At 31.7% G+C, this 72,089-nt stretch overlaps 2 protein-coding genes across 2 annotated transcripts; both read left to right on the forward strand.

The window, feature by feature from the left end:
- The first annotated feature begins 35,836 nt into the window (after positions 1–35,836).
- Positions 35,837–40,439, forward strand: LOC122270291 (uncharacterized). Its single transcript, XM_071186454.1, has 5 exons — positions 35,837–36,532; positions 37,284–37,491; positions 37,592–37,869; positions 38,538–39,229; positions 39,295–40,439. The coding sequence occupies exons 1-5, from the start codon at positions 35,859–35,861 to the stop codon at positions 40,437–40,439; spliced, it is 2,997 nt and encodes a 998-aa protein (XP_071042555.1). The 5' UTR covers positions 35,837–35,858.
- Positions 40,440–42,260: 1,821 nt separating this feature from the next.
- LOC107440446 (sodium-dependent glucose transporter 1) lies at positions 42,261–58,752 on the forward strand. The gene is made up of 5 exons (XM_043047058.2): positions 42,261–42,665; positions 43,887–44,021; positions 50,338–50,464; positions 54,787–54,948; positions 56,981–58,752. The coding sequence occupies exons 2-5, from the start codon at positions 43,956–43,958 to the stop codon at positions 57,982–57,984; spliced, it is 1,359 nt and encodes a 452-aa protein (XP_042902992.1). The 5' UTR covers positions 42,261–42,665; positions 43,887–43,955; the 3' UTR covers positions 57,985–58,752.
- The last annotated feature ends 13,337 nt before the right edge of the window (positions 58,753–72,089 follow it).

The raw sequence follows: 72,089 nt of genomic DNA on the forward strand, positions 1-72,089 counted from the left end.
CTGTTTAATTCAATTTAGAGGAAATTTAAGTACTTGAATAACTATAGTTTAATCTGCGTATATTGATTTAGGATATTATCATTGCATCATAACAGGGCTAACCTCAATATTGCATTATGTAAATTGCAACAAACTGTCCGTTAGATATCATAACATGATTATCATGTTGGCTTAATTCTCTAGAGATTAAATGGAGGTTTCGGTAATTCGATTATAATGTGTTATAATTACGTTCTAAAATTCAAATGGATGAAAGCAATCATATTGTTGTCTGTAATCCTTTATCGGCAGTTTTAAATTCATTTTATATGGTGACTTAATTCTAACACTTAATTATTTGCTTATTTTAAGAACTATTAATATTAATGAAGTAATAACAGCATTATTATTATATTACCTTCTAAGAGATTTCTTTGAAGGTTCTGTTCTCATATGAAATAAAGTTTTTAATTACATAATATGTTATTATTATTATTGTTGTGAATTAATAACAGTGATTTATATACGTTAGATTTTTTTGTTTTCATTTTCTTTTAAAACTGACCTTGAACAACAGAATCAATTCTTCGTTTACGACTATCAATGTGCAACTTCGTAGCCTTGCAATTTAATTTTGAATCCAACAAGAAGACAAATAAATTCTTAGATCAAGCATTGGGGCAAAACAGCCTTCGTGAAGGGGAATTTTTCGATAGAACTAGCTCGCATTTGCATTACATGAGAGGAAGACCACGAAAATCTCCCACGGTAAGTTCGACAGCAAGGGGATTCTAAACCATAATCCGTCTATCACTGAGCATATTTTATGTCAGCAATGTGGTCGGAGCGAGCCAGGAACAGAATTCGCATCAACCAACCACCCCTAAGATTTGAACCAGGTTCACCTTATTGGGAGGCAAGCTCTCTATTCCCTGAGTCACCACGGATTTAGGTTACAATATGTACAGATGTAGCTAGGGCTCTCTATGTTTATTGTGAAAGTGGAGCAATCTGAATAAATATGAATAAAAAACGAGGCAGCAATGAAAAATATTTAATATTCAAAATGCTAAGAGGATGGAGCATTCGCCTTCCAACGAAGTGATCCCGGGTTCTAGTCCCAGCGATGGCTTATCGATACGAATCCCCACCCGGCTCGGACCGACCACAGTGCTGACATAAAAATATCCTCAGTGGTAGACGGATCATGAGCTAGAATCCCCTTGTCGTCAGGCTAACCGTGGGAGGTTTTCCTATCAGTGTAACGCAAATGCGGATTAGTTCCATCAGAGCTCCATTGCCAAGTTTTCCGAGAAGGAAAGTTACTTCCAATTCTTATCTAGTAGTTCCCTTGTCTTCTGGATTGGGTTCAAAATTACAAGGCTATGGAGTTGAAGATTGGTATTCGTAAACTCAGAATTGGGTCGGCTGTTCAACGAGGGTTATAAAATAAAATAAAATATTTAAACTGTTACTCCAATACTGCTTTATCTAGACTCATAATATACTTACAAATTGAAAAATATTTATTGATTTTTATCTAGTTGGAAAAAAAGCACCCAAAAAGTGATTTTTTAAAAATTTAAGCTATTTTTAAGTTTAAAGCAACAAATACAAACAAATATTTTTAAGAAGATGCTCTATACATTTTAGCCTCTATAGCGGCAAAAACCCAACTCACTTTCAGAACAATATGTACGACGGGGAAGGCAGTCAGTACGCAACGATTCTAGACTAATTAAATTCTAGAATCATTACTTCCTGGCCATCATATAGTTTTTGAAAAATTGCTTTAGTACATATATATTTTAAATTTAAAACTTTATTTCTAGTTTAAGACACTTAAACTGAAGTTTTTAAAAAATTTTCTTGGCAAAGTTACTTCGAAGGTTTAAAAACTTTTATTAAACACATTCTTAACTTACGATTTTTATAAAACTTCTAATAATTCGTTTACACTCTTAAAACTGTTATTAAAAATAGTAAAGTTTAACTTTTCTGAAACAAATTCTTTTATTTTTAAAACTTTTTAGATTTAAATTAAAAAGGCGTTTATTTAAATTTCAAATATATATATATATATATATATATATACATATAGATAGATAAAAAGGAACTGGCACTCTAAAAACTAAACTTCCCAAAAAATTATTAAAAATTTGAAGTTATATAATGAAAATTCCTATTTTAATTTGAATACCAGAATCTAGAATACCAGAAATAAGTACATATCAGCATATATGATAATCATTTTAACTGGCCACAACTTGCTAAAAGCATAATACGTAATACATAGATTGCTCATTATGAACAAATATTAATTGATTCAATATTTTATCTACTTAATCTAATACAAAATGAAAAGAAGCACGTGTCTCCGATATATCTATATATGATATATCTTTATATTTAGAAGCAACCACTCTTTATCACTACCGTATTTTCCCAGTTCTGAACAAAAGAGACCATGCATTAGAAGGAAAACTCCATAGATTATTCATGTTGAAAACGGAGTAAGTGATATAAGTTTCCCTGTAATGTTTCCCAAATGAAAGCGGATTTTATCAACGTATATATACTTGTTATCGGCGTCGTAAGAAAGACGGGATATTGTATATGAGCTCACCACAGAAAAATATATCTTAGTAGCTAAAAGCAGATAGAAAATCCGCGATCGTCTATCATATTTTTATATATTTATGACTTAGAAATCTAGAGAAAGGAATGCGTAGTAAACGATATCATACGGGATTGAATTTTATGATATGAGAGTAAAATATATAAACATTTCTCTGCTGTTTAAATGATTGATGATTTCAAACATAGTGAATAGAGAATGCTTATCAAATAAAAATATGATTAAGATTGTTTTTTAACCAACAATCTGTCTTCTAAAGGGTTTCTATTTCATGTTTTTCAAAATAGTTTTAAAAAAAAATTGATAGCATAAATCGCTCATGGGCTGCAATAGTAGCACGGCTAAAAAAAACATGCTTTTTGGACTAAGAACAGGTTTAAATATGAAAATGCACATTCTTTCAGCAGCAATACAATGGTAATCATCGTTTAAGCAAACGAAAGCATTTCCTATGCGTTTTGCTTAGCAATGACAACTTTAAACCCACTTATCTCTAAACTTGATTTTCTTTTGAGTTGTGCAACTATTGCAGCCCATGAGCGAAATGATTTTCCATTAGGATTACTTTCACATAATTAAGATAGTGTTTTCAACCACATTTTATTAAAATTATTTATATATTTATAAAATCTTGATTTGACACGTATAGGATCGCTAAAGCCTCGGGTTTTTAGGTAGTAGTCGAAGTTGACAACATTAACGAACATATCACTCAGCTAAGAGCCACATTCTTCAAGTATCGATACTCTGAACATACATTAAATTAGATAACAGGCACGCTTGAGAGATCATAGAGAATAAAGAAATAAACGAATTGGACTCCAAGATCGTTCGCCATCGAATCAACTTGAAAGTTTATAAAGAAGTCGCTCATAGAGAAGTCACAAAAATTTTAAATGAAAACGGAATCGAATACCACACATATTTACTACCAGGTGAAATGAATTTAAAAGTTAAATTAAGTAGCATTCCACCTGATACTATAATAAATAAAATAGATACAGCTTTGATTAAAAAAAAAAATATTTTTTTCATCCTGTAAACATCAAACAAATGACAAAATTCAGAAACGGAGAAAAGGAACAAAAATGCCTTTTTTTTATAGTGACTATACCAGAAATAGAGAACAACAAGATTTATGATCTTAAATATTTGATGCGCCCTTACATCAAAGTTGAGAACTATAGAGGTCGCCAAGGAATAATTCAATGCTTCCGGAGCCAAGAATTTAATCATGTTCAAAGATCCTGTCATTGTGCAGCGCAAGGTCAGTAAAATGACACGCATCAAAATTTCATTTAATGTAATTATAATTAGAATCCTGACGTTCTATATATTTGGATATAAAAGCAATAATGGATGTAAGTACTTTCCCTCGTTAATAATGTTTGTAAATAACTGTATATTCAAATGTTATAGCGTCGTCAATTTACTTCGTATTTATTCCTCCAAAATCGCATACTGTAAGAAGATTAAACACCTTCCCTTACAACTGGTGACAGCAGGACCAATACCTCCCAGAAAAGAGTAGGCCTCTGCACGGGTTACCATAAATATCCTTTAGTAGTCCAAACGTAATGACATATTTCGTATTTTCAACCACTGCGCAGCTTAGTACCCCGAACGTAATGACATCCAGTTAACTTCGTCACATCGGACTACTAACTTGATCCGTGCTGAGGCCTTCAGACTTCTAGGAGGTGTTGGCAGGACGCGATTACTTTAACGTTACGAAGATTTTATTTGGATGAAAAGAAAGGTTTGTGCATTTAAATATCAACACAGTTTTCTGATTTATCTTTATATTAAACATGGAGGAAAGCACAAACGATAATTTAAATTCATCGACTCAAGATAATATAAATTTAGAAGTGGCAGTAAAACCACCAATTTTTTGGAGAAACCTAAATTATGGTTCTTACAACTCGAAGCATAGTTTGCTAACGGTAATATTACTCTTAATTTAATTAAATGTAGCATTGTCGTTGTCTCATTATGGGTACTTTTCCATTATACCGGCGCAGGCGATAAAGTCGCCAATAATGATGCAACGAACGCCAAACGGAATATCGCTTCTGGTAACCTTTTGCCTCCATATTTTCAAAACAAATCGCGGCCATTTTCTTCCATCAGTCACGTCTTTTTCTTAATACGAAAAATTAAAGTAAAAAGCAATGAAAATTTGGGATTTGCCCAAAACAGAGGAAGAGGCTGTCAGGTTCTTTCAAGAGCATGGGTGAAAGCGAGACGGAAAAGAGGAAAAGCTGGTAATAAACCCATTTCAGTTTTAACATGTTTTCGGGAGGAGTTAAACGATTCTCTTTTTCAATTATTCAGCTGTATCTACTTTTCTATAAAGAACGAAGCTGTTTTTTTATATATGCTAAAATTGTAAAGAAATCACGGTAGTTACAGAAATTTAATGTTTCTTGAAAAAAATGCTACAATGAAATGCCTTTCGTACCAGCTTTTGCTCTTTTCCGCCTCGCTATATCTAGGCTTTCGGCCCTGTTCAAGAGAAATGGGTTTTGGGGGAAATTGTAACTAGCGATAAGAATCATGAGATGAAGTTGTATATCGGAGATGAAATTCAATGGCGCTGCAACCCTTCATTTTGTCGCTGTAAAAGTGTAAAGGCACATGGTTTCAATGATCGAAATTGGGCTTTTTGAAGTGTGTGAAATTTATTTATTGTTGGAGCGAAGAATTAACTTCAGTTAAATGGTATAAAAAGCAATTGGAAATCAGTCATGGAACAGTTGTACACTGGAATAACTTCATGCGTGAGATTTGTGTCAATTCTTTGCTTAAACGTGAACAACGGAAAATAGGACGACCTGGCATGATCGTCGAAGTGGGCGAAAATTTGTTTACGAAGAGAAAAAAGAATGCGGGACGGATCCTACACAACAATGGATCTTCGGTGGAGTTTGCCGGAAAATGAACGAATGTTTCCTTGTGGAGGTGCCAAATCGATCCATGAACACTTTATTGAAGGCAATTAAGGAAAATATCGAAGAAACTATAATATATTCCGATTCATAAAAATCACACAGCACTAGTAAGCTGGAAGATGAAAGTTTCGAACATTTCAAAGTGAACCATAAGTACAACTTTGTAGATTCGGAAACTGGAACGCACACTCAAAAAATAGAGAGACGGCGAGGCTGCGCTAAATGGCAAAATAAGAAACAAAGAGGAACGCGCCATCATCTCGAAATCTTGCAGAATTCATGTGGAGAAGGCAAACGGAGGACTCATTTGAAAAAAATGTTAAGCGATAGACATTTATTAATTGTTTTTTTATGTGTATGCTGTGTGTTGTGGCCAATAAAATCTGCTTCGTGTGATTTGTTTCGGCGACTGTGTGCCGGTTCAAACTCGTCTTAAAGTCTGCTTGGCGAGATATGCGCCGGCATAATGGAAAAGTACCCGAAAATGTTTTAGATTTTGTAGTGGATACTTTGTCAAACCCGCCAATGAATGGAAAATACGACGCTTTAAAAAATGCATTGTTAAATAGATTAACAGATACTGAAGAAGATAGGTTAAAAAAAGGTATTGACTGAACTTAATCTTGGCGATAAGCGTCAATCTGACTTTTTAGGACAAATGAAAGGTTATGGCTGGAAATTCCATTTCTGAGGAATTGTTAAAATCACTTTGGCTACAGAGGTTACCACAACAGGTTCGAGCTATATTATCTATCAGCTCTGATTCTTAGGATAAAATTGCAGAGATGGCAGATAAAATTATTGGTTATTTAGCTCAACAGAGTTATGTGCAGTGAACAAAGTATCCGGTAAAACTTTTAAACATAATATCACTAATGACGAAAAAATTAACTCCTTGGAGATTAGTATTGCAGAATTAACTAGGAAATTTGAAACATTCATTACTAGATCTTAAAATAAATCTGTAAAGTGCTCGAGATCGTAGCCGTTCGAGATCCCCATCTTCTCGTTATAAGCTATGTTGGTACCATTATAAATAAATTTGATAACAAGGCACATCACTGTGTAAAGCATTGCGAATTTCAAAAATCAACAAATACTTTCGGAAGCTGATGGGCCGGTCGATTGAAGATGACTACGGCCAACTAAACTGCCGCCTCTTTCTTTTTGACAGGTCAAGCAAAAGGCACTATCTTATTGACACCGGGGCATACTTGTCTGTAATTCCGTCGCCAAAACCAAATAAGCTGTTCCCATCCGATTTTAAACTTAATGCTGCAAATTCAAGTTCAATCAAAACTTACGGCAAGCAACTTATCAATTTAGATTTAGGCTTGAGAAGACGTTTCAAGTGGAATTTCATCATAGCAGACGTCTCAAAGTCAATGATTGGCTCAGATTTTCTTAAGGCGAATGGACTATTGGTCGACATTAAACAAAAACGTTTTATTCATGCTTTAACATCATTAACAGTTTCAACTAAAATAATTATAGGACCATCTTCATTTTTAACAACCCTCGATAGTAATCATCCAGATCCAGATATTAATTCTGTACTGCAAGAATTCAAAAACTTATCTTCAGAATAATTAGACCTGAATAAAGTTAACGTCAACCATAATGTCACTCATGCTATTGTTACAAAAGGTTCACCCATTACATCTAAAGTGTGTAGATTGGCTCCAGAGTAATTAAAAATCGCCATAGCATAATTTGACTACATGTTTGAGCGTGGCATATGCCGACCATAAAGCAGTCCTTGGTTTAGTTCATTACATCTGGCCAAGAAAAAAATGGCGAATGGAGACCATGAGGGGACTATCGTGCTTTAAATGCAGCCACATTAGCGGATAGAGGTCCTATACCACACCTACATGATTTTACGCAACAATTAGACGGTTGTACGGTATATTCAACATTAGATCTTCATCGAGCTTATAATCTAATTCCCATGGAATCATCAGATATAGAAAAAACAGCTATTAGTACGCCATTCCAACTTTTCGGCTTTCCGTTGACGACTTATGGACTTCGTAACGCAGCGCAGACATTCCAGAGATTTATGCATGCCGTTCTACGTGACCTAGAATTCTGTTTCGTCTATCTGGATGACATACTAATTGAATCGCGCTCTAAAGAGGAGCCTTTATAACATCTCAGAACTGTTTTTGAGAGATTGCAACAATTTGGATTAACATTAAATCTCAGTTAATGCAACTTCGCTAAGCCTGAAGTGAATTTTATTGGCCACACTGCTTCTCTGAAAGGAATTTGTCCGACAGAAGAAAAAGTCAAAGTAATTGAAGATTTCAACAAACCCCAAAAGATTCAAACAACTAAGATTTTGGGGAATTATAAATTTCTATAGAAGATTTATTCCTCAAGTAGCTTAACATTAAGCATGCTTATACAATTATTCAAAAGGCAGCAAAAAGAATGATAATCGAATGGTCAGACGAAGCTTGAAATGCTTTTACGGCATTCTAAAAATTGTTAAAATGTGCAGCAATTTTGTCTCACCCAGTGTCATCTGCTAAACTTGCCCTTATGGTAAACGCTTCCGATATACCGATAGGTGGAGTGGTGCAACAACTGGTGAATGATTGGCAACCACTAGGTTTCTTTCCTGTTAGACTAACACCAACACAAAAGAATTATAGCACCTATGATCGGGAACTGCTAGCTGCATATTCGTCTATTAAGCATTTTCGATATTTGTTGGAGGGTCGAGAATTTACAATATTCACTGATCACAAACCGCTGGTATAGGCATTCCGACAAAACTTAGAGAAAGCATCACCACGACAACAAAAGCATTGGGAGTACATTTGCCAATTCACAATAGAAATTCAACACATTCCAGGAAAAGACAACATTGTTGCGGACGATACATCAAGACTGGAAGAAATACCCCTTAGGAAAATTTGCCATAGAGAAACCTATGGTAATCTATGGCAACCTATGGCTACCATAGAAATTTGTATGGCAAGATGCCATACGCCTATGGTTACCATAGAGATTTGTATGGCACAACCCCAGAAGCCTATGGCTACCATAAAGATTTGTATGGCAGTATACCATAAACCAATGGTAACCATAAGGATTTGTATGGCACGTTACCATTGGCCTATGGCAACCACAGAAATTCGTATGGCAGTATACCATAGGCCAATGGTAACTTTAAAGATTTGTATGGCAGTATACCATAGAGAAAAGCTGATCTAGATCTCTACCAACGAAACAACAACTTCTATGGAGTCCTCAAAAACATCTTCTAAAAGAAATAAATATCCATTATTTCACCACGAAGTTAATTAAATTCAACTTGTAATCCCGCAAGGCATTCCTGGTGAGTCTTTTCCGGCTTCCGGGTGGCCAATTTTCCTATTTTTGAGTGTTTGAAATCCGATGTTCCATTCTTTTAGGCTTAGAGTATCAGACCGCCATGTTAACGTGTCATCTACTTCAAGTGGAATCTTTCGCTAACTTTGGCGACTTATTTTAATATTTTTTCGATCTCATTCTTGGTCAAAAACATTTTATTGCAAACGCCTATGCGATTATTTTTCTGAATTTATTAAGTTTTTAATTTCCGACAGTCTGGTACTTTTATTATCTGTATCTTTTTAAAATATGTCGCGATTGGGTATAGGTTTTCGCTATGTTAAAATTTGCCATTTGTTGACTTTGTACACTTTAATATCTTGCTGTTTATATTTTTATCTAAATTTTTTATATTTCTTTCCTCCAACTGTTTCTGATTAAACGACATCTTCCTTTTTATTTTATCCCCTCCCTCTGATTTTATATAAATTTTTAAAGTCACATCACTTTTCCATTATTAATGGTGTTCCATTCCCCATAGCAATTTGTAAACTATCTTTATGATGAAAAACGCGGTTAAATGCTTATGATCAAGCCAGATCATCATTTCTTCAATAATTAAAATTTTTTAATTCTTTTAACTTGTTCCGTGATAATTTCATTTTCTTGCTGTCATATATCATTATCAAAGTCAGTGTTTACATTCTCATTAGTTTTTGATTTTAATTCCACTTAGGTTCTTTCAATGCTTTTTTACATTATCTTACATACGTTAGGGCTTTATATTTTATTTTGTGTTCAATTTTTGCTTGCCACTAAATTGTTTTTATCATGTCTCTGTGTTTTACTATCTTACAACTAATATTTCTTAAGTATCCACATATATTTGTACAATGTTCTGTTACATATTTATACATAGCTTAGGGTCATCACTTAACTAGATTTTCTGGATTACTGGTAGAAAATTATTTTGCTTCAATATCATCAACGGGACAGTCCTTGGCCAAACATCTGCTGCTGTTACCAAAAATGCTTTTAACAATTTAATCGTTCCTTAAGTTTACAACTTTTTCGTCATAGCGATGCCCTATACCCAATTAATTTTTATTTACTATCCCTGACCAAGTGTAAATAGCAATTATTAATTTTACCAATTTTAATCATATCTTAAACATGTTTTGAATTTACCAATGTTTCTATACTGCGTTCTCTTTTCTAACTGTGCTTAACACAACTCAACATAAATTTTCTGAGTTTTATATCCCTCACTAGTAGGGGATCAACTAATTTAGCCTGTTTTCTATTCTTTGCTTCTCATAGTCCAATACCATCTTTTTTATAGATAAAATTTTGTTCATATGCCACCACTGGTAGCACCGTTACATATTTGCCTTTTGTCCCGTTTGGTCTATTTTAAACTAATTTCACTTCGACCACCGGCCCCACTCTTTATCTTTTGAGTTTTCATAGTATTTTATTGTTTTAGTAGTCTTTAATTTTTAGCTTAGTATCACATATCAAAATTTTAAAAACTTTCATACTCGTTCCGACCATCGGACCATTATTTAAATTTGCTTTCTTTTAGGTTCTTCTAATATCTGACGCTTATCCAACTAATTATGAAACCAATCAATCAAATAAACTTTTTTTATACTCGCTCCGACCTCCAGACTCACTTTCTATTTTCTTGTTTTTTACAGTTTTAACAAATATTGGTTGCCTGTATTCAATATATTTTGTTCTTAATCAACATAACCAATACTTTCCCCACTCGCTCCGACGGCCGAACCCATTTTCTAACGATTAGTACTAACCATTTAAAATTTATTTGAATAAGAACAGCATTCAGAAAGGATTCTGCAAGTGAAACAGGAGAAGTTTATCAAAGAAATTTAAAAAAAAAAACAAAGCTTTCTGGATATATATTTATTCTACAATTATTAAGTTTTGCATTTTTAATATCCATTGCGAAAGATTCTTGTAAGTAACTATTTTTTGATGTATGATAAAATATCAACGAGAAATGTTGCCATAGCTGTATGGCAAAGGTGTACCATAGCCTATGGAAAAATATTTCGTCATAAGCTGTAGCACATCTTAGTTTTATGGCAAAAATTTGCCATATAAAAAATGCCATAGGATATTCCTATGGCATTTTTTATGGCAAACCAATGGCAAATTTTCCTAAGGGACGAATTACTCCTGAAATTGACTTTGAATCTTTAGCCAAATCTCAAGAAATTGACAATAAGTTAAAAGATTTAATGACATCTCAAAACTCTTCTTTGAAATTTGAGCTAATTCCAATTTTTTGCTCTAATCATTCATTATATTGTGATACTACCTCAAAAATTAAAAGCCCATTTATTCCAGTTAACTTAAGAAAATTAGTGTTCAAAATCTCTCACCTGGAATTAAAGCGACTGTTCAATTACTTACATCAAAATTTATTTGGCTATCAATAAACAAACACATACATAGTTATCCCATTTACCTGTTAATCCCGGTTCATTTTTTCCCCATAAGACATAACTGTTCATACAATTATTTCATTATTAATTTTTAGCTTGAAAAAAAAACACGCATATCTACTGCAATTCAATAGTAAGAGAAATATTCCAAATTAGATCTGTAACCAGGAAACTGTAATTTGTTTAAAAATTTTTGGCTCGTCATATAAGAAAGTACCAACTTGATTTAAATAATAATGTACTACCAAGCTTTTATTCAAGCACTTTTATTACATCTGCAGTATAAAAATCTGTGCATTAAAGGTTTAAAGCTAACTAATAATGACATTTCTTTCCGTACCGTAAAATGATGTATTGTAAAAGTGCATTTACGTAAAAATTGGTATTACTAGTATCTTTACGCTAAGTGGGTATTTGTTTCTGTCACCTACCATCTAAGCAGCAAAAAGCACATTGATTTGACTTAGATCCAATTACAAATATTTATAATCTTAATATAAGGCAGCTACAAAAACTAAATTGCAAAATACGTGAAAGTTAGCAACTATGTAAAGAGAATAAATTATTTGAAGGTCTGCGAGAGGTCTCGCATTGACATACTTTAAACGATCGTGTTCATCGGAGTAAATATTTAATTGAAATTATCTTTATTTCTTTAAATTTAAAAAATAGGTTGGCAAATTAAGTGACTTAAAATTTTAGTTGTTTATCATTATTCATTTCAAGTTATGACATATTGGCGTTATATTTAAAGGAATTCAAACATGTTAAAATAATTTTCAAAAATTTGAACAGTACTAACAAAATTGTTGCAGTGTTTTTAACTACTTAAAAGGTACACTCGCGTTCACCACAATTATTTTATAAAATCAATATATGTTTTTGGAAATCAAACCATATCGAGCTTATTTTAAAAAGAAAGAACTGAAATGGTAGCCAAAAAAAGAAATTGTCCACTTCATTTAAACTTAAATATGATAACTTTTTTTTCACGAAAACATCATATCACTACAATCTAAATTATATTAAACTTTTACGCTTTTTGATATCGATTTTTTTGTAGTGGTTTATAAACTGTATAATCAATTGCAAAGAGAACCAGAAAAATTTGTAAGTTGAAAATCAAAATTTGAAAATTGAACCTGAATTATACCTCAAATGAAAATAATTGCTTATGTGACAAACGGTTATTAACCCCTTGGGGACGGGTGATTCAGAAAAGCATTCGTACAAAATCAGAATCAGGATGTAATTAAATAAAAAACGGTAATTTAAATGTAGTCGTTGCTAATTTGACAGACTTACTTTGCTTTTACTCTAATTATTGTTAGTTTAATCATATATATAATCAATGTTAGTTCAAAGTATAACTAAATAGTTTTATTTTGGACAAAGTAGTGGTGAATTAAATAAATCAAACAATTATAACTCTGCCCACAAATAAACTGCTAAAGAAATACTCTGATTACCAGTTGTATCTTTTTACCCTGATTGATACGGCTTTATACTGGCACGTATTTGTGACAGTCGGCGCGAAAGGGTTAAAGACATTAAAGTTTACTACTTGTGACTCTTAGTTTTTAAAAACGCCGCATATAAAATATGCTTCATTTTTTATGTAAGGGCAATATCATGATTGAGCTTTTTAAAACAAATGAAAATACAAAAACGATCTCAACACCTAAATAAGTTTTAATTATCATTTCACGCTTTTAAAAATCAAGATTTGATTTCTACAATTCTTTTTCTTTTAAGAAACCCATTATAAAAATGCATGCTACTTCAAACATTCTAAAAAAAAATTTTTTTTCTTCTCATCTTTGCTTAAACTAAAAAAAAAAAAATTAACGTTAATAAAAATGAAGCGATTTTTGAAAAGTCAGAAATTAATTCAAAAACTTCATACTAACCCATTCTTGCGAAAGATATTTTCTTTTGTTCTTTTACGATTTTCCATGTCCACTAATCTTACATGTTTTAGCTACTTGTAACTAAAGCATAGAACAAAAAATATCTTTCCTTGAATCTCTTTTTCAAGATTTTTTTTTCTTTTAAAAAATGAAAAGAAAGAAAGAAAAAAATTTCAATTGTTTCAAAGGAAAAAAAATATTCGCTCGACTTCAACTCTTTGATAGCTTCAAAAAAAAAGGTTTTGTGATAGTGATAATCGCTTCTCCTTTGATTTCAGAGCTTTCGCAAGAACTAACATAATTTCCACGATTTATTTCAATTACTCATATGTTCATCCATATAGTAATCAATAAATTGTTAAAAAAGAGAATTATAAGATAAAATTTTAATGAACACACGCGGTTTAAATAGAATTAAAAAAGAAACTATAAATGAATTTGCTGAGATAAATTTTTTTATTGTAGAATTAATGTATAGGGGAAATAAACTCTGTACTTGAGATCACATTTTAACTCTAGGAGACAAACATTTTGTTCCATTTATACAAACACTTGATCTTACCTAATTAGGGTGTTGGGATTTACAGTGAAATTAGTTTTCACCTAAAGCTACAGATTTCCTAATGACAATTTTAATCAATTTTTTGTAAAACTGTACAAGTTTAAAAGCGATATATATGACAAAGGGTGGCTTAAATGTTGTGACAATTGTCAAGATTAGAATTGCATAGTAGCCCATGCCCAGAAAAGAAGTCGCCCGCGGATAAGGGCGCTTTCCTATTATGACCTAATCAGAAGCACATGAAGAAGCAGTTCATAAAAGAGAAGCGGCCCCAGCGGCGGCGCATGACCGCATATTTCCGGGCATAGGTTACAATGGAATTCTAATTCTGATGCCGTGCTCTAAAACTCGAAGAAAAAAACCGTTTGCACACTCTATAGTAATTAATGTATAATGTTGTGCACAAATGGGTAATACAAAATAAATTTTTAAAAAAATGAAAGTTACCAATTTTTATCTTTTTAGAAAACTAATAAACTGTTGGCTTAGTGATGTGTAAGATAACTGAATTGATAACCGTCTGAAAAGAAGTGACTGACACTTCAATCCTCCCGTCAAACTTTGAAACTAGATTTCCAGTCAATTTAAAGTGCGGGGAGGAGACTCGACTGGACTGAGCTGATTGTAAGATAAGTATTCTTGCATCTAATTTGTTCTAGTTAGATGAAAAGCAGCTCCACTGCCTGCTTACCTCAATGCTCAACCAAAACAGTGTTAAAATTCCAGATGAATGGCATAGGGGTCGCTTCGCGGCTCAGGTGCCCAATAAAATCAAAACACTATGACTTAATGATGTGTAAATTGCACATTCGTTGACGAAGAAACATTTAATATAACATAAAATATACATACGCAGAGTTGGTTTTACTTTTTTAAGGTTGTTACGTTTTATTTTCGTAGAATATTTCTACATTTGTTTTCAATACACGTATCTTAACGAACGTTGCCACTCAAATATGTTTTGAAGATAAATAAAAACATTAATAATTGTTTTTTACTATAATAACAATGTTCTAATTTTCTTTCATACTATTACTTTAGAGAGGAAACAAGATATACAGTCCAGGGCTTCATAGCGGATCTAAAGAATTTTTAAAAGATTGGACGAATTTAAAAAGAGACGTTGATAACGTAATTACATTTGTGAGCATTACAAGATATATGTTGAAGAATATATATCTGTATAAGAATATATAATCTGTATGAGTATTCTATACTATCAGAAGAGGTATCTTAAAATCAGAAATTCCGTCTATTACAGGTTGCCGAGCTGCGATGGCTCAGGGGATAGAGCATTCGCCTTCCAATGAGGTGAACCGGGTTAGAATCCCAGCGATGGCTGGTCGATACGAATCTGCACCCGGCTTGCACCGACTACAGTGCTGACGTGAAATATCCTCAGTGGTAGAGGGATCATAGGTTAGAGTTCCTTTGCCGTCGGGCTAACCGGGGAGGTTCTCGTGGTTTTACCCTCCATGTAACGCAAATGCGGGTTAGTTTCTTCAAAAAGTCCTCTATGAAGGCAAATTTCTCCCAATACTTGATCCAGGAGTTCCCTGAATTGGGTTCTTCTGAATTGGGGAATTCTTCTGAATCTTCTGAATTGGGTTCAAAATTACAAGGCTGCGAACGGAGTTGATCATTAGTAGTCGTAAACCCAAAAATTGGGTCGGCTGTTCAACAACGGTTATAATTATAATATTACAGGTAGCCAACTACTGCGTTTTCTTACAGAGTGGTAGACAATCAAAAAATAAAAATTTCAGAATTTTTGGTAATTTTGCCAACTTTTTAAAAGCCACATCACAAAAGATCTGGAACAAAGTGGTGTTTCATGCAAACTGTTGAATAATTACATGGTAGTGGTGAGAAAAATAACTATGATAGAAATAAATTCATATGAGAAAAATAAATTTATAAAATGAAGAGTCGTATATTAAAACATAAACTTAGCTACCGCTAGAAGAAATTTTCCCACAAAGAGAAGAAAGTTAACAACCCTGATATTATTGATATAAATCTGTTGCAACCATTAAAAATTTACAACACCTTGTATCCATTTCCTAAGTTGTTTACACTCTTTTTATTGATTGAAACCAGGGACCACAGCCAACTGCTCCGCTTTCATCAAAAGTTTTAATAAATTGGTAAGGTTAATTAGGCTTACTCTTTGAAAGTGTCATCAAGAAATAAGTGTAATAAAGTTGCCAACTGCTCCGGACACGCCAAAATAATTAAATAAAAACGGTAAATAACTATAACTACAAAGTAAATTTTGCATATATTTGACCACTGAACTTGCTTTTTAAAATATGTATTATGACCTATAAACAAGAAAGGTGAGGAATTATATAAGCCCACGAATTATTTAGAAATAGTGGTGGATAAAAATCTACTAAATTGAATTTATTAAACCAAGAATCACTATTGTTAAACTACCACTTTAAAATATATATTTGCTGTCCGGAGCAAGTTGGCATCTCTGAAGTTTTATTATATTTGACACTTAGAATTTTCGATAAGGTGAAAAAATTACTAATAATGAAAAATACTAAACTGAAAATAACTCAAATTTCGTTACTACTTTAAAATATTTTTTTACGAAGCGGAACAAGTTGGCGTCTATGCTTGAAACAATAACCTTGTTTGTATTAAGTGTCACAAAATAGTATTTTTCAGTTAAAAAAAAATTAATTAAGTTGAAAAAAACTGAACCAGAATTTGACTGAAATTTGCTTTTCAAGTATATATGAATCAGGTATGGTATATATAGAGTTGTTTGAATAAAGTAAATTAAATATCACACAAATGCACGATTTATTCTTAAAGCTTTAGATTTTATCAAATCATTTCACTTTCTAATATCCTGGTTTTCCTCAAATTTTCAAAATTGAAATCAGTCGACTTAAAACTTCTTTTTGAGATAACATTTTGTGAATTTAAATGATTTTCCCCATCTTTCCTTTAAATTATTCAATTTAAAATGTTCTTTTTCAATTTCCGGTTTATATCTTTTTCATCGAAGAAAATCCATATAAAATAAGCAATATCATTTTAATGTCACTCTCTTACAAAATAAATAAAATTAAATTAAATTTTAAAAAAAAAGTCTTTAACTCGCCAAGGAATAATTCAATACATTTAAATATTTCACGAAAACCTAATGTACTGAAAACTTTTGAAATATTTTTTTCACCTAACACTTAAAAATTTGCAATTCAATACTACTTGAAATCCGAAACGCGGTGGTGNTGGTTTTACCCTCCACGTAACGAAGAGGACTTTCTTCAAAAAGTCCTCTTCGAAGGCAAATTTCTCCCAATACTTGATCCAGGAGTTCCCTTGTCTTCTGAATTGGGTTCAAAATTACAAGGCTACGAACGGAGTTGATCATTAGTAGTCGTAAACCCAAAAATTGGGTCGGCTGTTCAAGGACGGTTATAATTATAATATTACAGGTAGTCAACTACTGCGTTTTTTTATTTTTAAAGCCACATCACAAAAGATCTGGAACAAATTTGGTGTTTCATGCAAACTGTTGAATAATTACATGGAAGTGGTGAGAAAAATAACTATGATAGAAATAAATTTATATGAGAAAAATAAATTTATAAATTGAAGAGTCGTATATTAAAACATAAACTTAGCTACCGCTAGAAGAAATTTTCCCACAAAGAGAAGAAAATTAGCAACCCTGATATTATTGATATAAATCTGTTGCAACCATTAAAAATTTACAACACCTTGTATCCATTTCCTAAGTTGTTTACACTCTTTTTATTGATTGAAACCCGGGACCACAGCCAACTGCTCCGCTGTCATCAAAAGTTTTAATAAATTGGTAAGGTTAATTACGCTTACTCTTTGAAAGTGTCATCAAGAAATAAGTGCAATAAAGTTGCAGAGTTGCCAACTGCTCCGGACGCCCCAAAATAATTAAAAAAAAACGGTAAATAACTATCCTATGACCATGCCCTATGTAATAAAAAGTGATTAATTATATAAGCCCACGAATTATTTAGAAATAGTGGTGGATAAAAATCTACTAAATTTAATTAATTAAATCAAGAATTACTGTTGATAAACTACCACTTTAAAATATATATTTGCTGTACAGAGCAAGTTGGCATCTCTGAAGTTGTATTACATTTGATACTTAGAATTTTTGATAAGGTGAAAAAATTACTCAAAATAAAAAATACTAAACTGAAAATAACTCAAATTTCGTTACTACTTTAAAATATTTTTTTACGAAGCGGAACAAGTTCAACATCTATGCTTGAAACAATAGCCTTGTTTGTATTAAGTGTCACAAAATAATTAATTTTTTTTTAACTGAAAAATACTAAGTTGGAAAAAGCTGAACCAGAATTTGACTGAAATTAGCTTTTCAAGTATGTATGAGTCAGGTATGGTATATATAGAGCTTGAATAAGGTAAATTAAATATCACACAAATGCACGATTTATTCTCAAAGCTTTAGATTTTATCAAATCATTTCACTTTCTAATATCCTGGTTTTCCTCAAATTTTCAAAATTGAAATCAGTCGACTTAAAACTTCTTTTTGAGATAACATTTTGTGAATTTAAATGATTTTCCCCATCTTTCCTTTAAATTATTCAATTTAAAATGTTCTTTTTCAATTTCCGGTTTATATCTTTTTCATCGAAGAAAATCCATATAAAATAAGCAATATCATTTTAATGTCACTCTCTTACAAAATAAATAAAATTAAATTAAATTTTAAAAAAAAAGTCTTTAACTCGCCAAGGAATAATTCAATACATTTAAATATTTCACGAAAACCTAATGTACTGAAAACTTTTGAAATATTTTTTTCACCTGACACTTAAAAATTTGCAATTCAATACTACTTGAAATCCGAAAAGCGCTGTGATGTGGATTACTTTTTATGCTTGTTTCTTTATTTGATGCTGGTTTTCACGTGTTTTACAAACCTTAACTACTTAACACTTTAGCCGCTTTTCTGATTATCCCGAGTTAATTCGGGTCTGCATACATTGTAAATATTTATTAACCCGAGAAAATTCGGGTGTAGCCTAATTTGTCAGTACGTTTTGTTTTATCACGATTTTACTCGGCTGGAGGCAAAAAAAAAATAATTAGCTGTCATTAAGAGTTAGCCAAGTTTTGTTTGTGAATTTTGCTGTTGGATTGTACACATGTTTTGTGCGATTGTACGAGTATTACAATGGTTGATGAATTTACACGGGGGGGGGGGGAAAGAGTTCAAGAAACTGCGTTACATGGGGGAAAGAAAGTTCACTTTTCTAGCGTTTGGAAATTATCACTTTCTGTTATCCCTTGTTTTAAAAACTATCAAAGACTAATATTAAACTTTTGTTCGAGATAACTGGGGATAGTAAACTAATAGTAAATTAAATGTTTTTTACGCATAAAAAAATTAAAATTTCAACTTGTGTATTATGTTTTGTTTCAGTTCCTTGTAGTTTTATTTTTTTTTCTAATGGCAAGGCAAAAATAAAAATAAATGAATAGGAACAGAAGTAAAGTTGACACAACAATAAATTGACCGAAGTCATTGCCTCATAAGTTCTCTGGCCTTCCAATAAAGCCCAGTCTCGGAGTCGCCCCTAAGGACTGCACAGTGAGGGAGGTTGTGTCTATCCATAGGGATATTAGAGTTACAGAAGGGGCAGTAAGGGCCTTGAGAAGATGCGAATACGGTGAACGTGATCTGCAAGGCAATCATGTCCGGGTAGTAGACGTAATTGGGCAGCAGCGTGTCGACGAGGACTGCCAGGGACCCTCAAAAGATCTTCAGCTTTCCAGCGCTTAGATTATTAGTTCCTTGTAGTTATTATATTTTATTTTATTTTATGACCGCCGTTGAACAGTCGACCCAATTTTTGGGTTTACGGCTATAAATGTTCAACGCCGTAGCCTTGTAATTTTGAACCAATCCAGAAGACAAGGAAACTTCTGGATCGGTACCCCCAGAGGTATTGATTTGTTATGGGAACATGGAGGACCTTGAGACTCGACAGATTCAACGTGCATCAGTCACCATTTACTACACGGGGAGTCTTCGACCAGCAGGGACCGAACCCACGAACTCCCGGACATGGGCCCGGCACCCCACTGACCAGGCCATCCCGGCCTAGTAGCGACAATTTAATTTTACATAGATAACTAGCAGCGTTACATTACAGCCACAAAGAATTTTCGTGCAGTTATTATAATAAATTCATTATAATGAAATAAAAAAAATATGTATATATTTTTTTCTCCAATCAATTTGATAAGAGAAGCGATTAAGGGTCAACTCTTCCTTGAACTTTTAAAAAAAATATAGATACTAATAACTCGATGGTTTCATTTTTGAAACTTTTCTGGGAGAAACAAAGTATGTTCACTATCATATATAACATTTAGTTACTTTTTATTAAATTTAATTAAAAATTTTACAACACATTTTAAGTTAAACTTTGTATAAAATGAACTTAACATCTGGGACTATATCAAATTGATTCTTAAAAGCTACATTCATTATATTTTTTCACTTTTTCGTGCAGAAACATGGAAAATTTTATTCTTAATATTTTAAAATTATTTTGTAAAATTACTTTGTTCAGACATAATGAATCATAATGGTATTATTTTCTTATAATTCATATGCATTCCATCCATGTCCACAAATTTAAGGTACAATATTTTTATTTTAAAATGTAAGATTGGTGCATATATTTATTATTATAAATCGTCATGCTATTTCTTAACCTTTAAATCACTGCGTTGTAGGACTGTACTGTACCCAAAAAGTCTTTCAATATTAAGATATTATCGAAGTCCATTCGTTGTAGTCCACTCATGTGGTAAGTGTTTGCAACATATGTAATATACATTACTTGCAGAGATGCTAACTGCTCCGGACACATCAAAATAATTTTAAAAGTAACTGCCAAGTAAATTTTGCAAATATTGGACTATTATTGCTTGCTTTTAAAAGAATGGTATATCATGACTTAATGTCCTTAAATTGGTGGATTATATAATCTTACGAATCATTTAAAAATAGTGGTGGATAAAAATCTACTGGCTTCAATTTATTAAACCAAGAATCACAATTGATAAACTACAACTTTAAAATATATAATTGCTGCCCGGAGCAAGTTGGCATCTCTGAACTTGCTATGTTATGTTTTAAAAATCAAACTTTTGCTAGAATTTTGAATCATCGTGAGTACTATTTGCTGAAATCATGAGTTGTATTATGTTCAATAAATTTTTATTATTGGTGTTCCAAACTAGTTTTAACGGGATTAAATTAATGTATAATTTTTATTCGAATAAATATTTGAGTTTTGATATTGAGTTTGTTATTTTAATTTTTTTTTTTGCTGTCATATTTAAGTTTTTGATGTATATTTGTACGCATAAGACTCAAAAGAAAAATAATAAGATATTAGTAAACAAGTAAAAAGTGAAAGCAACAAAACTATTAAACTAATTTTAAAGATGTCTTCAAAACTATTCAAGCAAAATTACTAATTAGAGGTTAGTAAACGAAGTTGCAAAATTACTAATTAGAAGAAGACGATAATAAGTTATAGTTGTTCAATCTTCTGCTTGCAGCTCAAATGGATGAAATGATTCATGTTAAATTCTATTTTATTTTTCCTGAGTATCAATGTAAACAAAATAATGAGTTTTATTGTTGATCTAGTTTTTAATGAGCTTAACTTGCTTGTTCAATAATATTTAGTAGTAATGTATAGTCAGGAATGGCAAAAAAGACAGTTTTTTTCCCTCTAAAATATTGTACCAGAGTTTTTTATTACTCTTTATAAAAAAGTTAGCTAGAATATTATCTTTTGTATGTTTATTTCGATAGATTTTGCATTCTGCTTTGACCAAGTGTAGCATGAAAACGGGAGTCTGTTTTAGAATGCTTGAAACATGTCGACTGCTACGTCACACATGTATATTTTTACAGTGACTGAAGTTTTTAGTATAGTCATAAATTGATTAAATAACCGAAATTTGCCTTATTTTCGTTACCACTATTAACATTTTCTAAGAACTATAAGAGCCCTAATACAATATTTGTAGTAGATTCGTACAATACGTGAAGTCCAAAAACCCCTACATAGGCCTACAGAAACTCCAAGAAAAGCTGAAAGAAATAAAAATCTGGTGCCTAGACTGTAAGTTTAAAGTTAACGAACAAAAATACTAATTATTCAACATAAAAGAAAATCAAGTTGTTCTCTTTAGTTGGTCGGTTAAAGTTTATCGACACAAGAGCCAGAGTTGTTCTCTTTAACGAAATTATCCCCATTGTCAAAAATGCCAAGATATCTTGGTGTGGTCATAATCAGTAAATTCAATTGGAAAGATCTCGTAAAAACTGTTATCAACAAAGCACAAGCAACCTGCCACAAATTACAAATCATTCTTCAGAGCCCTAAAATGAAACTCAGACTTAAATGCTTACTCTACATCACAATGATTCGTGCCATCCTAACTTATGCATCTCCAGCTTGGTGTAACAGCTCCACATCACACCTAGAGAAACTCAAAAGATGCCAAAATAAAATACTCCGAAAAATGACAAACGCAAGATGGTTTATCCGAAATAAGAACATACAATGAGGCATACATAAGAGCTACCACTTTATATATTCAAGAAAAACTTTCGCTGAAATGGGAAAAGTTGAAAATTAACCATTTATAAAGACTTAGCTATAAATTATTGTGATGATTATTTTATGAAGACTGTATTTTTAGACTAAAATTAGCGTCAATTTGATTTTACTAGCCTTTTTTGTAAGTAACAATAGATTAAATATAAATTTTTCAGACGTGTCCAACTTGGGGCTTGTCGACAGAAACTACTAAAAAAATTGTTCCTCTCCTTAACATTTTCCAAAACAAGCTGACGTAATTTGAGACTTCATTCAGCAGTAAAGTTAAGATAATTCTATTCAATAAATAATTCAATTTATTGTGGAACTTATTAAAGATATNTTGATAACGATTAACTTATGCTCGTGTGTAATGGAGTCACAGATAGTCTAATTCGGAAGGGATAATATTGTAAAAAATTCCATTTTTATTCTTTATAATATTTCAAAAAATTAAAATTCTTGATACGAGAATGCCGTTAATGCTTAATGGATACTAATGTGAAATGGAATAATTGATTGTCTAATTCCGAAGGAACACTACATTAAGAAATTCCAGATTTATTTTTCAATTTTATTATACTATGAAACAAAATCTATCAGATTAAAGTAACTATAACTCATATGATTCGAGAATGATAGTGCTTAACATGATGATGAGACTTCATTCAGCAGTAAAGTTAAGATAATTCTATTCAATAAATAATTCAATTTATTGTGGAACTTATTAAAGATATTTGGTAACTAAGGAAGAATTATAACTAATATTATGCAACAAGACTTACGATAACTACAAATGTTCAGCGGTACAGCCAAACATAAGCTCTCACTAGTCATTATTAAAAATAAAATTTTAAAAACAATTTTTATTAAATAATGAATTACTATATTTTTTGAGCTAAAACTGCACAATTAAACAGGGTTAGTCTAGTCCTTAAAAAAGTTTACTAATGGTGTTAATATTCTTATAAAGAAGTTATAAATGTTTAAATAAGTAAAGTAAGTAGTTTATATTTTAAAATGAAACATTCTAGACATTGATATAATTTTTTCACACTGTTCTCTAAGAACTCTTCCTGTTTCATTGGAACTAGAGCCATAAAAGCAACATATATATTGGTTTATTATATAAGAATTCTAGATATCTAATTCCCAGACTAGATATATTTATTTGTAAATATTGAGTACAGTAGTAAATACAAACTTATAAAACATGTTATTTTTGAATTTGCTACCATTTTCTAAATTTTTTAAGGACTATACAAATAGAAGAATTCTTAATTATAAAATGGATCCACAAATTATTTAACAATGAATTAGTTAACAATGGATTATTTAAAATCAGAAAACAAAACAAGAACAGCAAGCAAACAGAATCATTAGAAATCAGAGAACGCAAATGGTAATTATAAAATGGATCCACAAATTATTTAACAATGAATTATTTAACAATGGATTACTTAAAATCAGAAAACAAAACAAGAACAGAAAACAAACAGAATCATTAGAATTAGAAATCAGAGAACGCAAATGGTAATGAATTGGATACACAAGAAAACCGGAAAAAGTAAAACAGGCTCTGGTTTGGACAGGACAGGGTAAAAGGAAGAAGAGTAGACCTTAAATAGCGTGGCGCAGAACTATTATGAATGATATAAAGATTATAAACAAAACATGAAGGAATAAAGTGCTAATACCGCCAACAGTGTAAGATAGAGAGTCATTACAAAGGTACTATGCTCCTTACGGTCTGAAGAGGTATAAGAAAGTGCGAACGCTGCTAAAAACGGTTAATTTAATATAAAATTATGCATATATAATACAGTTCTTATTTTTTTTGGAACTATTTAGTACATATTTTTTAAAAAATTTTAGTATTTTTTCTTTTAATCTGACAGGTAGTGTTTAATAATGTACTATAATTGAAAAAATAATCTGGAATTTCTTACTTAGCTATTCTTTTTGAACTAAATACTCACTTGTTCCATCTCGTGTTTGAATATAGAAAAATTTACCCCGACCCGCACTTATTTAGGGCATACGGGTAAATACAAACTAAGGCAAACGTTGTTTGCCTTACGTTGTTTACTTGTTACGTGTCTTTATGTTGTTTGCCTTAGTTTGTATTTTAGCACAAAGGTCGCCCACTTTTGTATTCATACTGGTAAATGTTTATTAAAATAAAAAAAAATCCAGAAAGCAGTACAAACATAAAATACATATCAGACGTGGCAAACAGCCCATGAATATGGCGGGTGCAGAGCAGCAAAAATCATGTAAGGTTAACAAAACAATTAAAACAGCAATATATTAAAAGTGTCAGTTAAAAGAACAATTTAAAAGATGAACATGCAAAATTTACAAAAGAACAGCATAGTATAACATTAAAACAATACTTTTAAAACCAATTAAATAATACAAAAGTAATTATAATAAAATTGGAACAAGTAGAAGTTGAAGAGTTTATAAAAGACATAGTAAAAGTTACAAAACTATTACATCATTAAAAATGAGACACCCAAGCTGGAACGAGCAGGTTCCGAGACCATTAAAGACCGTCCCCCAATACACTCTCTAAAGTTGGTAATATTTTTTTATATTTCCGAAACTCAGGTTAGCATAGCATTGATGTTGACTAATATTATTAAAGTGATTGCCCAGGAGTGTCTGGAATTGAGAACAATTCATTAACAAGTGATCAATAGATAGATATTCATCACAGTAATTACATTCTGGAGTTTGGAGGAATAAATTATATTGGTGTTCTCCAAACACTCCGTGGCCTGTTAAAAATTGATTGAGATAGAAGTTTGCTTGTAGTCTATTTAATTTCGGGTCTTTAAAAAATTTGAATGTCTGTCTCCCTTTCTCGGAGCTCTGCCATTCCAACCACCAGTGCTTCATACTATATAATTTAACCTGAGTTTTAACTTGGGCGATGGAGCTTGGGACCTCAAGGGTGATTTGGCACAGATCGGTGGCTTTCTTAGCTGCTCGATCCGCCTCCTCGTTGCCTTGAGTACCTATATGAACTTTAACCCAATTACAGAGTATTTTAGGTCGCCATAATTGTTTAGTATTTTCAACAATTTTTGAATTTGATACTGGGTTTTGTAAGGCTTGCAACGAGGAAAGCGAATCAGTATAAATAGTGGTGTCTGGATATTATTTTTTAGAGAATCTCATGTTTGAATGTAGGGTTTAGTGGATTAACCTTCAAAATAGAACATGCTGCGTCAAACAATACGATACAACAGTACAAAAGCTTAAGTCAAAGTGTATTCAACACTTTAATTGTATAATTATAACTCTTAAAATGGTACAAGTAAATTTATAAAATCAGGTAAAAGGAATCCATCTCATGTCAACATCAATTAAGCACTATCATCCTCGAATCATATGAGTTATAGTTACTTTAATCTGATAGATTTTGTTTCATAATATAATAAAATTGAAAAATAAATCTGGAATTTCTTAATGTAGTGTTCCTTCGGAATTAGACAATCAATTATTCCATTTCACATTAGTATCCATTAAGCATTAACGGCATTCTCGTATCAAGAATTTTAATTTTTTGAAATATTATAAAGAATAAAAATGGAATTTTTTACAATATTATCCCTTCCGAATTAGACTATCTGTGACTCCATTACACACGAGCATAAGTTAATCGTTATCAACATTCTTGCATCAAGAATTTAAATTATTTGATTTTTATTTAATATCATAAAGCAATTAAAAAATAAATCTAGAATTCCTTGTTAAAACATTCTTTTCTAATAAAACTATTATTTACTTCATGCTTTCGTATCCATTAAAAATTATCGTATCAGACATTTTTATTTGATGGATATTTTTTTAATGATCATCTACAATTGAAAAATACTTATCGCCTTAGCCATCGCCGTTACTCATTTAGCACCACCCAGGAGGCACGTGTGATTTAAGGATATCACGGACGCGAGTAACATTGCCTCCCAATATTACAATTCTTACATTAATTTTTTTTTCTATGTGTTCTTTTTGTATTAATATCTGTTTGTCATGTGTTTTCTTTGTTTGTTATTGTAATTTTGTTCCTTTTTACTACTTGTTTAAGTCCATTTAAAGTTGAACATAGTATATGGATTAATAGTTCCAATAAAGCCATATGTAACAACAACAATTGAAAAATAAATCTGGAATTTCCTAATAAAATATTCCTTTCATATAGCACTTAATTTTCTTCTTGTACCAGTCTATTAGGCATTATAGTAACAGACATTTTAGATATTTTAATCCGATATATTGTTTATAATAACAAAATGAAATTGAAAAATAAATCTGGAATTTCCTAATAAAATATTCCTTTCATATAGGACTTAATTTTCTTCTTGTACCAGTCTATTAGGCATTATAGTAACAGAAATTTTAGATACTTTAATCCGATACATTGTTTATAATAACAAAATAAAATTGAAAAATAAATCTGGAATTTCTTAATAAGCATTCCCTTTTGGATTAAACTGTCAATTACTCCTTCTCAGATCGGCATACTTCACATATTTGAAAGGAGTCCATTTTACAACTATCGAATGGAAGAGTTGTAGACTAAGGGACCGTCAAACGATTACTTAGTTGTTCAGTAGACACGCTCAAAACGACGTTTGAGAATCATAAACTTTTACGACTCCACAGTCAGAAATTTCATCAAAATTTCTGCTCATTCCCAAAAGACCAACTTCCGACGGGCGCGGGATATTAAATGTGAATACGAGCCGTAAAGATAAAATTCAGCAAATTAAATCCCGTAATATCGCAGGCGGCTGCTCGGAAGTTGAACGTTGGCGATAAATTGTAAAATTAATTCTTTGTCATATTAATCTTGCATTTATTGAAGGCTGTGGTTAAGAGTCTTATATTTCAATTCCGTTGACATCATCTATAAAATTGAAAAGATTATTCATTTATGGAATTAGATTATTATAACATTGCCATAAAAATAACTTAAATGCTTCAAATTGTTGTTTTTAAAGTTGGCTGTAATATTTTAAGTATTAGATAATAGTACTATTACAAAATATCTGTATCGAAAGTAACATGTTACTGTCGGAAACAGTGTATACAGCTTGTTTCAATATATGTAGTTTTCAATATAGAGAAGTTGCTACTATAACGTGCTAATATAAGCAGCATGTCTGTTACAAACTATTAATTGAAAATTTGCAATTCGATTTGTTATTAATAATTTTACTTTACTTTTACGAATCTTCTTTATTCAATGGCTGAACAGTTTTGAATGATAACAAGCGGATTAACCCAACGGCATCATTTGATCATATTTTCAATTCGATTAGTTCTTATTAATTTTACTTTACTTTTACGAATCTTCTTTATTCAATGGCTGAACAGTTTTGAATGATAACAAGCAGATTAACCCAACGGCATCATTTGATCATATTTTTAATTCGATTTGTTCCTATTAATTTTACTTTACTTTTACGAATCTTCTTTACTCAATGGCTGAACAGTTTTGAATAATGACAAGCGGATTAACCCAACGGCATCATTTGATCAGAGAGATTCGTAATGAATTTATTTCGAATAATTAAAAAGTGGTGGTTCAAAGTAAATTGCTGTCAGTCTATTTTAGAATGAGATAATGCATTAACACGTTGAATGACATGAGGGTCACCGGTGATGGGCACTGAGTTTGTCCGTAGCGCCACCTTTGACCGGCGAAGACAAGATTATTAGAAACACATATTTTCGAGTAAATTTTTAATTTTTTTATATTATTATCATTACTAAAATGGTTTGAAGAAATTAATGCAATATAGAACATGCAAAAATAGTTTTATTTATATACACAGAGAGCTGGTAGTAAAACCATTTCAGTTCCGGAGGAGTAAATCTATTATCTTATTTAAACTATTCAACTATGTCTATTTTAAAACAAGAAAGAAGCAGTTTTATATATATGCTATAATTGTAAAAAAATCTCAGTAGCTACAGAAATGTAATGTTTCTCGAAAAAAATGCTAGAATGAAGAGCCTTTCGTACCTGCCTTTCCGTCTCGGCTTATCATAGGCTTTCGGCCCTGATGAAGGTGTCAGATTATAGTTGGTAACTATTCAACTAAACAAACTTCCTATCATTTTTAATTAAAAACTTACTTCTAGGTTTTTAGTTTATTTCCTCTTAGTTCGGAATTTAAATAAAACGGACTTCAATGGGTTAATTGTTTACCTTCCATGTTTCAACCACCCATTTAAAAAAAAGAAAAAATTCATGACGTCAGTTTCTGAGTTACATTTCAGACAATGAGAAACGTTAATGGAAGCTTTGTTACTTTTAGTAAGAAAACGCATCCATTATAATTTGTTCTTTTTCATTTTACTATATTCGAGACAAACTGCTAATAAAATATACCCACATGTAATAGTCTAAGACACAAACCTTACTATATAGCTAATATAATAATAAATCCATATTTGTTAAGACATTAGCCTTGGTATATTTTATCAGACGAATGTTCTTTCTTGTATTGCTTCCAAATAAAATAACTAATATGATTTACAATAAAATCTAATATTTCTTACTAAGAAACAGAACTTAGTCCTTATTCATTCTTAAATTAGTAGAACACTTCGACAAATATGGTTACTAATATGGATTCGATAAAAACCAATAATTGTTGCAAAGTAACAGACTTCAGCATTTGGAATATTTCATCATTTGTTTGTATTTTATTCTTTTACTAGAGTTGTAGTACTGAAAACTATAGTGTATTGTGGCATAACATAATAGGTGTTACAAATTACAATCCATCTTTAATTGTTTTCCAATGAAGAAAAGTTTGATACCATTTATACATAAATAAAAATTAAAAGCTTTATTCAATTCTGCTTAGATTTTCCATGTTATTCAAATCGTTTCCTCTAAGTAATTACTGAATAATTGGGAGCTCAATTAAAGTACACACTTGCTAATNGCAAAATGAAGAGCCTTTCGGCCCTGATGAAGGTGTCAGATTATAGTTGGTAACTATTCAACTAAACAAACTTCCTATCATTTTTAATTAAAAACTTACTTCCAGGTTTTTAGTTTGTTTCCTCTTAGTTCGGAATTTAAATAAAACGGACTTCAATGGGTTAATTGTTTACCTTCCATGTTTCAACCACCCATTTAAAAAAAAGAAAAAATTCATGACGTCAGTTTCTGAGTTACATTTCAGACAATGAGAAACGTTAATGGAAGCTTTGTTACTTTTAGTAAGAAAACGCATCCATTATAATTTGTTCTTTTTCATTTTACTATATTCGAGACAAACTGCTAATAAAATATACCCACATGTAATAGTCTAAGACACAAACCTTACTATATAGCTAATATAATAATAAATCCATATTTGTTAAGACATTAGCCTTGGTATATTTTATCAGACGAATGTTCTTTCTTGTATTGCTTCCAAATAAAATAACTAATATGATTTACAATAAAATCTAATATTTCTTACTAAGAAACAGAACTTAGTCCTTATTCATTCTTAAATTAGTATAACACTTCGACAAATATGGTTACTAATATGGATTCGATAAAAACCAATAATTGTTGCAAAGTGACAGACTTCAGCATTTGGAATATTTCATCATTTGTTTGTATTTTATTCTTTTACTAGAGTTGTAGTACTGAAAACTATAGTGTATTGTGGCATAACATATTAGGTGTTACAAATTACAATCCATCTTTAATTGTTTTCCAATGAAGAAAAGTTTGATACCATTTATACATAAATAAAAATTAAAAGCTTTATTCAATTCTGCTTAGATTTTCCATGTTATTCAAATCGTTTCCTCTAAGTAATTACTGAATAATTGGGAGCTCAATTAAAGTACAGACACCAATTAAAGTACACTATTGCTAATTCGTTTATATTCTAATTGAAATCTTCATTCTTAATTGACATCATTATTCCAATTTTATATAATACTAGTTTGAAAACAAAAGTGGTAATTTTGTTAGGCATGAAGAAATAAATTGAAATTCTAAGCATATACTTTAACACTTATTTTATATTTTGCAATGATTTAAAAATTGCTATTTTAAAAAGAGTGGTATTTCATTAATGTTTAAATTAAGTGGATATTTTCTTATTTTAACAACTACTTTATTTACAAAAAAAAATCATATTTTCATCATTATAGATTAAAATTATTTTAATAAATTTATAATACTATAATTATAGATACAAATTTCATGTAGCTGTGTTTTGTTGGTATAAGACTTTTCTAGATTTGGTGAGCACGATTGAATTGGTTTCAAAATAGTCTCAAAATCGCAATAAATTACATACGGATGTCTCAATATTCTTTGAATATTTTTAAATGATATTGTAGGTTTAATCTCTATTCCATTTTCTATTTTATATTTAGGCATAACAGGTTTCATTATTGTTACATATTACCTGATGTTTTTGAACCAGCTTCTTCATTTCTTGCACTATAATTTAAACATCTTCTGCAGAAATATTTTTTATTATTATTAATTTCTAATTGATTACTCAACAATCGACTTAAACTTTTAATCCAACAATAATGATTTTCAAAATAAAGTAGACGAATATTTTCATGCAGTGTTTCAAATTTAGGAATATCTTGAATTGTAATTGGAAATTCAATTCCTTTAAGACTTAATAAATCTTTGTATTCCGGCTTGAGATACTGCGACCACCTTTGTGAATCGGATCCCTTTTTGGTGTTTTTAACGCACATAAAACTGAATATCGAAAACACTCATTATCTTTTTTGGTGTTTTTAACGCACATAAAACTGAATATCGAAAACACTCATTATCTTTATTTTTTATATTGATACATGCTTTCTTATTTTCTATCCATTTTGGTAGTGCAATATATTAACTTCCGCTTAATGGTTTATATTTATTAATATTAATTCTTAAATTATCTATTCTGTTTAGAGCCCAGCCTGATCCTTTTGCTTCTAATTCATCACATCTGGCTATAAATAAATCTCGCTGATTGTCCCAGTAATTAAGTCCAACGACTTCGCTGTTAATTAAATCATTTTCTTCTCTTATTATTGCATTAGGTAATTGAAACTTGTGTGTCATTTCTTGTTCTAAATTTTTTAAATCACATTCCAACTGTAAATTAATTTTAATATTCTTATGCATATCTAAAGCATTTCTAAAGAGATTATCTGCTTTATCTTTAATTGAATCCATATAGCTTGGAATGTCTAAATCATCCATATTATTATGTATACCTTTAAAAGCAACTTCAGCTAAAATAAAATCAGGTTCAGGATTATGTTTAGCTTTATGAAGCTGTAGCCTGGTTTCTTTAATGTACTTACCACAAATTTCACATTTTATTTGTTTGACTCTCTTTTTCTTTTGAGGAACTGTTATGCTTTCATCAAAAGAGAGTAAATCATTTATTTTTTTTTATTTTCTTCTTCTTTTTTACGTTTTTCATATTGTCTGATCTGTTCTATCAGCTCAGCTTTTTCATATCTGGCAATGTATTGTATTTTTAGTTCTTTAGCAATATTATATAACTCTGGTAGTTTAAGTTTATTTAATTTATGTAAGAGCATTTGATCTTTTCTAATGTATTCACCTCATTGTTTGCATTTAATCCTCTTAATTCTTTGGTTCTGCTATTATATCCTGATCAAATGGAAACATTTTATTAATTTTCTTATTCTTTTCTCTGTTTTATAGTTTCTCCTATTAACTCATTCTTAGCATAACTCTTCACATATATTATACCTAGTTTTTTAGCAATAGTATATAAATATTTTAATCTATATTGATTAAAACGTTCTTCCATTTTAAGACAACCAATTTATTATAAAAAAAATTAATAAACACCTATTCCCTTTATGTAAATTTGATTACAAGTGTCTTTGATAATGCGTTTTAGTATAATATCTACCACACTCACATAGCAAACGCTTACAATTTGTATAGATTTTACATTGTTTACATCTTCTATCAGGATTTTTGTACTTATAAAATTCATCGGAATGTTTAAATTCTAAACACACAGAACAGCGAATGTCATCCATTTATTTAAGAAAATATATTTTCAATTGATTTAGCCAGATAATTTAATTCTCAATAAACCTAGTTTAGCTAAAGTTAAAATTTTATTCTCATGTTCTTTAAATTGATAATTCTTTATTCCTAATCATAATTCTTTCAAACTCATTGGTTGCTGAGCCCTCTGATCTGTATAAACCTTTCACTCTTCTTTGAAATTTGTTGATTTCTGATTGATGGGTTGAAATAACTTGATTCATTTATTTATTCCCAAAATTTTTTAATTTAGAAATTTAATACAAAATAGGATTATAAATAAAATTGCATTAAATAGCTCGACATTTTTTGTATGAAAATATCACAATTATGTATGTAGGCTATAAAATAAACTTAGATAATTGGTAGCAATATTGCTATTATAGTGTTAGAAATTAATGATGGGGTAAAATTATCTGTTATTGTATATTACCATTGATAATATTTTCCCTTTAGGAATATTAACTACTTGAATTTTTTCAGTATCTTTAAATGTCGGACCTTTTTTACTAGTTTTCATTTCTAATAATTCATTTTTAGAATAGTCGTTAATACCTTTCTTCTCAAATATAGGTTTAAAATCATCTTGAAATTTTATATATTTTAAGTTTTAGTCATATATCAACTTATCTTCTTTTGTTTCTATTACCATCGAACTAAACTCTTTGTTCATTTCGTCTATACCACTTTCATCATTGTGTTTAGATGCTTGCCTTGTAATAATTTTTTTTTATATTCCTGTTCTCTGGCTAATAATTTATCAATTATTTCTTGATTTCTAAAATTGGAGTATTTATATATTTCTTTAGTAATATGTGTGGATCATATACTACAAAAGTAATTACTGATATAACATGGTTATTTCAGTAATTACTTTTGTAGTATATGATCATAATATAATAAAAAATAAGTAGTATTAAAATTAATATAATATTCATTATCTGTTTCTAGGATCTAGCTTTTTCACGGCAGAGGAAATGGAAAAAAGAACGGCAAGAAAAAAGTTCAGTGTCTAGAGTTTTGCAAGTCGTACCCATATGCTTGCACATCAGAGCCTGCCACCAAAATAATGAAGCNCCTTTCTTCTCAAATATAGGTTTAAAATCATCTTGAAATTTTATATCTTTTAAAGTTTTATTCAAATATCTACTCATCTTCTTATTGTCGTCTTTTGTTTCTATTACCATCGAACTAAACAATTTGTTCATTTCGTCTATACCACTTTCATCATTGTGTTTAGATGCTTTGTCTTGTAATAATTTTTTTTATATTCCTGTTCTCTGGCTAATAATTTATCAATTATTTCTTGATTTCTAAAATTGCAGTATTTATATATTTCTTTAGTAATATGTGTGGATCATATACTACCAAAGTAATTACTGATATAACATGGTTATTTCAGTAATTACTTTTGTAGTATATGATCATAATATAATAAAAAATAAGTAGTATTAAAATTAATATAATATTCATTATCTGTTTCTAGGATCTAGCTTTTTCACGGCAGAGGAAATGGAAAAAAGAACGGCAAGAAAAAAGTTCAGTGTCTAGAGTTTTGCAAGTCGTACCCATATGCTTGCACATCAGAGCCTGCCACCAAAATAATGAAGCAGCAGTTGGATATACAAATCCAACTGCTGCTCTATTGAGATTCCTGAGGTAAAAATGTTTTAGCATAAACCCACTGAAGTGGAAATAGAGTGCAATAAAAACAGTGAAAATTGCACACTAACCATCGCAAAAGAGTTTCTTAGTGGTAAAAAATTTACATGCGAATGAAAACTTTAATTAAAAAATAAAGTGGTACAGGGTGTCTACCAGTGCTATAATTCCTATAAAAGTACTATATTTGAAAAATGGTGCTGTAAATCCTATAATAGTACTGTAATTTTGAATTTTAATAAATAAGTCCTATAAATTATTTCATTTCATAAATTTAATTAATTTCATTTTAAACACATTTCACTATTTTAAAACAACTTCTTTCAACAGTAAAGCCTCAAACATCTTGTGCACATAAAGCTGCTACAAATCATCGATAAGGAAATGGAAGATAGAAAAAAAAGCGATCTTAAAGATGCAAATACTTTAATGTGAAAGTGATTTAAAGACCAGGCTGTTGTAAACCTGGCCGATATGCTGCCACCAAATTCTAATCTTTAAAGTTGCTGGGTTTGGGTTCCAATACAGATATGCTGACTTTCAAGTTTGTAGCGTGAAAATGACTGAGTCTTCAACGAAATGGTTTTAATATCCAAACAGAAAGACGACTTCAGGTTAAACATTCAACTTCGTATATTTAATAAACAATAACGAGAAACTTGGTAACGATACAAGAATATTGAAATAATTTAGTTACTGGTATGTTACATAAAGATTTAACAATACGTCTGCTCTGAACGATATCTCAATTTGTTCTGTTCTTACAACAACTAAAAACTATTAAACTCTACATTTCTGACGTCATATCTCTTAATGATATCCCTATACGTTTAGAACGCCAATCAACACTAATTGGACTCCCGGAATCTCGGAAACAAATTCATGTCGCTAAGTACAGATTATCGAAGGTTAACTAATTACTGCTTAAAATAGAAGGTACTTCACCCCAGTGCGTTGACATCAGGAAGTAAAGCTTGGGAACCTTAACTAACAATTTCCACGAAGCGCAATATTTTTCTCACTTAATTTCGTAATAATAAAACGAGCTAGTTTACTTTCATGCTTTTGTTGTCATGCTATGGGCTATACTTAATGCAAAAACGTTTCAATTTACTCATAAATTTAGGAAATTCAGTCATATATTTTTGTTAGAAAAAGTTGTATAAATTCTATAAAAGTACTATAATTTGAGAAAATAAATTCAGTAGACACCCTGGTATTAACATGTCATTATTTCTATGCTGCAGATGCCTTTAGCTGAAGAATTGGATGAGATATTCATCATTACAGGCCCATCTAATTACACTGAAGTTTTGAAATCTTATGCCTTTGTTGACAAAACATTACACATTAGAAGCATAGTCCAAGATAAGGGTCCAATTCGGTTTTAGGCTCCCTTTCGCTGTGGAAAATCAACAAATAGCAACATGATCAAGTATTTTCTGGCTATAGAAGTTGACAGTGAAAGAAACAAAATTGAGAATGTGACAAAGAATGAAGTTGGAAAGTGGGTTGAGAAGGAAATTCAAAAGGAGATATTCCAACACTTCAAGAACCTAAACATATTTAAATGTCAACATGAAACCAAACACACTGATGATGAATGCACGAAAGGAGAATGTTTACACAGAAACATCCTGTCAATTTTATAAGTTTTAAAGATGTCACATATCTTAGTAATGAATTAGAGGTATCACTGAAGAAGTCTATTCAAGATACGTTTCTGCAACATCCCTATCTTGGAGAAGATGCTCAAAGTCGTTTACCTCCGACCTCCAGGAAAAAAATTTCTCTGTGTACTGAGTCATATAAAGAGATGCGATTTTCATCCTTAAAATTTTTGGCAGTGTGCTTGAAAATACAATTTCAGAAAAAATCCTCTGTGTTGGTAGACGAATATGATGCTCCACTCACGTGTATGCTAAGCGATAGCACAGTTGATGAGAAGCAGGTGCAGTCTATCATAAATCATATTGGATATGTGATTGGCTCAGTTCTGATAGATAATGACGTCATCTCTGGTGGTGTGGTCAATGCCTCGATGGAAATGAAGGGGACTCTATCATGCCATGCTAACAATGTGATGGCCTGTACCTTTCTGGAGGATCCTATCTATAAAGATTACCTTGGATTTACAGCGACAGAAGTGGAAGAGTTGCTTAAAAAACCTTTATTTCAGAAGTTGGATAAGGTGGACATTCAGGAATTTTACAAGGGTTATAAAGTGTTGAACTTCAATATAAAAATATACAACACTTATTCCATTGTGGTGTACCTGTAGAGGCTGTTGGTTCCGCCAGCTCAGATAGCATGAAAAGCCGAAGTAGAAGGATCGAGGATTGGATCGAAGACCGAAGGTAGGAGGACGAACCGAAATAGTTCCTGCGCGGATGAATACCGGCGGAGGAGCATCAACCGGCGGCCAAGGCAGGGAGTGAAAAGGCTGATGTCCATTACTTAAGCAGATGACAGTTTGCCTTCAAAAGGGTTGTTGTGCAGCGTCCGAGACTTCGTCCCGATATCCCGTTTCTACCCGGTGACGCCCACCTGCAGTATGAGATATTTATAATCAAAAGTTTAAGTTTTAATTGTTCTTTTGAAAAGCAACTTTTAATGTTTTTTAAAGAATAACTTGTTAATTGGAGTTTGTGAAGTTTCTTGATGGTTCGTTAACTTTTACTATTAAAGAGGATGTTTCATTGCCATATTGTTTCATTTGAAAGTCTTACATTCCCATCACCGAAACTTATACAATTGGTGACCTGTAAACGAATACGTATATTTCTGTTTCTGCAAACTGCTTTTGAGAAATTCTACTAGTTGATGGATTACGGAGAAATGCTGGTACGTTTCAAGCTTTAAAGTTTTTTGGCAAGCCGTGAGTACAAATTACTTCTATTCTTGGACTTATACATTTCGGATTAATGCAAAAAATGCCCGAATCTGCGGAAACTGCTGATCAACAAATTGCTCGTATCACTGTAAAGCCGCCACCTTTTTGGAGAGCTAATCCCGAATTGTGGTTCAGACAAATTGAAAGTCAGTTCACTCTTGCTGGAGTAACTACAGAGTCAACGAAATTTCACCATGTAGTTTCTGCTCTACAACCGGAGGAACTGGCGATTATCAGCGATATTGTTATCAGTCCACCTGTGGATGAGCCTTTCACCGCACTTAAAAAAAGATTGTGTGCTCAATATGTTGAATCTGAAGCTCAACGCTTTGATTTCGGGGATGCAACTTGGCGACCGCCGTCCTTCAAGACTGCTTCTGGAAATGAGGAATAAAGCCGGCGCGAGAATTAACGATGAACTTCTTAAATCTTTATTTTTGCAGAGATTGCCTACTAATGTTCAACAGATTTTGGCGATTTCCAACGATAACCTGGACAAGCTGGCGGCAATGGCGGATGGTATCATGGCTACAACAACTAACGCACAGTCAGTCAGCGTAATTGCTGGTTCGACGGATCAGACGGATTTACGGTCTTTATTGACAGAGATCACTGCTCGTCTCTCACGGTTGGAAGCTCGTACAAGTGACCGGTCAAGAAGTACTAGTCAGAAACGCTCTACAAGCCGAAGCCGACAGTCTGCAAATTCACAGTATTGCTGGTATCATAAAATATTCAAACAACGAGCGACAAAATGCCGACCTCCATGTTCGTTCCTTCCGGAAAACTGCTGAGGCCGTCATCCAGTCAAAAGGGTGACGGCGAGGCGATGTTATCTGACGGACAAGTCTACATCCTCACGTTATCTCATCGATACGGGTGCTGACGTCTCTGTGATACCTCGTGCTGCCTATGCATCCAGTGACCATTCTTCACAGATGAAGTTGTTCGCCGCAAACGGTACGACCATTCCAACGTTTGGCCAACGCCTGTTGAAATAAGACCTCGGACTCAGAAGAGAGTTCAGCTAGCCTTTTATCATCGCTGCCGTGCCTCATCCAATTATCGGAGCTGACTTCTTACTCAATTTTGGTTTATTAGTAGACGTCAAAAATGCTGCAGTAATTGATCCTTTGACCAAGTTGCAAACAAGAGGTACCCGGTAAGCTGGGAATGCTTCAACGGTAAAGGTAATTTTAGAGAACTCTAAATTCCACAATTTGTTCTCAGAATTTCCTGCTCTGATTAGGTCAGGTGTCACGCCAAGAAAAGTTAAGCATGGAGTATAACATTGGATACAGACAAAAGGACCTCCTGTTTTTTCGAAACCCCGACGTTTATCGCTAGATAAGTTAAAAGCTGCAAAACAAGAGTTTGAATTTCTGGTAGCATCAGGGGTTTGTCAGCCTTCCAAAAGCTGTTGGGCAAGTCCGTTACATATGGTGCTAAAAAAGAATGGCGACCATGTGGTGATTTTCGTCGTCTTAATGGTGTAACAGTGCCACATAGGTACCCTGTTCCCCACATGCAAGACTGTTTTCAGGTTTTGGAAGGTAAAAGGATATTTTCTACCTTGAACCTGGAAAAAGCGTATTATCAGATTCCGGTAAGCAGCGAAGACGTGCCAAAGACTGCGGTAACAACCCCGTTTGGATTATTCGAGTTTTTGTATATGCCGTTTGGATTATCAAATGCTGCCGCAACTTTCCAACGCTTCATTCATCAAGTTTTAGGTGAGTTCGAATTTTGTGTACCTTATTTTGATGACGTATTAGTAGCTTCGAAGAACGAAGAAGAACATTTAATACATTTAAAACGAGTTTTTCAACGTTTTGCTCAATATGGTGTAACACTCAACGTAAGCAAATGTGTCTTGGGACAGGCTTCAGTAGAATTCCTGGGGCATAGTGTAACGGAAAAGGGTATTACTCCGCTTCCTGATAAAGTTTCTGCAATTGCTAATTTTCCTCAACCAGTTACAATAAGAGAGCTGCGTCGATTTCTTGCGGTCTTGAATTTTTATAGAAGATTCATACCTAGAGCTGCCCACACTCAAGCAATTTTAAACGAATATTTAAAAGGTGCTAAGAAAAATGATAAAAGCGCGATCAAGTGGTCGGAGGAAGCAGTTACTGCCTTTGAGAAGAGCAAGAAAGAATTGGCGAATTCAACCACGCTGTACCATCCTGTCATGAATGCACAGTTGGCGATGGTGGTAGACGCTTCAGATACTGCGATGGGTGCTGCTTTGCATCAGCAGATCGAGAAAGAGTGGCAACCACTTGGTTTTTATTCAAAGAAGCTTGCACCATCTCAAAAAAAGGATTGATCGATGAAAGAATGAATCGATGGATTAGACACATAAATGTGAAGCATAAAGAAAAGGTAAGACCAAAAAATGATGACTGCAAACCAGAGAAGTACTGGATTGACCAAGGCATTAATCTGAGTAAAGTTTTAGGGATTACCAAATTATTAGAAATGGCTGTGGTCCTTTGTGGTAGTGGAACTGTAACAGTTCAAGCAATAGAAAACAAGATGACAATTTGCCATTTATTCAGCCTTAGAAAACTACTCAGTGAACCTGATGATGTTGTTCTGAATGACGAGTTGGTTGCATTGTTTTTCCATTTCTTGAAAAATCGTGGTTACTTGTGCATTACAGAGAAGACTGCGAATATAATCACTTTGTCTGTACCAAACAAGGAGATTCAAATTTCTTTAATCAGAGATATATTTAATTCAGGATTGTATGCGAAACTATATCGTCTGGATCATAAAAACTACATCGATGCATTAAAGAAACTTGGCATGGATGCTGAATTTACATTTGAAGATTTTGCAAACTCAATTGTAAGCTTGTTTCCACAAAAATCATGGGCAAAAACACACGATGAATTCAGAGGCATCATGTTTGCTTTTGCATATAAGGATGATATGTTTAGCAAAGTACAAAGTGAATGCTATGTTGTACCTGAGAGACGATCTAGAGCTGATCTTGTCATCATAAAAAAAGATGGAATTGGCATAACTGCGGATATTGCATCTGGTAACGATAGTGCAGAAGAGGCTTTGCAAAAAATTTTTGTTAACCAATATTTCAAAGCTTTTCCTGATAGCATTGAACAAAAAATTTACATTGGCTTGCTGTTCAATTATTCCAATGGTAGCGCAAATATCTGTTCAAAAGTAACTTCTGGAAAAATTCCTAACACGGAGATAACAGCAGCGAAATTCAACGAGTTCAAGATTATGCATTGCAGCGCACGGATTAAAAAAACAAAAGTATGATAAACAAAACCAGAAAACAAAAGTATGAGAAGTGTAAGAAAAATGTAAAATAAGTTGTTTTGTTAAAAATCAACTTTTCTCTATGTCGTTGGTGCTCTCAGAGATAAATGTATAGTTACAAGGTAGCTAATAAATTTTAAATGTTTTTGTAAATTTTTTTTAAATAAATAAATTCTTCTTCTTTAAAACCTTAAATTGTAGTGGGCTCAGAAATCTGACTAAAAATTTATCGAACGCTCATGTAACACTTTTATGTTTTTTTGTATTATTTTATAACTTTTTTGCTTGTTTTTCTAGGGCTTTAAAATAGTTTAAGGAGTATGAGTGACAAGTTAGTCCTAAAAATCATATATTTTTTGTTAAAAATGCGTCCTTTAGTCGAATTGCGCTAATGTTTTTAGGAATTTAAAGTGAAGCGGTTTGCTTTGAATGTATGTATGTGTAAAATTTTGGTGGGTGTGGTACAGTTTTTTTATTAGCTCTTAATTTGGAGTGCATCAGGAGTAAATCGATGGTTTAAGAAGTGTGTTTTTTAGTAAGATTTATTAGTTGAATAAGTGTTTTTTTAATTAAAAAAAAGACATTTTTGGTTTCCCTAGAATTTGGTGTGCTAGAGTCAATGCTCTCATAAAATTACTAAGGGTCTCATTTTTGTATAAATTTATTGCTAAAGGTAGTGATTTTTTTATTGAAAATGTATTTTTATATGAATTTCGTTAATTATTCATAACTTTAAATGTTGGGTGCGAAGGGGCTTGTTTTTGCTTGAAAATATTATATTTTTGTGATTAGGTTACTAGTGCAAAAATTTGTAGCTTTTGTTAATATTTTTACCCCTTAAATTTAAGTGCGCTAGAAGTAATATATAGTATACTACTTTTATAAAAAATATATTAAAAAAATTGATAAATATTTAATTCCAAATCTATTAATACGTATGTATATTAAAATTGTATCAGCTATTGAGAAAAAAAAACTAAAAAATAATCACATTAAATAAGCACAATCTGGTGTAAATCATATTCTATCAGAAGCATGCGTTTATAAAACTCGACATTCGTTGAATAAAATGTTTTTTATTCAATAAAATGTTTTATTCATTTTTTTTTTTTACTAAATTGCAAATAGACTTTTAGACGACTAAAAAAGAAACATCGTATTTTATTGTTTAAAAAAAATAAAAAGATTAGCAAACGATTATTAGCTGAAAAAATATAAATGAAATTTTACGCTACGCTGGCTAATTTCAAGTTCTTCGTAAGTTTACCACATTTTAATATTAATCGCCCCATTTAAATAATTCTTCTTGTCCCNATATATATATATATCGTAGTTTTTTGGGGCTACAAAATGTTCGAATGCGCTACTTTTGAACCTCACAGTCGCCACTTTTTAATCTTAAGTTCTGGCAACACAGATATAAATGATTTAAAGAGATATATGAAGTATCAGCTAAACACGCTCTTAAATTCTGATTAAAGTTTTCAAAAATTTAAAAATTTCTGCTTTGCTTTCCTTTATTACTACTAGAAAATGATTTCACTTAAACCTCAAATGATAAAAGGTATGTTTATGCCTTTGAAATATATACATTTTGGAACAACTATGAGTTAGATCCATTGTAATTGAATAAAACTATCTTGAACAATTATTCTAATTTTAGACTCATGAGAAGTTATTTGAAATGAACGTCATCTAAAAAAAAAAATGGCCTTGAATATCATTTAAAAAGAATCGGAATCCTTTCAAAAATCATAGCTTAACTTAATTTGCATGAAGGTCAAACCCAATTTTAAACGATGGACTTCAAGTAGTTCCGCGAAAAGAAAAATTTAAGTTGCGTATCTTACCCTAAGGTTCTACGTCAAGAACGACTGCAAGTCAGCTTTAATAGTTTGCACGTTAGTAATTACGAAAAATATGATTATCCAATTGGTGTTAAGTGCTACTGTATGTTTGAAGGGATGTCGACCGGACAAAAAAATATTTCTTGATCTTTAGTACTCAATTACGTAATACAAAAACAGTAAATGAATGTGAAGTCATAATCTTTTCTTAAGCTAGTAACTTAAGAAAATGTCTCATTGAAAGAGAAAGTTTTGTAGGAAAGATAAAAATGATAAGACTTATTTACAAGCTTTTTAAAAGAAAGAAAAATAAATCTCCCTCTCTCTCTTGAAGAAATGTATTTGCCGTTTAAAACTAGTGCTGTAACTGAAGCAAAACGTAAGTAAATTTTTTTTCCTCATTTAATTTCTGAAATACCTTAGATTAGGACACTTAACATTTTTATGGTAGGGGAGAGTGGGGTCAATTGCAACATTGTTTACTTAACTATTTTTAACTACCAAAAAATCCAATATATTATTAGTATTAATTGACAGACGAGTAANAAAAAGGGGGGTAGACTAATAAATGCACGTACTCTAAGGGGGGGGGAGTAAGACCTTGTGTACGGTTATGTACGAAAGGGGGAGGGGGTTTAAATTTCTCCATTTTTATGTACGTACTTTTTGAACGGCCCCTTTCGTAGCTTGAAAATATCTTTTGTGATGTAACTCTCTCAAAAGTACATAAAAATGGTTGCCAGCAGGTGTGTGCATGTAGATTTAATAAATACACCTTGTGCGCCACCTAGGAACCAAATCTAGAACCCGACACTCGAAATTTTTGCTCTGTTATAATCGTACCATGTTACAATTGACCCCACTCTCCCCTACTATTAATTTACACTAATGCCATTGTGGTATTTTTAATTTACACTAATATGAACTTGAACCAAAATATCGGTAGTACCAATAACCAGAAACAATTTTTAGTACCAACAGTATAAGAGATGATATTTAACCCCTTGGGGACGGGTGATTCATAAAAGCATTCGTATCAGAATCAGGATGTAAATAAATAAAAAACGGTAGCTTAAATGTAGGCGTTGCTAATTTGACAAACTTACTTTGCTTTGACTTTATTATTGTTAGTTTAATCATATATATAATCAATGTTAGTTCAAAGTATAACTAAATAGTTTTATTTTGAACTAAAGTAATACTGAATTAAATAAATCAAACAATTATAACCCAGCCCACAAATAAACTGCTAAAGAACTACTTTGGTTACCAGTTTTATCTTTTAAACCTGATTGATGCGGTTTTATGCTGGCACGTATTTGTGACAGTCGGCGCGAAAGGGTTTAAGTAATTTTAACATAAAATGTTAATAAAGGAAATTTTAAATTATTTTCATATCTAAAAATCTTCAATCACTATTACTTTCGAACAAAAAAAAAGCACACAACAGCAACAACATATTCATTTGCATAACATTTACATAGCCTAATTTGCATGACAATCCGTTATGTACTCCTCTCTAAATTCGAAATGAATATCTAAAATTTGAATGTGTACTTTAACTAGTAGAGTTTCCGTTTATTTATTTATTTTTTTGCAGCTGATTTTCTTCAGTGGATGAGATAATTGACAGTCGAACTCAACAAAGAGAAGGGGGGAAAAAAAGAGTATGATTACTGTGAAAACTGTTAAAATTTTAAAAACATGCAATCTGTATCTCTGCGCCTTGTTAACGGTAAGTAAAATCGTTAAATCATTAAAAGATGATAAATTGAAATATTAAAATTTCGTTCCCTGAACATTATAATTAATGTAATTAATTTACAATCATAAAGTTAAAATAATTCATAAACGAGGTATGAGTTCCTTAAATTTTTTATCTGTATTTTATTGCAAAAACTCTTGATTCTACATCAATGGTCTCTTTCGCCCGTACCATGCTTTAACCTACACGAGCCTCCTGGGTAGTGCTGCATGAGTAACAACTTTTGCAAGATTGGTGTTTTTTTTTAATTTTTTTTATCTGTATTGCCGCAACTTGGATGGATATATAATTAAATTTAACACCCATAAAAGGTTACTATCAAACTAACTCAAATCCATCGCATCTTTCCAACATAAAAATTTTAGCACATATCTCAGTACTTGGATAAATGTTCTGATTTGATTCCTTTAAAAAAGAGTGAACAAAACGGTAATTTTATGGTCAACTTCATTTAACTCTAAATTAAATGCTTCTGAGAACACAGCTGTAAGTACAGGATCTGTATTACATCATTTAAATTTTTAAGCAATGCAGTTTTCAATGAAAAGATATCATAAACAAAATATGTAATGGATCATAAATATCCAAAACAAATAAGGTCGGTGGGGGAAGGTCTGGTGTCATAGAAGCATTTTTGCAATTTCAGTTTTACTTTTTACAGCTGTCAGTCTTTTGTTTTAAATATTTCTGATGAATATATATTACAATTTTATCGCTCTTCATTATTTTTTTAAAATACGACATTTTGATAACATCTTAGTTTTTTTTTTATCAGCTTTTAATTATGACACGCCATTTCCCCCCCCCCCCATTTTCAAGGTATTATGAAAAACTGAGATATCAGACAATAAATAGGTAAAATCAAAAACGATATTATTATTTACTGTTCCTCGCATTTAGATTTTTTTTTTATATGTATAGCTATATTATAGTCTGTTGTTCTTCAAAATTAATATGAACAACTATAATAGTATATTTTTCTACAGTTTTAATTATTTTTCCATTAGCAGTGATTTTAAATTATGTTTTATATTGTTTTCTTTCTGTTTCTAGAATTTTCTGTTTCTAGAATTTTCTTTTCCTTTACAACTTGAATTTCTTTTTACAATCCCTTGTTTTAATGGACGTTTTTAATAAGAGCGGTATTTTTATAGCAAATACAGTTACATAAAACAAATGTTTTATGGTTAAATAATAAAAAACAATACTAATTATGTTTTTGTGATCCTTCCTAACTTTTTTTTAACATCCCAAACTGCGTTTTTCTACATATCCTCAACCTTTTAATCCCCCCCCCCACCTGCAACGTAAAAACATGAATAAACTATTTTCCTCGTTTACAATATTTTATCCTTACCTCATCATTATTTTCACGAGGGGTGAGTAGAGAATGGAGCAGACTTTCCCACATTAATGAGAAATTCGTGTGATCAAATTCCGATGTTCTAAATATTTTCTTAAAACTGTTTCGTTTTAGAAGCTATGCGCTATACTTTGTGAAAAAGTAAAATTGGTAGCAAGAAGTTTTTTTCTTCTTACCTACAAAAAAACAACATAGATTTCGATGCAAAAAAAGTATTTCGTATATATTCTAAATATATTAAACTCTTGCAAATAAAAACAAACCATTCAAAAATAAACTTTATAAAATACATAATGTAGGGTGAGGAAAAAAACCGGACAAACAATTTTTAACATAACTTTATAAAGAATAACTAACAAAATATCAGGGCTCGAAAAACCGCCCGTCCTCGGCGGTCAAAAATTCCCGGCGGACTACGAATTTCTCGAATCCGACGTCCGCGCGGACGGCCATTTTCCCGTTAATGTTCGTGATACATTTTCAATTTTTGTTATCTTACAAGAGTCTAGAGCATCACTTCTAAAATGACCCTTTAATCTAGAAATACTGCGTATGATGGAATTGATGTTTTCTCTGTCTGGGAGTACTGCAGCGGTGGAAAGGGGCTTTTCAGCATGAGCTTACAAAAAAACACATTACATACTGGTCTTAAACGAGAAGCGTTAAACGCAATTATGTACATCTATCTAAATTAAAAACTCCTTTCAGATTTCTGAGCAAAAACCTCTGTACATCATTTGCTTGATTGTGGAACTGGCAAATGTCATATTTGATTCATTTAAAAACACGCAGTACCCTCAGATAAATTGACATTGCAGATAACTTGATCTTTGTCATTTAAATTATTTCTTTTATTACTGCATAATGTAATCCTAGTAACTAATTCATTGTGCAGTTTATATAAATGCTTGTAATAAATATGAGAAAATTATATTTTTATTTATTTAGAAGCGACGGGTTAGTTTCAAAGAAGGGTGCATTGTTGGACAAGCCGTTCTCGGGGACGGGTAAAATTTCTGAGTTATTTCGAGCCCTGCAAAATATGTAGTTACAGATGGCTTTATTGGAAATATTAATCCATATACAATGTTCAACTTTAAGTGGACATAAACAAAGAGTAAAAAAGAACAAAATTACAATAAAAAACAAAGAAAACACATGACAAACGCATATTAACACAAGAAGAACACATAGATAAAATTAAAGTAAGAAAAAAAATATATATACAGTTAAAAATGAGGAGTAGTCTTTACAGAGAGTTCATGTTATCTCTGGCATCCCAGTAAAGTTTACAGAGATCACCCCGCTCTTGAGATTGTTTGTCCAGCAAAGGGCATACAAGCAAGTGGTCTGAGTTCAACTAACAAATAATAATAGAAGTAGACTAATTCTAACAAATAAATTTAATCGTTATCGTAATGGCAACCCTTTGTATACTTTAAACTATCCCATTCCTGCCGATTGCTCGTTAGAGAGTCCAAACTTTTATGTGGTTTAGTGCAGAACTCCAAAATGGACCATATATTGTAATCCATGATGGGATTGAGATCTGGCTAGTAGAGTGTCCATTCTTCTGATGAGAGCATACCCGATTATAGCGCAACTCTTGTGTCTTTTTGACCTTGCGATCTGGTGCTGAGTCTTGCTGAAACGTCCAGTTTACATTGTCGAAGGGCTTCTTTTGCTATGTGCAGCAGCTATGAACATCCCACTAGTATACTTTTTGATTTATTTTAATTATTTAATAACCAAAACTAGAGTTGTTTCGCCGCTAATGTGAATTCTGCCCAAGACGATGACCGACTTTTTTTTGTTGAAATACGAATGATGTGAATGCCAAAGTTTGATCGAAGACTTTGAGTAAAAACGAAATTTGTGTAAAAAACTTGTATTTTGTTACAGAATGTTAAAAGGACCAAAAGACTGAGATGAGTAAATATTTAAGGGTTCGTAGCTTAACTCCTTTACATATCATTAAACACAAAAGTAATGTGTCTAGAAATACTATTTATTTATCGGTTGTTATGTCATTCAATGATTGATTGATTGAATGTAGGGTTTAGTGGCACAAAGTCCAAATGAGGACATGCTGCGCCAGACAATACGGTAATTGTTCTAAAGCCTAAGTACATACAAAATTTAATTGTAGCACAATTATAACTGATAAATCAGTGAATAAAATTAGATAAAAGGTATGAGTATAATCAGATAAAAGTTTGAGTACAGTATAAAACGCACGAAGTGAGTAAAATGTACAAAATAGTAAGATGTTTGCAAAAGTGTATAAAATTGTAGATGTGTTAAAACTTTTATATGCTGTTAAAAATACATACGGCACGTAAAAATGCAAAAATGTTAGGATGGTGAGTATCATCTAACAAATCTTGCAAGCATAAAATAGTACTCCCAAAAAGCTTTAAGCGAAGTTGATTAAAACATGGACACGATGTTATGTCATTCAAATGTAGCTTTGTATCTTCATCAAATTACTTTATTTGAATAACATTATTAATAACACATATTTCACTATTACTGCTTGCTTTTTAAAAGGTTTAGCACGAAGTCACGGTGGCTACTACTTAGCCTTGGCTTAATGAGGTCCTTGGGTCAATCCAGACCCTTAATCCTCGTTCATGATAAGTAAAAGGTCACATGACACAAAATTAGCTTTGCATATCAGTGGTGCAAAGATTAATAATAGATTATATATTTACATAGTAATTTATGTTAAATAACATAAAAAATGAATTAGATAGCTGAGTTGAAAGAAGAAATAATATGTTTAAACAAAATAAAACTAGTATAATAATTAGAAAAACTAATGATTAAATAAGAAATAAATCGATCACGAAGTTACGTATTTATGTGGTGAATTATATAAGCCTACGAATTATTTAGAAATAGTGGTGGATAAAAATCTACTAAATAGAATTTATTAAATAAAGAATTATAATTAATAAACAACCACTTTAAAAAATATATTTGCTGTCCTAGAGTGGCATCTCTTTGTTGAAGACGTCTGAGACACGTCAATTATTGTTTTGACATAAGAAACAAATGACGTCTTCGTATGTCAACGGGTTAATCCCTGATAGTTAAAAATATATTTTGCTTTTATGTGTGAGAAGTTTTGTCATGATATTTGTGTGTATTCAGAACAATCCCATTTCCTGCAACTACAAATACGAATTTTAAATCGATCAATTTGGAGAATGGAGAGATTTATATTCTTGATCCAACTTCCTTTTAATTTTAATTAATAAGAATTAGTATTTACTTCTAATTTATTAAAAAAAAATTACGTGATTTTACGCAGGCTTGAATTTTGTGTTGTTGATTTTTCATAAAAAGTTTCAAACGTTTAGAGTGATCTAAAAAAAAAGAAGTCCAATACCAGAAACAAGTGCATAGTTGGTTACAAAAATAGCAACTTTCTTCAAAAATGTTGAAATTCGAGTCCGAAAAATTTGTTAAAGATACAAGTACTTCGTTAAAGGGAAAATATTTTGAATGTAATTTAACATTCCAATTAAAAATTCCGTTACAGAGGAAAATTCCATGTGGAGAAAATTCCTTTTACGAAAACTGTACTGTACTTTATGCTCAGTATTATTTCTGATTAAAAATTTAAATACTAATTTAAAGTTTTTCAAATTCTAGAAAAAACTTGCATTTTATTATTAGAAACTTTTCACGCATTTTTCTTTGTATTCTAACGCGCTGGTTATATTGCCGCATCTAATAAAAAGAATTGAAAATTTATTCTTAAATGCTATTTTTTTCGTACAGCTTGTCGCATTAAAGGTTTTATTTAAAAAAAAATTATATACTTTTTGACATTATCTATATATATATTTCTCTTTCACGGTGACAAAAAAAAGCCTCATTACATCTTCCCGAATGGCAACGCTAGAAAATCGACCAATAATTGCCGCTAAAAATGTCACATGCCAAATCTAGCTGAGGTGGCTTAACATTTAGCTCTTTTTAAAACGGTAACTGAAATAACCAGAGAGAGCATAAGCTAGGCAGAAGTGAGTAGTCTTTGTCGATAGATCTCTATTTTAGTATTTTGTCGAAAGCGCTTCACGAATTATATTACGAATTTACTTGACGATTTTTGATTTATATCACGAATTTATTTGTTTTATTATTGTTTTTAGTTATTCTTTGAAAAATGAGTCTCAGCCGTGCTGTTACGCTTTCAGATTTTATACTATAGCACATTTCTAATAGGTTTAACGAATTACATGTCATTTATTTGAATTCAAATTTATTTTAATGACTTAGTATTTACTAAAAAGATGTAATTTTTTATTTTAAAAAAGTTGTTATATGGATTTGAATGATTGTTTTGAATTCTTAGAATTTTGTGCATTTGCAATGCACCTAAGTTAGTAGCGAGCGAAGCAAACCATATAAGATTGCGTAGCAATTTTCGGGGGTTGGTGAGCGTCAGCGAGCAGAGGGCGCAGCCCACTAGTATTTATATATTTCTGTTATTAAAAATGCCGCTCAGTTCCAGAAAGTTCGTAAATGAAGGAACTTTATGATTATGTGTGTTTTAAATTTATAGCCAATACAAAGTAAGTTGTTAAAACTAGCAAGCCAAATTTGTTAACAGTTTACTCATACTTAAATACGTCATGCATATATAAACTCCTACCGTAAAAGTTTTTGCATATTCTAAAGTACAGAGCTAAGTAATTCAATCTATAATCTTTAGGCAAACGCAGTCTACTTTTAGTTATGTATTTTAAATTAAAATAGCTATTTAATATAAAATAAAGAGGTAATTTTATTTGATGTTCTCTACAACGACGACAATTTCGTTCGCTATAACGAATCGTCATTATTATGGACATTTAGTGTAAATTATATTTGCAGTCATGTATTTGCATTTATTAATCTCTTTACTTCAAGGGCATGTGCATGGCCATAACAGGACCCACTCTTTTGGACTTGCAAAACATCGTTGGAACAGACACAAAACATATAGCCTTTGTTTATACAGCAAGATCAGCAGGCTATTTATTTGGTTCAATATTTGGTAAGTTACAGTTATAGAATACCATGGAAACAGTAATAACGAAAGAACTTAAAAATGCCACACATCACTTGTGGTTGATTTTTTTAATGATAAACGTTATTTTAACATTTTTGGTGAGAAACATTTAAATATATAATTAAAAAAAAGAACTAGATGAATTTTTAGATATTTTTTCTAATATTGGAAAGCGTGAAAAATATTTACTGCTTCCAGTGTGCTTTACTTATACTATTGTTAAAGACTCGAAATAATCTGTAATAAAATTTATAAAAAAAATTATTTTGTTGCAAATAATCTTAAACTATTCTTCCTAAAAGTGATCGCATCTATTCTTGCATGCACAAACTTGTTTTAAATATATCTGGAATAAAGAGAAAAGTAAAAAACTAGATTACAAAAATTTATAAAACCATGATCTTTCGATGGAGAATCATACTTATGAATCTATTAAGAATCAATTTTAATAAGAATAACGATCTTTCTATTTTATTCTCATTTTTCCTGACAAATTAAGTTTAATAGTGTAATTTAACCTATAAAACTCATCTCTGTAGTTAATAAGAATATTTTAATCTTGCTACTGGTTAGAAAATATGATAGACTTGGTTAAAATTGAAGCAACTTTAAAATTGCAATTACTAGGCTAAAACTTAAGCATCTAGTTTAAAATCTGAACTAAATGTAGTTATAGAATCTTTCGTCAGAATTTAGATGGGAAATTTCAATTTCGAATAATTACTTCTTTTACACTTTAAGTTCACATTCTTAAACGGAGCTTTATTGACATCACTACCTTTCCCTTTTGTATAAAATAGTTTGAATTACTATTTGTTTTTGTTACTTAAATGCATTATGACACTTTGGTTTGAAGTTTAAAGTGATCAACTGTCTGGTCATTAAAAATCTTAATTGAGCTATAAATTTAAAAAATATCAAAGAAACACTTTTTTTTTCTCTATGTAAATGGTTAATTGTGCGGCTCACAGTGGGACAAAATCAGAAAAATGCGGCCAAAATTAGAAAATTAACTTCCATGTTCTAAAAATTGATCAACTATAAGTTTTTTTGGGTCGCTGATTTCAAATATGAAGTCAAAATTTCTAAAAAACAAAATGGCGGATGATTATTGAAAAAAATAAATAAATAAAAAGTATTTACTATTAGTTTTTGAGATCTTTGATTACAAATTTGTGGTTAATAATTTTAATAAATAAAGTAATGGATGCAAAATCGCAAATATTTATCAAAACAAATAACTTACTAAATTGAATCAAAATATTTAGAATTTTAATTACAAATTCGATTATCGAATTTAAAAAATATAATGAATCTATTTTGCTAGATATAAAAAATTTTGAAAATGTTATGATTAAAATAATAATCTCAAGTTTATTTTTATAATTTTTTCATTAATTTTATCATTATTATAAGAATGACATGACCTATAAAAATCGATATATCAGCCATATTCGCAGTTAATATTTTTTTAGTTCTTGAGTATATATACCAAACAAATGAACACATTTTTTTTTACCTCGGCAACGTAAGGCTTTTTTTTTATAGAGCACCCTAAAGTTACATTTTCATTGTACAGGGCAGAAATAGGGAATTGGCTCTGCTTTTAATAGTATTTATATGAAATAATGAATTCATATATATCTTAGAAATACATTTATGTATAAATCATATATATAAATCATATATATAATTTTAATATTTTTATTTACTCTAAGGATTTATCATATTAATAAAAATTCAACTGAAAAATTGTAATTTTTTTTTCGACTTTGTTTATATTTAATTGCTATTTCCATTAATAAACCAAAAAAAAAAAAAAAAAACAGATTTTGGACTCCGGCCTGTTNAAAATACACCGTCATATTCCTTGGACATTTTACTACAAAAAACCATATTGAGATTTTTTTTTCTTATGTTTTATTTTATTTTTTAACTTTATTTTATCTTTATTTGTTTTTATTTTAAACCGCGAAAAATAATTTTTGTTCCACAATGCGGCTGATGGAACACTAAATTTAAAGCTAGAACAACTTTTAACACATTTTTATCGAAAACAGGTAAAATTTGGAAAAAGGCTGATCTGAAAGAGAGTTCCGGTGATTTTAAACCCTTTTTACCATCATAAACGCACTAATCTTTCGCATATAATTTTTAAAAAATTGAATATAAAAACTCTTACCTTGTTGCTTGCTCTGCTTCGAACTAATAAATTCATCTGGGTAATTTTTTAAACAAACAAACAAAATACGTTTTTATCTGTAACAGATTTTGAAACATATTTAGACACTTTGCTGTAAATTTATCAAAAAATTTCTAAAAGTTTTTTTTTCCATTTTTTCATAGAATTTTTTTTATAAGATAAATTAGGATGTCGAAAAAAAGAAATGTACTGTAGCATACTTAAAAAAAAGTGTTATACACATAAATGCAAGTTCAAAATGTAGAAAAAGCGTGGAAAAATTTAAAGAATAATGAGGAAAGAAGAAAATTATTTTTAAAAAAAATCAATCAATATAAAATCGGGGAAAAAAGATATGATCTCTTCATCAGCTCACACGATTATATCCGCAAAAAGGAGTACTTTCTAATATTACATCAATATAATCAAAGCATAATATATCAATACAATAGTGTGAGAAGCTTCAAAAATTTTTTTGAAACAAAATAGAATAGAACACATTAAGTAATAAATATCACGTAAAAAACAGAAAATAAATTTTATAGAAAAACAGAACAAAACATAAAACGAAATCGAATAAAGCTAGTGGCGAATTCAAATGAATTTACATGAATGGGAAAATTTTCAAGAATGATTTAAAATAAATTTCGTAATAAGATTGCTAGATTACAAAATATGAAAACAGAAGCGCAAATTAAGGTAAAAGCGTAAATACAGGGATTAGTACGTTCTTAATGCAGTACTGAAGCACATTTGATTTGTTAGTTACCAAAGATTGGCACGAAAATGGATGTGCGCAAGGTAATATTATACTGGATAATTTAAAGAAGTTTATAATTAATAAGGTTGATATTTAATTATACAATTCTAATGATTTTAGAAAATTAACTTTTATTTAAGAAAAGAGGAAAAAAACATGAATTGCCTGTTTTGCACATATTTTTAGCCACGGATTTGCACATGGTAAAAATTATATAAATTAACAAAGAAATTTTTAGTAAATTTATTTATAATAACATACAATTAACTCAATGATGGAATTTAATTACTTTAGTTGGGTATCCAATGTTTTTTTTTAATCAAATTTTGAAAAAATCTGCTGTTTTTTCCCATCCAATTCACACTAACTTTTCAATTATCATTAGACCTTGCTGAGTTTGGTTGTCTTCTTAGTTGTATGATGTCACGAGGATACTAAAATCCAATCTGTTGCAGTTACCATAGTTTCTTTTTTTTTGTGTGACTCAAGCTTTATGGCCAGCCCATTTCTATTTTACGCGTTTAGTTCTCTCAATGACAAAGTAATTCATTCATTAAAAAAATTGATAAACCTGATTTTTTTTACGACAAATTATTTTCATCAGAGAATAAGATCCTAAGAGCAAATATTAATTATTAATGCTGCCATTATTTATTCATATTAACACTATTTTTCGTTATTTATTGATATGAACTTCATCTAATATCAATCCATTAATGGAAGAAAGTCTTTTCCTAAAAACTTAAAAAACCGCTGCTCTTTTCTTTCAATTCACAATCACAACTTTTTTTTTGATATCATTTGACTATCTTGTTTTAGTCGTTCTTCTTAGTCGTATAATATCACGAGGATACCAGGTCAATATGTTGCAAGTCCATCGATTTTCTTTTACTCGAGCTAAATGACCAGCCTATTAGACTAAATGACCATACTATTCTAGACAGCTTAATACTCTTGATGACATCAATTGAATTGAACATGGGGTTTAGTGGCACAAAGTCCAGAGGAGGACATGCTGCGCCAAATAAGACGTTAAAATAGATCAAAAACTAAAGTATATGCTACACTTCAACTATCGTAAGATCATTTAATTAGATAAAATAGTACAAATGCGGTAACTTCAATTTTTTCATTGATAAATTTGAGAAATATGTTTCTTTTGGCAGAAAATTATTTTAAATCAAAAAAAAATTAGACTCAAACTAAAGGACAAATAATAATTACGAAACGTTTTATTTGAAACTCCTGAAAAATATATCTAAACTACTTCTTTTCTACTTCAAATAGTAGCATTTTATAATTTTCGATCGCAATAGGTTAATTAAAATGCTTTTAATAATCGATTTCTGTTTATTTCTTTGTTAGGTGGTGTATTGTTTGACATGACTAACAAAAAACAGCTCATTTTTACAATATTTAATTTCATAAATGCAGCTTCAACATTCGCAATCCCTTGGAGTCGAGTTATCGGAGCTCTGACAGGATTTATGACAGTTAATGGATTCACTATGGGTCTTTTAGATACAGGTAAGTATGGGGACTGATAGTTTCTTCCAGAAATGTTATCTTTTTAGAACAAAAGTATCTGCTTCAGCGGAATTTTAAAACTGAGAACTTCTGTGGGGCATCTGTTATATAGCTTGGTGTAAATTTACCTCTTGAAAATACTCATACCGGAAAGCAAAGGGTTTCTATTTTCGCCACGTGAAAATACGGAGAATTATATTAACGATACTGCCTTATTTAATTTGAAACTAATTAATTTACCAGTATTAATTAATAACTATTTGCACTAAAAGAAGCACAAAATATGCATATAAATTTATACTAAAAAACTTGAAACCATGCACTTAAAATTAGAAATATGCATTTAAGATCGAAGCTCAAAGTTCAAACTTATTTAAATACTACTTACCTTACCCAGCAAAACAGGTTTTTGCGCATAGGAACAAAATCTAAATATTTATTACTTGAATCATGCCTTTAACAATGAAGCATATTTAGACCCAGTGCATTAAATACAAACAACTTTCACAACGGTACTTTAACCATAAATTTCCATACTTAAAGGTTTTATTGAAGATACTTAAAATTCTATACCTTATTTTAAGGACATTGGTTTCTACTGAAAGATTTAAATTGATGACCCTTTGATATTATTTTAATAAGTTGAAATGCAGTATCAGTGATCAACGCCAACAAATGTGCGGTTAATCTCCGTTTGAATCATGCGCTATAAGTTCAAATATTAAACAGTTTTTGCCTCGAATAACCGAAACAGAAATTAAAAACATCCTTATCGTCCCTGCAAAAAAAAAGTTGAAATAAATAAATAATAAAAAGAGGAAGTTTTATTCGAAAAATCGAGAGCTATATGAACCAACGATTTGAGCTTAGTTTTTTTTTTTTTTTTCAAGAAACATACTATAATTTTTGTGTGCAACAATACTCTCCGAAAAAACAAAATATAAATTACTATATACACTCGTGCCTGAATGAAAACAATCACATAGAATATAATATAATTTGTATACTAATTATCAGAAAGGTCAATATTATTATCATGTTTTTTTAAATTTTATCACAAAATGAATAGTAAAAAATTTAAATTAAGTAATAAACATTCAACGTCTAAGACTCAAAAATGTTATATTTTCAACTCTTACGGAATATTTTATTTTTATTCATTCAAAACGGTTGCAAAGATTATGTTTTGGTATTTAACTATTGGCTTCATAAATATAATTCAAAATAATTTTGACTACCACTTAAAAAAATTATTTTATATATTAATAGATTTTTTTTATTTTATCCAACGGCGAACTTATGAACTTAAAATATTCCTCTAATTTTAACCTCAGATGGGCTCAATTTCTTCCATACATTTTTATTTTACTCTCTCCACTAATTTTTCACTGCGACTGCAGCGCCACCTTTAGAGTGGCTGGGCATAACGCATAATAAACTGCTACTTTCAAGCTCTAGCAGCAACCAAAAGGTCAGCTGACCACAATGTGTTACCTCAATTTTTGAAAGTACATGATGGATGGAATTAGAGCCGTTTCGCCCAGCCACTGTAAACACATTTGCCAAGTGCCGAAATTGCCGCCACTAGGATTAAGCTGTAGACTAATATAAAAATAATCCTGTGTGTTATTGTCATTTGGTTGTAAAATTAATACCACTTGGAAAAATCATCCTCGTAGAAAATTATAGTGGGCAGATATGTATTTCTAATAAAATAAAATGTTTTTTAGCAGGACGTCAATGAATTTTATTTGGGGTCATTCTCCCTGGTTAAAAGGACGCAGGCACAAATTGGTTAAAAAATGCAGTAAAAAATTTTTTTTTCGGAAAAATATTTAGTAACCTTTAAGAAATAATGAAAGGTTCACGTGTAACACCTCCTCTGGAGTTGATTAAGAAAAACTTAACTAAATTCTGCAGGTACGTCGCATCCAATTTAAATTATTCGCTAGGGATCTAATAGCACAAATCCACGTAATTGTAGTATGTGTTTTGACTAACTTTTGTTTGACTTTTACATTATAATTTATAGGTACCAATGTATGCTGCCTTTATTTATGGGGTAAAGAAAGTGGACCTTATTATCAAGCTTTACATTTTGTCTATGGTGTTGGAGGGCTAATATCCCCTCTAATCGCAGCACCTTTTCTGACCACTCATCACCTTGAAGGAATCGTTAACAATGTGACGAATAACAACAATGTAACTCATTTAGAGACACAAGCGCAAATTAATAGTTCTGTTCACACTGTTCCGTTACCTCCTATAACATATGCATACACAATTGTCGGTGGTGTCGGCTTATTGGTAACAGCGTCATTTCTTGTCATGTGTATAGCGTCTCCTCTCGACGACAATGGCCAAAAAGAAGAGAACAATCAAACTAGATCTTCAGCTATTGGATTTGTTACATTAATTGTGTCGTTAAACTTCCTCCTGTTATTTGTCGAAACTGGTACCGAGATAGGTTTCGCTCAAATGGTCGCAATTTATTCAGTAAAAGGACCACTGCAGCTCACCAAGACTGTTGGCTCGTACATAACGTCGACATTTTGGGGTTCATTTACCATCTTCAGGTTCGTGTCTGTTTTCCTAGCCATAAAACTCAGCAACAGGACAATGGTAATATTTGATATCATTTTAACTTCAGTAGGTGCAGCTATACTTCAATGTCTTGCTGCTGATTATGAATGGGCACTATGGTTGGCATCAGCTCTTTTGGGCGCAGGAGTGGCTTCCTTGTTCCCCTCGGCAATAGCCTGGGTAGATCAGTACATAACGGTCACAAATAAGATGGTGTCTTTATTTGCAGTCGGAGCTGCTTTTGGAGAAATGATGGTGCCATATACGATAAGTTATTTCATAAACGAAGTGCCCGCCGTGCTTATTTATGTAGTTATAGCGTCATGTGTCTTATCCGGTGCAATAGTGATTCTTATGTTTTTAGTGTTAAGAAATAGACCGGAAAAGTATTTAACGAAAGAAGAAATTTCAACCCAACGAGGAACAGAAGATTCGAATAATAAACGTTTTTAACAGTTAGGCATTGTAATCTGATTTAAATTGTAATTCTAAAGTTCTGTATATCTGAAGTTATGGATTCATTCTGAGATATTTTTAAATCCGTTTATTTGTCAGTAATAATGTGTTCGTTGTATTCAATGTATATGTTACCGGCAAAGTATAAAACGGCATTCTATAGATTAGACATGGTATATCATGCCTAGGAATGTATATAGTTGTATATAATGCTTTATAGAATGACAAATTGTATTCTGAAAAAAATAATTTTTTCAAAATGCGTAAAGAAAAATGAGTTAAAAAATTTCTTATTCAGTGAAACATGATTTTCATATATATGTAAAAAAAGAAATTAAAATAAACTTACTTGTTGCAACTAGGCTGTCATTGTAAACAGCTGGGTTCAAACCCAGTGGCGACTTGAAGCCGATCCAGCGTCAGATAGATGGGTACCAGTTTGTCTGGGAAGAAAAGGTGGCCTGTGTGCAGTGCTGACCACATTGCTACAATCATGCCGTTGGTCACGAAATTGTGAAGCCTTATCCCCCTTGATCCACAACGGGCTGTTACGGGAATGTTCCATTTTTGCATTCTAAGCTAATCGGAGATGATTTTCATAATTTACCTGTTTCTCATTTAGCATTCTATACCCGGATTTCGAACTTCGCCGGTAATAAATGAAGCAACCTTTGGAATTGTCTAAAATAAAATTTCTCAAATAGATAAAAAAAAAATGCGTGTTTTATATTTAAAATAAACATCTTTATTAAAGAATACAAATGCTGTGTTGTCGTTCATCTGTATTTTGACAAACACCATTTTAATTTTTCCATTCAGGTTTTTTAGTTCATTTCATTCACTTTGGGAGAAAAAAAAGTCTGATTTGACTGACCTATGTATTTCTGGCTAACTTTAACATATGATGTGTGGGAAAATGGAATTTTTTTCAACTTTACTAGAAGGGTGAGGGAATGATGTAATTAATTTTTCAGATATTTTAGTAAGTCGCATATTTTAGTAGGCCTAAGTTTTTGTTCATGGTAAAATTTGTCAAATGTTAGTGACACAGCTTTTATCTTTTATTGGTATAAAAATTAAAACTGTTTATAGGAATTTGTTTTAGGAATTTGTAAACTGTCAACTAAAAAGTAACTAATTGGCATTTTTCAATTGCCATTGATGCATTAACAGTTATATAGATACTTCTTTAGCTTAAGGTATGTAGTCATCTGTTTAAAGTCTCGAATTTATAATCTAATGGTATTTTTTGGTCATCGTATTCAATTTTCCGACTTATTATCCAAGAAATCATGAAAACAATGTTTTTCAACTTGTAAACTATTTAAATGGACTTTCTTGGAAAATTTTCGTTATTTAAATTTTAATGAAATATTGTAAAAAGCGTCTTGAAAATCTTTTTTTTATCAATGCCCACCTGGAGAATGACCTAGGTTATACAGGCATCTGAAGGGCAGATTTGTTAACCACTCTTTCAGGGGCACCATATTAGGTGGGCCAACGTTGCTCCCACAGTAAGGAGCACAGAGAATGAATAAGTAATACACAGTAATAGTACAGAGAATGAAAGAACATCCATGCCTTACCCGGTATTCGAACCCAGAACCTTTCTAATTCAGGATCAGTTCCCTGATCCCTACACAGGCCGGTCGGCTCTTGAAAATCTTGATCTCTATATCCCCCCCTTTTAACACGTTGAATGCCACGCTAATTTTACATGGCTTGCCAAAATGCCCGTTTGGCCAAAATGATTTTTGTGTGTTCTATATTGTATTAATTTCTTCAAACCATTTTAGTAACGATAATAATATAAAGAAATTAAAAGCATTAAAATTTACTCAAATTATGTGTTTCTAATAATCTTGGCTTCACCGGTGACCCCCATGGCTTTCAATGTGTTAAATAAGTTTTTCTACAATAAAATAGAATACTACTACTCATAATGTTTCATAATTATTGCTCCTATTTCATATATATAAAAATGTTATTTTATTTTATCCTTAAAAATATTCTAACTTGCTCTTTATGTTTTTCTTATTCGCATTATCAACGGAAAATTTCCCTAGTCATTAGATATAAAACCTTAGCATTCCATAGAATGACGGATGCTATTACTATTGTGCTCCCTAGAAAATATTAATAGATATTAGGGGCACAGTCCTCCTGCTCAGTAATCTCCATTAATTATTACCAAATACAGCGACTTGTGATTGTTTTTTTTTTTTTGTNTTTTGTAAAAGCGTGTATAACCTTATCTACAGAAATTCAGTGTGCACCAGTAGAATATATCATACAATATACAAACAAATCAATAATATATAAAAATGATGTTATTTACAAAATTTGTCTTTAAACAATATTTATAATTGGGCTTTCATCCTCATCTTTGGAGCTGACAATTTAAATTTTTATGTCAGACATATTCCGACATTTCTATATAGCAACACATCGTTGAGGACAGTTTTAATCTACATACGCACCCATTTCTTCAAACGTTTAATACTGAGCTTTATTAATTGCCATCGCAAACGCCAGTCTAACAAGAAATTGTGTACGTAGTCACAGGAAATTAGAGTTATTTTACGAATGCATGTTAAATACCCAGTCATGATTGCGCAAAATAACACATTTGGTTGTTTTGCAAACAATTAAATGGGTGCCATCCATTTATCTCCTGATACCTTGATGGATATCAAATGTGACCGTGGAAACTGTGTGGTTATGTATCTTTTAACTAATAATTAAGTAGATGAGCATGATCTAACATCACGAACGAACACATTTAAAAACAATCTGGCAAGATACAGGAACCGATATTAACTTAAAACAGTTAATACAAAGTTACAGTTAATATCGGGATATCGTCCCTCTAATTCATCTGTAAGTTCTTGGATGACACTTTTTGATTTTCTGTAAGATGTCCCATGCACACTTTGAAAAATGTTCTCAAATTCCTGACATACTTCCATCCATGCTGCTGACGGAATAATTAATCCGCCCTTAGATATGAGATTTATCCATTCCGTGTTGCTCCCTGTTGTTGGATGTTTTACGAAGATGGTATTTCTAATTTTGAATCAATATTTTTTAGGCGAAATGCTATGTAACCAGCAATATAACTTCNTTTTTTCTTTTATAAACTTATATTTTAAATGATTTTGATCACCACTATTCTTAAAAAAAATTAAGTAAATATATAAATATGTGTTACCATCATGATCGAAGACTAAGGTTTTTTCAAATACGACGTATTTTTCTGCTTAAAATTGAAATTTTATTTCCATTTTAATACCACTGGGAAAAATCATAATGGAAGGGTATAAAAGGTGGTATTTTGAATCAATATTTTTTAGGCGAAATGCTGTGTAACTAGCAATATAATTTCGTCCTTTTTCTTGAGAATTGATCATTTTGTTTCCCAAATTAAGGTCAATATCCTAAGACATGCATTATATCCTCAGCGTTGTCAAGAATATCATTATTTTCGGAAACTATACTTTTTGTTGCGTCTTTTTTGAACAATTCCGCAGTTATATAACAACCTATTTCTGAATTTTTTATTTCTGTGCATACTTTTGACGAAAGATTAGGTAGCTTATTTGCAATTAACAAATGTTTAAATCTTGTAATTAGTTCGGTAGGATATGGATGGTCATTAAATCTGCCAAAACCTCCAATTTGGCTAAACAAACTCTCTAGAGCATCTTGAGTTAATCTAGGGGTTAAAATGTATCATACTCCGACGGTGTTTAAATCTTCTAACAATGAAAATAATAATGATACAGAGATAATTGCTTTTTGAAATGAAAGTAGACATTTTTTACCGCGCACTCTCATTTTGCTGAAAACTTCTCTGACTGCATTTAAAACAAGTGATTGAGAGTGAAAATAATTTAAATTTCTAAAAGCAGCTTTCATACTTTTCGCTAAAAGGGGCTCTAAGTTGCTGCTCATCACATCAAAAAAGGATCGAGTAATTAAAAAAAATCATGTGCCTTCTTGTTTCCTGTAAACTTTAATATTCCCTTTTCTGTAGTGGCAGAAAATAACACCTTTGCTGGCCTAATTTTCTGTCTATCATTACCTTTAACTTATAGATATGACTATTTTAGTTTGTGGCACAATTTTATTTCTCTGATATCTTTTCTTAATATTTCCTCAACAATTCCAAAGTTGACAAAGTTTCATCATCTAAAATTATTCCAGAGTCCTCAGTAACTTTACGTAATGAGGCATATCAGCAAAAACAAAAAATTTTGACGATGGTCGGATAGGATTCAAAAAATAAACTGATTCAATTATTATTTGGAGATTCTTCCGAAGTGTCCCAAATCCTCCTAAATATGAAACAATTGCTTTTACACCGATTTCAATTATTTCCAAGCTTTCAATGACTTTGAAAAGTAAGACTTTATTCATTGTAACTTTGAAATCGTAAAAAAATGGTTGTTTTCAATTTGAAAACAGTTATCTTCTTGAAAGGGCCTAGGATTTGATCAAGGCCATTTCATCAAAACTACAGGATAATTTTTTTTAATCCACTTAAATTTTTGGCACAGTTTTTAATCAAATTTAAAAACATCTTTCTGTAAGTCTGGAACACAAGATAATTTTGAGCACTATCGCTTTAACGTACTAGCACTTGGTACAGGTTGGCCAATTTCAAATTTCCAAAAAACATATGCTTTTGAAGATAGAGAACGTATAATAATCGGGGTTGGCAAGGTTTAGGACAGAATGGATTGATCCACGGTTTAAACAGTCCGGTTCAAAACAGTCCGAAACCCTTTTACTCAAATTATGTCAAAATTTTATCTGAATAATATTTAAAAGGTAAAATAAACATAGAACTAATAACATATTGATAATTAAATCTACTAGAGAGTATTTGTTTTGAAAAGTATATTTTATTAATATTATTTGACTCTTCAATTTAAGCATTAAACAAAGGAAGATTAATCAGTAATCAAGTTCAATTGGCCCTCTTAACATTCGATAGCACATAAGTAATTTAGCTGCTGTATTCACACCAAGACGGTTTCTAAGTTTTGAGTGAATTACTCCAAAATTTGACAACATCCTTTCAATTGAAGCTGGGCATGAGAGTAGAAGAGTGATGAATTTAAAAATGTCTTGGGAATATTCCCCAAATGCTATTGATTTTTCAATAGCCGTCCACCATGTCACTGGTTTAATGGTTCTTCCAGCTTCTGTGAAGTAAGTTTTCGGTTGGTGTCTCTTCAGCTTCATAAACAATCAAAAGAGAAATGCACTCAGGAAATTTGTCAGTTACATATGACAGAGCACTTTCTTTTTCACAAGCCTTCTCCTTCATATTTAAGGTTTAATAAATNTTAAAAGTATAATGTTTTATTAATATTGTTTGACTCTTCAATTTAAACATTAAACAAAGGAAGATTAATCAGTAATCAAGTTCAATTGGTCCTCTTAACATTCGATAGCACATTACTAATTTAGCTGCTGTATTCACACCAAGACTTTTTCTAAGTTTTGAGTGAATTACTCCAAAATTTCCTTTCAACAACATCCTTTCAACTGACGCTGAGCTTGCTGAGCATGAGAGTAGAAGAGTGATGAATTCAAAAATATCTTTGGAATATTCCCCAAATGATATTGATTTTTCAACAGCCGTCCACCATGTCACTGGTTTAATGGTTCTTCCAGCTTCTGTGAAGTAAGTTTTCTGTTGGTGTGGCTTCAGCTTCATAGACAATCAAAAGAGAAATGAACTCAGGAAATTTGTCAGTTACATATGACAGAGCACTTTCTTTTTCACAAGCCTTCTTCATATTTAGGGTTTAATAAATAGTCCCAAGTAAAATGAAATACTTGCATTGCTTGAGCCATTCGATTTGAAACTTCTTGAAGATGGGCTGTAAATTGTCTTCTTTAATAAGCGTTAACATGCTTCATTTAAAGTCTCAATGTCACTTTGCAATCGGTCTAGTGCATCACCAATAGGTTTTAGTTGCAAAATTAAATCTTTAGATTATTTAAACAAATTGTAATTATTTACAAGATTTTCTATGTCCCAATCAATAAGTTGCTCATTTTCCTCAATTATATGCTGATAGGTTTTTCTGGTAAGTTTCAATACAAGCCAACTGGCTCTTCCATCTTGTATCCCTTGGCAGTTGCGGTTTCACTGTATTTGGCATTTCTTTCAACAATGCACTTGATATGTGATGATTTCGAAAATATTTCTGCACTTTCATTATGATTTGCATAACTTGACTAGCACTGCATCCATATACTACTTACTGTCATCCTCCAATAAAAAATCCTTTGCTTTTTTCATAACCCTGGCATTATCTGTTACCACAGCTTTTACATGGCAATTGAAGTCCTCTTTCGCTGTAGTGATGGCATCTTGTATCACTTTTTTGTGAATTTTGCATTTTCAGTAACAGTACCTGCTTCTACTGAATCTAGAAAATAAGATTTTCCCTCAATTTGGATGCAAGTTGCTGTAATTGGATCGTTATGTATGCTACTCCAACCATCCTCCACCAGAGTGACTTGTTTTCCAGCAATATTTTTTTTGTTTCACTTATTACTTCTGCAGATTCTTTGTCTAAAAGCTCTCCAAAAAGTGCTTTACGATTTGGTGGAGTATATTCTGGAAGCAGGGCTGAAATCAATTCCTTAAAAGTGTGATGTTTAACTACCGTAAAGGCTAAATTGTTGGCATAAAAAAAATTTGAAAAAATAAATCTAAGCTTTCCGTAGTACTCTTGCTGGTTTTTATGATATGAGAATCTAAATTTTGCTGAGTTTCATGTTTCACCCTCATTTGCCTAGATTCATTTATGATTTCACAATCATTTATAACTTTCGGAAAAATCATTATCCACTCCTTCTCAATTACACTCACTAGTGTTATCGTCTGTCTTTTGTAGCTGACAAGACATAATGTGTTTTTTCATTCTTTCCATTTTTGCCAGTTGAATATTTCCACAATGTTTACATTTTGCAAATTAGCTATTTGGCTTATCTTTATTCTCCACTTTGAGAAAATGTTCCCACACAACATCTGCTGATCTGCCACCTTTGTTCATTTTGAATAGTTATCTTTTGGGCCCTATAAATTATGCGAAGATGCGGAAACCCGCATAATTCACAATTATCAGCATAATTTACAATTTTTCACGTAGTCGCAGCATATCTGTATAATTTTTATTTTTCAGCAAAATGTATTCATTTACCAGATAAATTTCTCCTTAAGGTTTTTTTTTCAATTGAATTATATCTTCTTTTTCAATTCCAAGAATCTTTTTGGTCAGGTGGTCAGATCTTTCCAAGAATCCCCCCCCCGGCACATAGCTTCTTATCAGTCGCCATCATTTTCAATAAGAAGCTGATTGAACAGCTTTCGCGGTGTATAGACCACAGAGCTAGAAAGTTGGGGAAGAATGACCCGCTCCCAAACTCCAGTTCTACCTCTTTTCTTTGTAGTTCCTGGAACTCCCCAAGATATTGCTTGAGGGCCATGCATTCCGCTTTATTCATTCTTCGAGTATCTGCTCGGTGCATGTGAGTCTTTTCATTTATTGATTTGATATTAGTTTAACTCATTTCCACACAAATAGTCACTGTAAATATGTCTCTATCTAAAATTTAAAAAAATGCCATCCATATTTCTGCACAGGATAGATGTAAGCAATATCAGAGTATTTTTCACGCTTCTGATAGAATAATGTTCTGTACCACGTGTAATATTGCCGTGGATCACACAAGAAAGTGTGTTGTCGATAAGCATTTGGACAGTAATCGTCACATAACAAATAAAAGAAAAAATAAACAAGAGGACAGCGAAATACCGAAAAAAAACAAGCAACCGTGTCATCAATGTTCAAGAGAAAAACCGAATGTGCTGAAATGCGCAATCTTTTAAACTTTGAAATTGTTGACGCATTTACGAGTGCTAATATTCCGGTTGAAAAACTGGATCCCCCCAAAATGAGAGAATTTCAAACGAAAAATATTTCGGGTGCAGGTGCTTTACCTTGTGCTAATTCTCTTCGCCAAAATTATTTACCAACAGTGTTTGAAGTAAAGAAGAATGAATTGAAAGAAATTCTTCGTACTGCTGATTCACTCTGCATCGGCTTCGATGAAGGCAGTGATGCTAAAGACAATTATGTTTTACCTATTTTAGCTGTCCCGTGTAATTTACAGATACTGCAATGATGCATCCTTATCTTTTAGATAGGTATTTTAGATATTTATTATTTTAGATCTTTTAGATATTTTTTCCATGTTGAAGCTGTACAATCGACTACAGTTTCTCAAGCCGTAGTGATATGGAGATTGATTTCAACCAAGTTTCAGCAATCTTAACAGATAACGCAACTTACATTACTCGGGCTAACAAGGAAGTGTTGCGTACTCTACCGCCCTATTCAGTGCACATGACCTGCAATGCTCTCATTCTTAATTTAGCGTCTGATCAGTGGCGTGAACATTTTTCAGAGGTGGACAAATTCACAGGAAACTTGAAGAAATTGTTCAAGCATTGTCCTGCAAAAAAGCGCCGCTATTTAAAGTTTTTAACAGATGACAATAAGAAAGCAAAACTTTGTCCAGTACCAATAAAGACACGGTGGAATTCCTGGTTTAAATCAGTGCAATATCATGCTGAATATTGTAATGTTTACATAGAATTTTTTAGCAGTAAAATAAACCTTACTTCTGACACTGATTGTCTCAATCAGTGCAAAGTTTTGGTGGAAAGCAAGTACGTTTGCAAAGACTTTCAGTTCATTGTAGAACACGCTCAGATATTAATGGATACTCTTTTCTTTTTCGAAACATGTGGTGTATCTATTCACAAAGCTTACAATAAGATTTTTGATCTGCGGTCTAAAAGATTCACGCAACGTATTTCTTCAAGAAGTGTTTCACAAAACAATTGCAAAGTTGAATACTTACTACTCTCCAGAACTAGACGTATTCAAAAAACGCGGGACCAAGTTTAGTCAACCTGCATTAAACTTCATGAAAGCTGCTCGAGTTTTCGATCCAGAACAAATAGTCAACCTCAATATTGAAGACGACGATGTATTCAAGAATATTCCAGGAATGAGTGGTCAAGATATAAAACTCGAGTATGCTGCTTACGAAGAATATGTAAAAGAATGTTCAAACCAGGACTTAATTAGATTCTGGAATTCAGAGGGAGTCTCAGAGAGATTTCCAGAACTTACAAAAAAAACATGACAAGTGCTCTCAGTGCTTCCTAATTCAGTAGATTGTGAAAGAGCTGTGTCCTGCCAAATTTTTACAAAACAAAGACAGAGTTTGAAAGAAAACGCAGCTTCTGGACTAACTTCTCTCCATTTTAATAACCCCCCAGGGGCACACTCTTGTGTGACGGGCATGACGCACCCGGGGCCCCGAGCTGGACCTGAGCATTTTTTTCCTGCTTCTCTCCTGCGACGGTCCTGTTTTGAGTTTCTGGCTTTCATTATTTATTACATTGACCTAGTGAGCAAATATGTATGAGTTTTTATACCTTTGATTATCCCTTATTTCCGTTGCGCTTATATGAATATTTATTAATTTTGTTTCACTTCATTACCTGCATTATATTCCTTAAATTTTAACCTTTTTTTGTGGTTGCCAAATTACTGGTAAGGGCTTTTCGTCTTAGCCCCGTGTTATAACGGACTCTGATGGGAAGAGACCACCCGCGTGTTCGCCGTGCGTGGAGACCCGTGTCCCTGGAAAAGGGGATCCTGGTAGTTGAGGGGCATCTTTGTGCCCCAACACACTACTTTGGCCCCTGCTTCAGGTAAACGGGAGGTGCATAGTGACCCGTATGCATCAATCGGCTTGTCACAAACGTCATCTGTTGGCTAGGGTCAAGCCCGGGGTCACTTACTGGGCACCTCGTTAAGGGTGGAGGCTGTTTCAGGGGTGACTCTCGGGCGTATAGCTATTGGTTAGCATCGGTGTTCAAGTAACAGATTCATTTTGATTACTTACATCCCCTATGTTGGACTCCGTGGTGGGTGGTGCCGCTGATAGTGGAAGTTTATTTATCTTTATATGGCTGAAATTGAGCAGGTGTTCAGTTCTGCACACCGAAACAAAAGCGGAACAACCTCCTCACCTAGTTTTGTCTTGTCAAACTGTCCAAATTATGACCTCTCAAATGCAAAATTTCTGATACTTAGTTCTAGTGAAAAGAAACTGTCTTCCATATCACCATTTTTAGTTCAGAAATCTCTTGAAACTCATGTTGGAAATCCAAAAAGCGTTAAACAAATGCCATCAGGAGACTTATTAGTCGAAACAAATTCTGCTAAACAAACAACTGCACTATTAAAAATGAAACAAATTGGGAACATTAATATTACAATAACACCACACAACACTTTGAATATATCCAAAGGCGTCATTTCAGATAAAACTCTGCAATCCCTACCCATCTCAGAAATAAAAGAAGGTCTTTTAAATCAAGGCGTTATAGATGCGCACCACATCACTATCAAAAAAGGTTCAGATATCTTCACAACGCAACATATAGTTTTGACTTTCAACACTGCTGATCTACCTGTTGACATTAAAGCTGGATATCAAAATTGCAAAGTCCGCCCATATATTCCGAATCCTCTACGCTGCTTTAAATGCCAAAAGTTTGGTCACTCCACCAACAATTGTAGAGGTAACGAAACCTGTTCACGCTGTGGTCAAACTGGACACTCCTTTAAGTCCTGTACATTTCCTGAAAATTGTGTTAACTGCAATGAAAATCATTCTGCAAATTCAAGACAATGCTTAAAATGGAAACAAGAAAAACAGATCTTAACCATAAAAGTAACTCAAAATCTCTCCTACTTTGAAGCTAAAACTAAATTCCGGAATTCGCAACCCCGACCTAATGTTTCGTATGCTGCAGCAGTTATGAACTCAGTCTCTAATGCAAAACATACAAAATCAGTAGGCAGTCAATATGATATCACAGAAACACAAAATACTAAACTTAAAACAATATCTCCAAGGCAAACAGCAAGCTCATCAAAAACAACTCTCTCTCAATCTCAACAAACTCAAAATCTTGAAAAATCCGTTATCCCTTCAACACAGGTACAAAACAAATCTGAAAATCAAAAGTACTTGAAGTTAACCCCGCAGTTGATAAACAAATTACAACAAAAACTAACTCAGTCTCCAATAGTAAGTAAACAAAAATATTTGCCTAAAAGCAGACAAAACAAATTTAACAAAAACAGGTTAAAGCATTTAAAAAATAAAGAACAACATTCTGAGCAAGAATCTGATGCAATGAGCACAGATGAAGATAAGAACGACGAACAGCTTAATTCTCAGATGCAAACTGAAGATGGGATGGAGACTCCACCAAATCTGTGTCCCAAAAATACTAAACTCAAAATTCGAAGGTAATAATGACAAAAATAATATCTTGGAATTGCAGAAGCTATAATGTAACAAAACCGGACATCATTGATATAGTGAATAAATTTTCTCCATGTTGCATTTGTCTCCAAGAAACCTCACTAAAACCTAACCAAAATGCTAAACTTCGCGGTTATAATTCAGTTAGAAAAGATAACATTGACAGAAATAAAGCTTGTGGTGGAGTCATGATTATGACTTCCACTCTGTATCCAACTCGTATAGTATCACTTAACACTAACTTACAAGAAGTCGCTGTTCAAATATCTCTTCAATTTCTTCTCACTGTTTGTTGTATTTATCTTCCTCCTCATGATAATCTGAGCCAATTAGATTTAGACAATTTACTCACACAACTTCCTCAACCTTTCATAATAACAGGTGATTTCAATGGCCATAACCCTATGTGGGGAAGTCCTGATTCAAATAATAGAGGACTTATGATTGAAAAACTTATCGATGACCATATTTTATGCCTTTTAAACACAGGAGAAAGCACTCATTTCCACATCCCCTCAAAAACATTTAATGCCATAGATCTAGCGATTTGCAGTTCATCTCAGTATCCATACTGGTCATTTCACGTATATAATAATCTCTTCAATAGTGATCATTTCCCATTAATACTCACTCATACAGGCACAAATAATTATCAGCATTCCAAAACCCCGCGACTCAAAATGAATACAACAAATTGGACTAAATTTACCTCTAGCATAAAAGTGGAAGAAAATCTTATAAATCAAAATAATATAGATCTTGTAGTTGAGCATTTTACAGATAAGATACTTGAAGCAGCCAAACACAGTACAAAAATGACATCAATGAAATTACCAAAACAACCGAAACCGTGGTGGAACCAGGAGTGTAATCAAGCACAGAAAGAGCAAAAACAGAGATGGGGAGTTTTCCGTAAGCACCCAACAGCAGATAACCTAATTGCTATGCATTCGCTCCGTGGCACGCAGAATTCGACGTAATGCCCAAAAAACATCTTGGAAAAATTATGTTACGTCAATCAAATATAACACACCGTCAAACATTATCTGGCATAAAATAAAAGCAATATCTGGTAAATACACGAAATAAAAGCAATATCTGGTAAATACACGGCAAATAATATTCCTATCCTCAGATGTAATAATTCACTTATATCTCATATTCACGATATAGCAAATGCACTAGCCGATGCTTTTGCTAAAGTTTCAAGCGACTCTGCTTACAAACAACCATTTGCTACGATAAAAAGAAATAGTGAGAAGATTAAACTGACGCCAAAGAACACAAACAGCGAATATAATAAACCTTTTACTCTTAACGAACTTCAATATGTTTTAAAAAATACCCACTCTACAACTCCTGGTCCTGATGAAATTCACTATTCTATGATTCAAAACCTGCCTGATAAAACCTTAAGTCTTCTCTTAATAATATACAACCGAATCTGGACAGAAAGAATTTTTCCTAAAAACTGGTCTACAGCTTACGTAATACCCATTCTCAAACCAGGAAAGAATCCAGAAAAAACCACAAGCTACAGACCCAACTGTCATTGGATTATTATTTTAAAATTAAATCGAAGTCACTTCATCCACTATACACCACTCACTTCTCCTCGCGTCCATCTTATATACCTTCGTTTGGGATTAGAATCACCAATATTTTAAATGATTTTAACATTTCAGATATTGAGGTTTTTACTAACACAGGCATCATCCCTCCGTGGATTGATGTTTCTATATGCGTGTTAGACGTTTTTAATAATTTTAAAAAATCTCACACTAGCTCAAGTGATTTCACTCAAAAATTTTATGAACATCGACATAAATATATCGATTTTAAACCAATTTTTACTGACGGATCAAAACACGATAATCATGTTGGTTGTGGTGTTGTTACCGAAAATTCTACTGTATCTGAGCAACTGCTTCCTGATTCGTCAGTCTTTACTGCCGAATGTTATGCTATTTTACTAGCCCTTAACTATATTTTTGACCAAACTTATCTAAAGTGGATAATATATACTGACTCACGTAGTTTTATAGCAAGTATTCCAGACATCGGTCTGAACCCAGTCATACTCAAAATCCAAAAATACATCACTCGACTATATGACTGAGGTTTCAATATTTATTTTTGTTGGATGCCATCCCATGTCGGTATACACGGGAATGAATGTGCTGATGTAGTTGCAAAAAGTACTCATAACATAAGCAGGAATGTTTTAGCACCAGTGGACATCAAGCGAATTTGTAAATCATCAGTTTATCTAGCCTGGAAAGAACACTGGAATACACAAAATGATAATAAATTACATGAAATTTTCCGTAAAACTCATGTTTTAATAAACAGGCTACGCATTGGCCACTCACGATATACCCATGTGTATTTATTGAAAAACGAACCTGCACCTGTTTGTTCAATCTGTCAAGTTGTTATCACCATTAAGCATATTTTTACTGACTGCAGACGATTCAAATACTTGAGAAACAAATTTTTTGGCAGTTTTAACCCTGATCTTCAATCTTTACTTGGTGACCCTATACAATCTCTTAAAATTTATCAAAGTCATAGGACTTTATTCTCTGCTTTAAAAAATAACACCTTAGTTTAACCTTGTGACCAAATTTTAACCTAGTGCCTGGCGCAGTATAGCCATC

This window comes from Parasteatoda tepidariorum, chromosome 10 (assembly GCF_043381705.1).
Source record: "Parasteatoda tepidariorum isolate YZ-2023 chromosome 10, CAS_Ptep_4.0, whole genome shotgun sequence".
NCBI lineage: Eukaryota > Metazoa > Arthropoda > Arachnida > Araneae > Theridiidae > Parasteatoda > Parasteatoda tepidariorum.

Coding starts and splice junctions, on each gene's coding strand:
- LOC122270291 (XM_071186454.1), top strand. CDS start 35,859: ATGCACGAAAGGAGAATGTTTACACAGAAACATCCTGTCAATTTTATA. Junction 37,870..38,537: donor GCAAATTCACAGTATTGCTG/GTATCATAAAAT, acceptor AATTTCTGGTAG/CATCAGGGGTTTGTCAGCCT. Junction 39,230..39,294: donor TTTAAACGAATATTTAAAAG/GTGCTAAGAAAA, acceptor GCCTTTGAGAAG/AGCAAGAAAGAATTGGCGAA.
- LOC107440446 (XM_043047058.2), top strand. CDS start 43,956: ATGATTACTGTGAAAACTGTTAAAATTTTAAAAACATGCAATCTGTAT. Junction 44,022..50,337: donor ATCTCTGCGCCTTGTTAACG/GTAAGTAAAATC, acceptor CTTTACTTCAAG/GGCATGTGCATGGCCATAAC. Junction 50,465..54,786: donor TTTATTTGGTTCAATATTTG/GTAAGTTACAGT, acceptor TTTCTTTGTTAG/GTGGTGTATTGTTTGACATG.